This window comes from Emys orbicularis, chromosome 7, assembly GCF_028017835.1.
Source record: "Emys orbicularis isolate rEmyOrb1 chromosome 7, rEmyOrb1.hap1, whole genome shotgun sequence".
NCBI classification, from domain to species: Eukaryota; Metazoa; Chordata; order Testudines; family Emydidae; genus Emys; species Emys orbicularis.
Genome location: NC_088689.1, coordinates 45,341,466 through 45,402,413, shown reverse-complemented (window position 1 = coordinate 45,402,413; position 60,948 = coordinate 45,341,466). Strand labels below are relative to the sequence as shown.

The following is a 60,948-nucleotide window of genomic DNA, read 5'->3' as shown; positions in this document are numbered from 1 at the left end:
TTTCCTGACACAGAAGTGAGAGTGCAAGTAGGAGGAGTTCATCCAAAGGTGCCTCCTCCATGTTGCTGGCTCTGGTGGCTAGGAGTGCACAGACCAAAATGACTGCTAGGCAGCTTGGGGGGGAGGAAAAAGGGGGGCAGTTCAAGTTTCCTATAAGAAGCATGGTGGGCAGTAGAGTTTTCCCACAGTACAACACGGCCCTAGGGCTAGAGTGTCAACATAGGCAGGGGGAGGAGTGCCAGGCACTCTGGGATAGGATTACTTTGACTTGGATCTGTGCACTGCAGTGTGGTTGCCAGAGCCCTAGGCTCAAGCCTGAGTCAGAAAAATTTTAACCTAGGGTTAAAATGCAGTGTAGACGCTCAAACCCAGGGTTCCATAACACAGGTCAGCTGACTTGAGCTCCAAGAACCCTACCTGCTATGTAGCCACAGAGCCTGAGACAGTAGCTACACTGCAGGTGGGCGTCTCATCCCCCCAGCAGTGCGGGCTCGCGGGGAGTGGAACAGGCTTGTACGCGCGGGGGGGGGGGGGGGTTGCATCCCCAGCACCCACAAGCCATAGCTCTGCCCCGACGGAGGGTGTGGGAGCAGCACAGGGACGGTACGGCCCCGCCGGCTCCTTCTGAGCTGCGCCCCGCGAGGGGTGACGCGGGCGGCGGGGGCGGGCGCTGGGCCAAGGGGCGGGTGCGCGCGGGGGCCGGGCCATCCAAGGGCGCTTGATGGGTGCAGCGTGCCGCACGCTGCTGTACGGAGCCGGGCGGCCGGGCGCAGGGGCTGCGGGACTCCCCGCCCTACCCTCCCGGCTCGCGCGAGGACCCGGCTCAGCGCGACCCCCCCTCGCCCCCCGCTCGGCGCTACGGCTGCTCCAGCCCGGCGTTACAGCAGGCGGCGCAGCGCCCTTCTCCCTCGGCCGGCGCTGGGGCTGGGCCCCGGCCTTCATCCCCTCGCCTCACTTCCTGTGCGCCGGCCCCGGGGCGGGGCTCGTTCCTTTCACCGCGGCCGCCGACCAGCGCAGCGGCTCCGTGCCCGAGCTCCACGGGGAACAGCCGGAGGAAATGCCCGCAGCCGCCCTCCTTGCAGCCGACAGCGAGCCCGAGACCGCCCTGGAAGGCGAGGCCGCCCGGGCGGGCCGGAGGAGGAAGCACAAGGTACCGGCGGTGGAGGCGGAAATGTCGGGGAAGAGACGCCACCTAACCCGGGATCCCCGAGCGTGCTGGGGGTGGGGGCGTGAGCTGCCGGCTGGGCGGGGCCCGATCCCCGCCTGCTAGAGGGAGAACCGGGTCCGGGGGGTCCCCGCACAGACACGTGCTGTGCCCGGAGGCTCCTCGTGCTATTCGCCGCTTGGCCTCCATTGCTGCGCCACGTGGGCGCCTCGCCTCCTGATAGCGGCTGTGGGCACCGCCGGGGTGGGTGAGCGGAGACCTCGGCACCGCTCGTTTGCCGCTGAACCATCAGCGGCGCCCGCCAAGCTGCCATCCCGATGGTCTGCCGCATTTCTGCCCGCTTGTCAGTCTCCCAGGGGACGAGAAAGGTGCCAGCCCTGGGCTGTGCCAGACACGGCGTGTGTGTTCTCTAGCCAGAGGGGCTCCACCGAGCACGCCCTGCCTCCATCCCCGGAAGGTGTCTGGCGCCTGGATGAGTTAAGAGTTTCCAGCGATATATGGAGATTTCTAGGGTATATGTGTACTGCAGCTGGGAGGTGTGATTCCCAGCGAGGGTAGAATGGCTCGGGCTAGCTCTGCTCTAAGTAGGGCTCTATAAACAGCAGTGTGGTCCTTGTGGCATGGACAGTGGCTTGTGCTAGCCAGCCACCTGAGCTCAGAGCCAGGGCTTGGACTGGGACAGCTAGCATAAGCCATCACCTGTGCCACAATGTCCAGGCTGCTATTTTCAGAGCGTTAGTTTGAGCACTGCTAGTGTGAGTCTGTCTACTGATGCCGGTCATCACATCTCTCAGCTGCAGTGTAAACATACGGTCCTTTCAGATTATAACGTGTCCCCAGTTTGGTTATAGCACATTTATACATACTAATCGCACCCCATCCCAAATGTCTGTGTGAAATGGAGATCTCTAAATGTCAGTGTCTAGAAGCTCAAGATTTGGTTTAATATCTTGGTCCAGTGGATAGGATAGGGCATTAGACTGGGACTCAGTAGAGAGTTCTGTTCCTGACATTGCCATTAATCTGCTGTATGAGGTTGGGCAAATCACATCACCTCCTGCCTCTGTTTCCCCTCTCATCCTTTGTCTGTGGTGTCTGTTTTGATTGTACATGCTTTGGGATAAGAAAGATGTGCCTGTACAGTGCCTAATAAAATAGAGTTCCAAACTCATTTGGGGCCTCTAGGGGCTTCCGTCATACAAATAATAATTACATATGGTAATCATGAGTGAGTAAACAGGTAGGTGCATATGACACTAATTTATCCACTATTCACCTAGGAAGAATCTGGTTCTCCTCATATTCAATACTTAGTATTCAGTATCAGTCTTCAAGTAATCTGACTGAAAATCCTCTTGCAATAGGGGATGGTTTAATTAAAATGGGGTATGACCCTGCTGGAGAGATTCTGATGACAAAGGAATCCTGCTCTCCCTGAAGAAGATCAGGCATCACAGACAAAAAGTCTAAAGACATTTTACTTTTCTTTATAGACTTAGACTTTTTTGTCCTTTTCTGTTTGATGTTGTTGTCTCTCTGAAGGTTAAAAAGGAGAAGAAATCTAAACGCCGCAATAAATCCAAGGAGCTGAAATCCCAAACAGAGGAAAATGAGCTATCTGAAGATGACCTTGAGCCTCCTAAACCCAAAAAGAAGAAAAAAGTTAAAGAAAAAGTGGATCTAGAGATTGAAGAAAACAGCCCAGAGGACAAGGTGAAATCCTCGTCCATGAGCAATGGCGTTGTCCACTCAAAAGCTCAGTGTAATTCCAGCGAAGCATCAAGTGCGGAATATGACAGTGACCAAGAGCCAGTAAAGGTACACACTGAAACCCTGAATTTTACCTGCTTTAAAAATGTAATCTACCAGTCTTGCTTGGTGGAAGTGCTCAGCACTGCTAGGAAATACCTTGTGTGTCATCCCTGGTCCTAGCAGAGGATAATAGATTCTGTGCTGTACCTATAAGAGGCGCAGCACAGAATTCACAGTCCAGGAGGAGGGGATGCTAAAGTGGCTTTAAGTTTAATCAACCTTTAAGCTCTCTTGTTTCTGGTCTGCTCTGGTGGGTGGAGCAGCCCTGATGTACCTTGGGCTGCCTACGGTACAGCCTGTCCCCAGCTGACTGTAGGCAGCAGCTCTGCCAAGAATCTCTGCAGTGCTGTAGAGTCCACATTGCCCTCTCCCCCCCACCCCCATCTCTACCAGGGTTTACAAATGGGTCCTCATAAGTCAGTTTATGGCTGTATTCCTCAGTTCTTGCTCTGGAAACAATTCTCCCCATGCCAGGTCCAGGGCTTTTAGACCCCTTTGCCCTGCAGAAAGGGGTCAAAATGCAAGGGGGAAATCTCACCATTGATCTGTAAATCCATTTCCTGTCAAGGAAGGATATATATGGTTTGTTTACACAGGTAAATTTACTGACATGATCATACTGGTATAACTCAATGTAGTTGTATCTTATTCTGGAATAAGAGTGTGCACTTGGGGAGTTACGCTGGTATAATTAAGACAGTAAATTTTCCTGTCTAGACAAGCCCATAGCCTCCATGCCAGAAAATATCTGTCATTCATCTGAATTCATGCATCAGGCTGAGAAAGGAATATTACAAAAAGAGAGCACGCCACTTATGGGAATGAGCATGGAGTGCTTTCAGTTGCTCTCTTCTGTTTGATCAGAGTCTTGACCACAAGTTTCAGAGAGACCTTGCTCACTGAGTTCACCGCTTGTATATATTTCTGGGTCTTGCAGCTCTTCTATTTATTGCTTGTTACATAGGGAAGTATATGTCCACAGTAGAGTGTTTTTGTAGATCACCTGTAGTTTGTTTTCAATTTCTGTAGCAGAAGTTGGGTAGCTAATTTCAAATCAGTCAATTTAGTGGATAAGTTAAATTAAAATATTTATTTGCAAATCTCTGCGAAAGTTCCATCATCCAGAAATGTTCTTTACTGGATAATATATGCTAATAGTGAATATGTGTTTGTTTTTGTTTCTTCTGCATTTGGCTTAACAATTTTCTAATGTTTTCCAGAGGTGAGTTAAAAAATATTAATTAGCAAAAGGAACACAAATAGTCCAAAAAAGACATACCTTTTAATGCCAAGTGTATACACACAATGTAATAGCAGCCTGAGGTGCAGGGGCCAAAGGTGGTTGCCCTGCATTTATCAAGGTTGTAAGATGACTTTGAGGGTCTCCTTTTTCCCCATATACACAGAGGATCATGGGTGAGACGGTTCTGGAGAAGAGGTTTTTGTTTTGTTTTTTTTCGGTTAAAATTTTGTGGAACTCAGTAGTATAGTAAACTGATTGTCTCCTTATGCCTAATCTGCTGCTTTATTTTAATTTAACAGCAACTGACAGAAGAGGAGAGAGAAGGTGCCTTCTCTAATTTCTCTATCTCCAAAGAAACAACTGAGCTTCTTAGAGGTAACTTCTGTGGAGAAGAAATTTACTAACAAAAAGATGGTTCCAAATAGATCGCAAGTATCTTTTTAAATCCAGTAACTCCTCACTTAACATCCTCCTGCTTAACCTTGTTTCAAAGTTACGTCGCTGCTCATTTAAAGTTGTGCAATGCTCTCTTATAATGTTTTTTGGCTGCCTGCTCTGTCCACTGCTTGTAAGATTCTGTGGAATAGCAGCGACTTTACAAGGGAGCATTGCATAAGTTCCTCTTCTCCGCCTCCTCCCCCTCCCTCCCAGCGCTTAGGACTTTTTGGGAAGGTGGGGCGGGGAGGGAGCGGGGATGCAGCTGCTCCTGGGAGGAGGTGGAGTGGGGGTGGGAAGAAGTGGGAGTGGAGTGGAGTGGGGACAGGAGGAGGCGGGCCTGGAGCATCCCCTGGCAAAGTCAGTGCCTGTTCTTCTCAGAGGAAGCGGCCGCTGCTGCTGCGAAGGTACTTTCTAGCGTCCTTGCCTGCAGCGGGCTGTGCCTGTGTGGGGTAAGCCAGGGGCACTTCCCAACCACAGTACAGTATATAATGCCTTTTGTCAGCCCCAAAAAAATTTCCTTGTAACCTAACCCCCCCGCATTTACATTAAATCTTATGGGAAAACTGGATTCGTTTAACATCATTTCACTTAAAGTTGCATTTTTCAGGAACATAACTACAATGTTAAGTGAGGAGTTACTGTAATTTGCCCAAAGCCATTCTGTGTTAGTGACACAAGCAGGGATGGAAACCAGAATGCCTGACTCTCTCACCCCACTGTAACCACTAGGCACCTTTGCTCCCATTAATGAGGGTTTCACATTTACATGATTTCAAGTGCAGTCTCATCAAGGCAGAATTATTTCCTCTGTGATACAGTTGTTTCTAGGTATAAACTGTGAGAAGACTGTTGCTTGTTTTTAGGGCTGTCAAGCGATTAAAAATATTAATCATGCAATTAAAAAAAATCGTGATTAATCGCACTGTTAATAATATAATACCATTTATTTAAATATTTTTGGATGTTTTTTACATTTTCAGATATATTGATTTCAATTACAACACACAATACAAAGTGTACAGTGCTCACTTTATTTTTTATTACAAATATTTGCACTGTAAAAAACAAAAGAAATGGTATTTTTCATTTCACCTAAGACCAGTACTGTAGTGCAATCTCTTTATCATGAAAGTTGAACTTACAAATGTAGAATTTTTACAAAAAAAACCCCTGCATTCAAAAAGAAAACAATGTAAAACTTTAGAGCCTACACGTCCACTCAGTCTTACTTCAGCCAATCACTGAGACAAACAAGTCTGGTTACAATTTGCAGGAGATAATGCTGCCCACTTCTTGTTTACAATGTCACCTGAAAGTGAGAATAGGCATTCACATGGCACTGTTGTAGCTGGTGTCGCAAGATATTTATGTGCCAGATGCGCTCAAGAGTCATATGTCCCTTCATGCTTCAACCACCATTCCAGAGGACACGCATCCATGCTGATGACGGGTTCTGCTCGATAACAACCCAAAGCAGAGCAGACCGATGCATGTTCATTTTCATCATCTGAGTCAGATGCCACCAGCCGAAGGTTGATTTTCTTTTTTGGTGGTTTGGGTTCTGTGGTTTCCGCATCTGAGAGTTGCTTTTTTAAGACTTCTGAAAGCATGCTCCACACCTCATCCCTCCCAGATTTTGAACAGCACTTCAGATTCTTAAACCTTGGATCGAGTGCTGTACCTATTTTTAGATATCTCACATTGGTATGTTCTGTGTGTTTTGTCAAATCTGCTGTGGAAGTATTCTTAAAACAAACAATATGTTCTGGGTCATCATCCGAAACTGCTATAACATGAAATATATGGCAGAATGCAGGTAAAACAGAACAGGAGACATACAATTCTCCCCCAAGGAGTTCAGTCACAAATTTAATTAACGCATTATTATTTTTAATGAGCATCATTAGCATGGAAGCTGTCCTCCGGAACGGTGGCTGAAACATGAAGGGGCATATGAATGTTTAGCATATCTGGCACGTAAATATCTTGCAAAGCCAGCTACAAAAGTGCCATGCGAACACCTGTTCTCACTTTCAGGTGACGTAAATAAGAAGCAGGCAGCAGTATTTCCCGCAAATGTAAACAAACTTGTTTGTCTGAGCTGAACAAGAACAAGAAGTAGGACTGAGTGGACTTGTAGGCTCTAAAGTTTTACATTGTTTTGTTTTTGAGTGCAGTTATGTAACAAGAATAATCTACATTTGTAAGTTACACTTTCACGATAAAGAGATTGCACTACAGTACTTGTCTGAGGTGAATTGAAAAATACGATTTCTTTTGTTTATCATTTTTACAGTGCAAATATTTGTAATAAAAATAATAATATAAAGTGAGCACTTTGTATTCCGTCTTGTAATAGAAATCAATATATTTGAAAATGTAGAAAAACATCCACACATATTTAATAAATTTCAATTGGTATTCTGTTGTTTAATAGTGTGATTAATTGCAATTAATTTTTTTGAGTTAATCGACAGCCCTACTTTTTTTCTCCTCTCATTAGCATTATGTTGTGAGATTGTCACTTACATTGTCTACTGTAACTTCCATGTCTGTTTCTGCATACTATTTTCTGAAAAACTATCCCATTTTATATTTAAATTATCTTTATTAAATCAAATTTATAACTGATCATCTATCTCAACTTTTAGATCATTTGGCAGTTTTGATCTCTTCTCTCTGGCATTCTGCTATCCTAGATTAGTATACTCTGTGAATTTAATCACAATGGAGTTCACGTTACTCTGATAATTGAGTATTAGTAGAGTTTAAAGCAACGCACAGGAATCCATTTAAAACTTTCCTTGTTCTGAAGTCACACCATTAATAATTTGTATATACTACTGGCCAGTTTTTACCCACCCTAATGTTTTCCTCTTTGTACGGCATCTTTCAAACTTCTCCAAGTTTTAATGTGCGTCTGTGTTTAAAAACAAAAAAATCCCACAACCTTGACTGATATCAAAGTCAGTTGCATGTACTGTTGCTTTCTGTACCAGACGTAGCAAAAAATAGTTGTTTACCCCAGATATCAAATCTTGCTCCCAGAAAAAGATAAAAAAATGCTTTGCCAAGTATAATAGAAATGAAAACAAATGTGTATTTATTGTTTGCACCCACTTGCAGATGCAGGACTTGCCATGATCTGTCTCATGAAATTGGTTTGCTTTTCATTATCATACAAAAGGGCTTTCAGGTGTCTATCTCAGCCCATTGTGGGTTCACAGCACCTTTTAATAAAGGTATATTGAACTGTCTTGCAGCTCGAGGAGTAAAGTACCTGTTTTCTGTGCAAGCAAAGACCTTCCAGCCCATATATGATGGCAAAGATGTGATAGCTCAGGCTCGAACTGGAACTGGGAAAACGTTTTCTTTTGCTGTTCCTTTGATTGAAAAACTTCAGGGAGACACACTAGAGAGGAAGAGAGGCCGCACGCCAAAGGTAATTTAGCCACTTAAGGGTTCACTGATGGCTTAAATTATGGCAATATTTGAAAGTGATTTTATAATTGTTTTTGGTTCTTATTAAAAATATCCCCTTCTTCCTTCCCACTTACTCGCTTTTTTAAATGTTCCTTCTGATCCTGGAACACATTCTTCAAAATAAGGTTTACAAAGTGACACTTCTTCGTAGTATCCTAATGATGACAAAATACATGGCTTTGTGATTCTTTGTGATTGCATTCATTGTGTAATATGCCTTCCCTCTTTTCAGCCTATCTGCTGTATTCATATGAGCATATACAAACAGTCTGCTCTTAGCTGCCTAGTGAGCAGGTTTCTTGTATGGTTTGATACCTCTCCTACTCATAAAAATGAAGCAGACCAGCAAACTGGTGTTATCCCAAATCATTCTTGCCTCTGCATATAAACTCCAGGATGATACTTGCTTTTTCCCTCCACATTGGGACAGCTTAAGTTATGATTTCAAGTCCTGGCATAAATGTTCTTTATGCTTCTATTTAAGCAGGTGATTTAACTGATAATGCGCTATAAAGGGGTATTGTCAAGGTTGGTCTGTTGATAGTTAGACCAACCAGCTTCGTTGCGGTTGTGGAATAAAAACACATCTCTTCCATCCTTCTGCCCTGCCTTTAGAGTAAACAGTATATAATATTGTCTGAAAGAGTATCAACTGGTGAATAATATTCTTGAAAATATCTTTTAACTCTTATAGGCTAACAATTGCAATTCATTTGGGAGGTGGGGAGAGTGATCGCTCACTAGAGTGCTTCAAACGTCAGTGTTTTATTTAAAATAAATTAAATAGCAGCTCTCTTGTTATCCCAAAATTTTGGTTCATGCACCTTTTTGTCCTTTAATACTGAACTGTGCCTTGGTCGTCGTCATAATTTTAGAAAATATATAGATTTAGAGAGCTATCTTATTGTGTACAGTTCTTTTTGGACTATCTTAATTGTGCTGTCCTCAGCTGTTAAATCTGGTTGCCAGTCAGGAACAATGAGGCAACCTGATCTAGATAAATGAATACAGGATTGGGAGTCAGAAATTCCTGATTTTATAATCCCATTTCTGTTGCTGACTTGTTGTGTAGCCTTGGGCAAGTCACTTGACCTCTTTGCGTCAATTTCTTGGTCTGTGTTATGAGTCAGACACTTACCTGTCTTTCAGAGGTGTTTGAGAATTAATTACTAGTGTTTTAAAGTATTTCAGACTCCTAAATAAGTGCGAAGTATGTTACAGAAACACTGCTGTTACGCAAGAAATATCAATGAAAGTTACATTTTTAAAAGGCTTCATTAGGTGTATTATATAATTCAAGGCATAACTATGGTGTAACTATTGCTAAACATTTAGTCGGCCTTAATTCATCCTCCTTAATGTAGGGGAGGAAAGTGAGGCAAAAAGAATGGTCTGCACCATACTTCTGAAGGATCCGGAAATCCTAGAGAGATCTCTCTAATTCTATTTTCTGTACACTGTCATTTAGCAATGATACCAGAGTAACTGTTTTTATTAATCGTATTCTTGGTGCTTAAAACCTGGTTATGCTAACCTACGTGTCCTTGAAATGTGATAGCAACAAAATGGACATAGCAAAATAACTGTAACAGCAAGAATTAACACTGGATAACTAAGAAATTTCAACTAATAACCTGAGCAAATAAATGAATAGTAAATTTAAAAGTAAGGGTTCATGTAAGTGTGAGGCACTTTATCTAACCCATTCTGTGGGACATGTGACCCATACAATTGCAGGGGGCTCTGCTGTGATTAGCTCTGTGACCAAGGTTAGTGGAAGGGGTCAGATCAGCTTTCAGTATTGCATAAATCTGGGTTCTGCCAGCTTTGACCCAAGCTTTCTTTGAGGTCCATAGCGCTGGATAGCTCATTGTGGCTTCCAAGTCAATATCAGTGCTAGCTTGGAGAAAGCTATGCCTGTTCTGCTTGTTCGTACTGTTTATGAAAGCCATGATGTACCAATTTACTTCTGGCTGAGAGTGTGATCTGAATGATGAGCAGGAACTTGGATACCATTGTGATGAATGTGGCATAAAACCACAGGTGATTACAAACAGGAGAAAATTCAAGGGGGCAGTGTCAGATCAACTTTGCAGCACAACTTACCTGATAGGGTGGGGAATTTGGTACCAATCACCAAGTGGCTGCATTTCTGACGGTTTTATCATTCTGTCCAGGTGCTAGTTCTAACGCCAACGAGAGAGCTGGCAATCCAGGTAGCCAGGGACTTTAAGGATGTCACAAAGAAACTCACAGTGGCTTGTTTTTATGGAGGAACGCCATACAATGGACAAAGTAAGTACATGTTTAGAAGTCGCTTTGATATCAGCTCTTGTTTCGTGAGAATCATTCAGGGAATAAAACTGGCTATTTTCCTTAAGGTTTCACTTCAGTAAAAAACTGAAATTATTTTAAAAAGAAAAGGCAGTTCAAGTTGGCTCCATCTTTACTAAAAGAATCCCAGGGGATCTCTATCGAAATGTATAATTTATTTTCTTCAAAGGTTATAACATTTCTTTTAAATTTATAAAGAAATAATCTTGTTCCTGAGTGGATGAACGCTAGGGCCAGATGACTGTCCAAGGAAAGCAGAGTGCTCATTTTAAACTCCAAGTGATGGCGTTCCAGTTTAGAGGGTAGTGAAACTGAACAAATCAATCCAGTTCTTGTCTATTCATTTGTCCCTGCCATCTTGTAATGTTGCTTTCAGCTTCAGTAGTTTGTGGCTCAGATACCTCTAATGTGATTGGAGAGTATGTTAAGGAGCTCAGCCTTGAACTTGCCACTTGACGTCAGCACTGTAGAGTTGACAGCAAGAACTGCAGAAGAAATGATTGGATATTTATTTATTTATTTTTAAATAAAAAAGTGACAAAGTGGGAACTCAGTTGGGAGAAGAGACTGTAAATTATGATGAAGTCCTGATGGTGTTAAATGCGAATTGAATGAAAATGAAGATTTTGGCGGAAGGCATTCTCATTAAGTTATCAGTTTTGGTTTTAGGATAGCAGTCCTTATGGAAAGCCACAGATCACCGCCAGACTCCTTTTACTTGTGACCTAAACTGATTTAATCCTGTCTCCAAAAGTAAAAGGTTAGGGCGTTAACTACCTAGAGTATTACTGTATTAGAAGTATTACTGTAAATTGATAGTAGTTTACCAGCCCTAGAAATTCTGTGATCTCTAAGCATTCTTACACATGTGCTGTTTTGCTGCCCTTTCTTCCAGTTGAACATATTAAAAACGGCATTGACATCTTAGCTGGGACTCCAGGACGAATTAAAGACCACCTTCAGAATGGCAAGCTGGACCTTTCCAATGTGAAGCATGTTGTTTTGGATGAAGTTGATCAAATGTTGGACATGGGCTTTGCTGAACAAGTGGAGGAAATTCTAGCATTTGCTTACAAAAAAGGTAAATACTGAATTTATGTGAGTATTGCATTGTCTAAGAAAATTTTTCTGATATATAAGTGTGTGTGTGTGTATATACTGGAATACTTTTTTGAAGGAAATGGTGGAAGCCTTATCAATTGAAACATTTGAAACTCACATGGTCAAAGCACTAGGAAATATTAGAACAAAAGAACGGCCACACGGGATCAAACCAAAGGTCCATCTAGCCCAGTATCCTGTCTTCCGACAGTGACCAGTGAGAGGTGCTTCAGAGGGCATGTACAGAACAGGCAATTATTGAGTGATCCATCCCCTGTCATCCATTTCCAACCTCTGGCAGTCAGAGGCTAGGAGCACCCTAAGCATGGTGTTGCATCCGTAACCATCTTGACTAATAGCCGTTGATGGACCCATGAACTTATCTAGTTCTTTTTTGAGCCCAGTTATACTTTTGGCCTTCACAATATCCTCTGGCAATGAGTTTCAAAGGTTAACTATGTGTTGTGTGAAGAAATACTTACTTTTTTTTTTTTTTAACCTGCTTCCTATTAATTTCATTGTGTGACCCCTGGTTCTTGTGTTATGTGAAGGGGTAAATAATACTTCCTGATTCACTTTCTCCACACCATTCATGATTTTATAGACTTCCATCATATCCCTCCTTACTTGTCTCTCTTTCAAGCTGAACAGTCCCATTCTTTTTAATCTCTCGTCATAGGGTATGTAACAGTTACCATTACTCATTTTTGTTGCACTTCGCTGTACATGTTCCACTTCTAATATTTTTTTTTTTAATGGGGCGACCAGAATTGCACGCAGTATTTGAGGAGTGGGCATGCCATGGATTGATATAGTGCATCATGATATTTTCTGTCTTATCTATCCCTGTACTAATGGTTCCCAACATTGTTAAATTTTTTGACTGCTGCTGCATATTGAGCAGATGTTTTCAGAGAACCATCCACAATGACTCCAAGATCTTTCTTGAGTGATAATAGCTAATTTAGACCCCATCATTTTGTATGTGTAGTTGAGATTGTTTTCCAATGTGCATTACTTTGCATTTATCAACATTGAATTTCATCTGCCATTTTGTTGCCCTGTCACCCAGTTTTGTGAGACCACTTTGTAACTCTTCACAGTCTGTTTTGGACTTAACTATCTTGAATAATTGTATATTGTCTGCACATTTTTGCACCTCACTGTTTACCCTATCTCTGGATCATTTATGACTATGTTGAACTGCACTGGTCCCGGTACAGATCTGTGGGGGACACCACTATTTACCCCTCTCCATTCTGAAAACTGATCATTTATTCCTACCCTTTGTTTCCCATCTTTTAACCAGTTAATGATCCCTTCCCTCTTATCCCATGACCACCCTTGTCCACATGTTTGTTGACCCTCTCATAGAATTCTAATAGATTGGTGAGGCATGATTTGTCTTTACAGAAGGCATGTTGACTTTTCTCCAACAACTTGTGTTTACCTGTGTGTCTGATAATTCTATTCTTTACTATAGTTTTAACCAGTTTGCCTGGTATTGAAGTTAGGTTTATTGGACTGTAATTGCCAGGATTTCCTCCAGAATCTTTTTTAAAAATTGTCACATTAAAAGCTGATTTATGTGATAGGCTACATTTCATACATATGTTGTAGGAAATGATTTGCATTGATAGAGGGTGGACTACCTAGAGGTCACCTGCATCTCTGTTCCAATGCGTGTTGGTCCTGAGGGATCTGTAAGAATAGGCTGTGCATTTTGCAGTGACAGCTACTGAATGTTAAGCTGTCTTATTTGGAATAGGGCATCAAGTCTGTGTTGCAGGATAATATAGTGAATGTGCTGAGCATCATGCTGAAAATAATAGTAAACCATCAGTTGAGTTCCTCCTTTTATCTTGCTCTGATTCAAATATTGGGAATTTTGCTATTGCTTAAATGGGGAGCAGTTTTGGTCCTGTTGATACTTAATCAATTTTTTCCCACTTTTAATCATTATACTTTGGTTATTGTAGCTGATCAGTATTAAAATAACATACTTCTCCATCTCCTATATAAACTTATTAGCCTTCTCAAAATTTTGAAAATTATGCTTATTGCTTTATAACTAGTCATTATAACATGGAATCTGTAATGAAACATCAGTTCTTATGTTGTTATACTACTTGGATTATTGATAGTGATGTGTTGTTTCAAAGATTCTGAAGACAACCCCCAAACACTGCTGTTTTCTGCAACTTGTCCACACTGGGTGTATGATGTGGCTAAAAAATACATGAAATCCAGATATGAACAGATTGACCTTATTGGAAAGAAGACTCAAAAGACGGCTATGACTGTAGAGGTAAGTAGTTTTGTTACTGAGTAGTATAGGTGCTAGGGATACATAGTATGGATAATATGGGTTATGGTTCTGACCTTCAAAAGGTATGATATTACAGTAACTAAAGCTTAATTTTCTTTTGGCAGTGATTAAAATTAACATAAAGCTTTTTGTAAAAACAATTTTATGTGGGAAAACCAATATTTTTGTTTTCTTAGGTTTTTTTATTTATTTTAAATAAAAACCTAAATATTTTAGAGGATTTTTTTAAATCAAAATGTTGTCTTTGTGTAAAGAAGTTTAGCTGATATCCTGCTGAATTACAGCAGATATAACATAGACATATTTTCTTTCCCTAACAGCATTTGGCTATAGAGTGTCACTGGTCTCAGAGAGCAGCAGTTATTGGAGATGTCATTCAGGTTTACAGTGGCAGTCATGGACGGACCATCATATTTTGTGAGACTAAAAAGGATGCAAATGAACTGGCCCTGAATGCTTCTATTAAACAGGTATTGATGTCTGAAAAGGTAGTCATGGTTGTAAACATCAAGGCTAGAAGTTCCTGAAATGAAGATGGGAGCGCAGCCATACAAATAGAATTTTATGGTTGTAGACTTCATGTTTTGTCAACAAGACCATTTTTTTAGACATTTCAGAAAGCTGCAAGTTTCTCCTTGACCATAACGATGATAACTTCTTTTTGGCTGCAAGATCCTTGGAGACAGGAACTTTATTTTTTGTGATTTGTACAGTGCAAAACACATTGCTGACACTATACAATAAGAAATAATAATGGAATAGACCTCACAGCTGTTTGGATTCCTGATTCTTACAACCATGCATCATCTGCATAATGAGTATATGGGATACAGGGTGTCCTATAAACACAGTATGACATTTACCCTAAGACTGAAAGGCCTACTCACCCTCTTAAAAAAAAACAACCTCTTGAGCCATTAATTCAGGCCTTGTAGAGTATATTGAGCAGGCCTTCTGCACATAGATGAAATTTACCCATAATGAATAATAATCCTGGATTCTTACAGAGCAAATATTGTTTTGATGTTGAATGTTAAAATCAAGGAAAAGAGGGAATTGGGGAAGGGCAGATATATTTAGTATTAAGTTAAATGTACAGGCTAGACATGCTTAGTTCTGTGGGCTTGCTTTTTTCTGTCCTACTTGTGCATGTAGAGATTCTGTGTAGTTCATTAACAGTAAACCAGCTAAATATGCTAATAACTTTAACAAGGTTGTGGAGTGACACACACACACAAACACTTGTGATTTTTATGCTAATATTAACCCTTTGAGGCTAGGTGAGTGTGAACATCTGTGTTGTATTTAATAAATTCTGCTTTTGCATACTGTATTGAGAATTCCCACTTCTAGATCCTGATCTCTTACCCATTAGACAAATTTAGGCACCACCTCTTTTCTTGCAAATACCAGAGGCAGTTCAGACTTGTCAGTTGGGCTTGGCCATGTCGCTGAAAACTTTGTTCCATATTCTCTCTTGCCTGTGGGGAGCTCTTCTGGGCAGGGAACTTGGTCTTGATTCTCATCTCATACTGGTGTTCTATTTTAAGTTTTTGTATCTTCAGTGGAGTTACGCCTGAGTTACACCAGTGAAAGTGAAATCAGAATCAGGTCTTGTCTTCATATCGCCTGTAAAGCATGTAGCACCACAGTTGGTGCTATCGACTGCTGTGAACAGTGTTTGGGGTTGTGAGGAACAGCAAATTGTGCCACCATTGTCATTGGGTTGCTGCTGCATAGATACCTGTGTTGGATGAAGTCTTAATGATCTGTTCTTTTGACAGGATGCCCAGTCATTGCATGGTGACATTCCACAGAAACAGAGAGAGATCACGTTAAAGGGTTTCAGAAATGGAGCATTTGAAGTTTTGGTTGCAACCAATGTAGCTGCCCGTGGTTTAGATATCCCTGAAGTTGACCTGGTCATACAGAGTTCACCCCCAAAGGTAAGAAACGGGTATGCTTTTTTGAATATTATATCTTCTGAAGCCCTTTTTCAATATTTCTAAATCTATTTTGAATTCCATGTATTTTTCCAGTGAAATTTCAGATTGTATGAATCCTTTATTCATAGATTCTAGGGCTGGAAAGGACCTCGAGAGGTCATTGAGTCCAGTCACCCGCCCTCATGGCAGGACTAAATACTGTCTAGACCATCCCTGATAGACATTTATCTAACCTACTCTTAAATATCTCCAGAGATGGAGATTCCACAACCTCCCTAGGCAGTTTATTCCAGTGTTTAACCACCCTGACAGTTAGGAACTTTTTCCTAATGTCCAACCTAAACCTCCCTTGCTGCAGTTTAAGCCCATTGCTCCTTGTTCTATCCTTAGAGGCTAAGATGAACAAATTTTCTCCTTCCTCCTTATGATACCCTTTTAGATACCTGAAAACTGCTATCATGTCCCCTCTCAGTCTTCTCTTTTCCAAACTAAACAAACCCAATTCTTTCAGCCTTCCTTCATAGGTCATGTTCTCTAGACCTTTAATCATTCTTGTTGCTCTTCTCTGTACCCTCTCCAATTTCTCCACATTTTTCTCGAAATGCGGTGCCCAGAACTGGACACAATACTCCAGTTGAGGCCTAACCAGTGCAGAGTAGAGCGGAAGAATGACTTCTCGTCTTGCTCACAACACACCTGTTAATGCATCCCAGAATCATGTTTGCTTTTTTTGCAACAGCATCACACTGTTGACTCATATTTAGCTTCTGGTCCACTATAACCCCTAGATCCCTTTCTGCCATACTCTTTCCTAGACAGTCTCTTCCCATTCTGTATGTGTGAAACTGATTGTTCCTTCCTAAGTGGAGCACTTTGCATTTGTCTTTATTAAACTTCATCCTGTGTACCTCAGACCATTTCTCCAATTTGTCCAGATCATTTTGAATTATGACCCTATCCTCCAAAGCAGTTGCAATCCCTTCCAGTTTGGTATCATCTGCAAACTTAATAAGCGTACTTTTTATGCCAATGTCTAGGTTGTTTTCATAGATTCTAGGACTGGAAGGGACCTCGAGAGGTCATCGAGTCCAGTCCCCTGCCCTCATGGCAGGACCAAATACTGTCTAGACCATCCCTGATAGACATTTATCTAACCTACTCTTAAATATCTCCAGAGATGGAGATTCCACAACCTCCCTAGGCAATTTATTCCAATTTATTCTTTGTTGATGAAGATATTGAACAGAGCCGGTCCCAAAACAAACCCCTGCGGAACCCCAGTTGTTATACCTTTCCAGCAGGATTGGGAACCATTAATAACTACTCTCTGAGTACGGTTATCCAGCCAGTTATGCACCGACCTTATAGTAGCCCCATCTAAGTTGTATTTGCCTAGTTTATTGATAAGAATATCATGCGAGACCATATCAAATGCCTTACTAAAGTCTAGGTATACCACATCTACCGCTTCTCCCTTATGCACAAGACTCGTTATCCTATCAAAGAAAGCTATCAGATTGGTTTTACATGATTTGTTCTTTACAAATCCATGCTGGCTATTCCCTATCACCTTACCACCTTCCAAGTGTTTGCAGATGATTTCCTTAATTACTTGCTCCATTATCTTCCCTGGCACAGAAGTTAAACTAACTGGTCTGTAGTTTCCTGGGTTGTTTTTATTTCCCTTTTTATAGATGGTCACTATATTTTCCCTTTTCCAGTCTTCTGGAATCTCTCCTGTCGCCCATGATTTTCCAAAGATAATAGGTAGAGGCTCAGATACCTCCTCTATTAGGTCCTTGAGTATTCTAGGATGCATTTCATCAGGCCCTGGTGACTTGCAGGCATCTAACTTTTCTAAGTGATTTTTAACTTGTTCTTTTTTTATTTTATCTTCCAAACCTACCCCCTTCCCATTAGCATTCACTATGTTAGGCATTCCTTCAGACTTCTCGGTGAAGACCGAAACAAAGAAGTCATTGAGCATCTCTGCCATTTCCAAGTTTCATAAGAACATACATAAAAACATAAGAACGGCCGTACCGGGTCAGACCAAAGGTCCATCTAGCCCAGTATCCTGTCTACCGACAGTGGCCAATGCCAGGTGCCCCTGAGGGAGTGGACCTAACAGGCAATGATCAAGTTATCTCTCTCCTGCCATCCATCTCCATCCTCTGACAAACAGAGGCTAGGGACACCATTCCTTACCCATCCTGGCTAATAGCCATTAATGGACTTAACCACCATGAATTCATCCAGTTCTCTTTTAAACGCTGTTGTAGTCCTAGCCTTCACAACCTCCTCAGGTAAGGAGTTCCACAAGTTGACTGTGCGCTGCGTGAAGAAGAACTTCCTTGTATTTGTTTTAAACCTGCTGCCTATTAATTTCATTTGGTGACCCCTAGTTCTTGTATTATGGGAATAAGTAAATAACTTTTCCTTACCCACTTTCTCCACATCACTCATGATTTTATATACCTCTATCATATCCCCCCTTAGTCTCCTCTTTTCCAAGCTGAAGATTCCTAGCCTCTTTAATCTCTCCTCATATGGGACCCGTTCCAAACGCCTAATCATTTTAGTTGCCCTTTTCTGAACCTTTTCTAGTGCCAGTATATCTTTTTTGAGATGAGGAGACCGCATCTGTACGCAGTATTCGAGATGCGGGCATACCATCGATTTATATAAGGGCAATAATATATTCTCTGTCTTATTCTCTGTGCCCTTTTTAATAATTCCTAACATCCTGTTTGCTTTTTTGACCGCCTCTGCACACTGCGTGGATGTCTTCAGAGAACTATCCACGATGACTCCAAGATCTTTTTCCTGACTTGTTGTAGCTAAATTAGCCCCCATCATGTTGTATGTATAGTTGGGGTTATTTTTTCCAAAGTGCATTACTTTACATTTATCCACATAAAATTTCATTTGCCATTTTGTTGCCCAATCACTTAGTTTTGTGAGATCTTTTTGAAGTTCGTCACAGTCTGCTTTGGTCTTAACTATCTTGAGCAATTTAGTATCATCTGCAAACTTTGCCACCTCACTGTTTACCCCTTTCTCCAGATCATTTATGAATAAGTTGAATAGGATTGGTCTGAGGACTGACCCCTGGGGAACACCACTAGTTACCCCTCTCCATTCTGAGAATTTACCATTAATTCCTACCCGTTGTTCCCTGTCTTTTAACCAGTTCTCAATCCATGAAAGGACCTTCCCTTTTATCCCATGACAGCTTAATTTACGTAAGAGCCTTTGGTGAGGGACCTTGTCAAAGGCTTTCTGGAAATCTAAGTATCAGAGGGGTAGCCGTGTTAGTCTGAATCTGTAAAAAGCAACAGAGGGTCCTGTGGCACCTTTAAGACTAACAGAAGTATTGGAGCATAAGCTTTCGTGGGTGAATGCCCACTTCATCAGTATGCTCCAATACTTCTGTTAGCCTTAAAGGTGCCACAGGACCCTCTGGAAATCTAAGTACACTATGTCCACCGGATCCCCCTTGTCCACATGTTTATTGACCCCTTCAAAGAACTCTAATAGATTAGTAAGACACGATTTCCCTTTACAGAAACCATGTTGACTATTGCTCAACAGTTTGTTTTTCTATGTGTCTGACAATTTTATTCTTAACTATTGTTTCGACTAATTTGCCCGGTACCGACGTTAGACTTACCGGTCTGTAATTGCCGGGATCACCTCTAGAGCCCTTTTTAAATATTGGTGTTACATTAGCTAACTTCCAGTCATTGGGTACAGAAGCCGATTTAAAGGACAGGTTACTAAGGTTAATAGTTCCGCAACTTCACATTTGAGTTCTTTCAGAACTCTTGGGTGAATGCCATCTGGTCCCGGTGACTTGTTAATGTTAAGTTTATCAATTAATTCAAAAACCTCTAGTGACACTTCAATCTGTGACAGTTCCTCAGATTTGTCACCTACAAAAGCTGGCTCAGGTTTGGGAATCTCCCTAACATCCTCAGCCGTGAAGACTGAAGCAAAGAATCCGTTTAGTTTCTCCGCAATGACTTTATCGTCTTTAAGCGCTCCTTTTCTATCTCTATCATCAAGGGGCCCCACTGGTTGTTTAGCAGGGTTCCTGCTTCTGATGTACTTAAAAAACATTTTGTTATTACCTTTGGAGTTTTTGGCTAGCCGTTCTTCAAACTCCTCTTTGGCTTTTCTTATTACATTCTTGCACTTAATTTGGCAGTGTTTATGCTCCTTTCTATTTGCCTCACTAGGATTTGACTTCCACTTTTTAAAGGAAGTCTTTTTATCTCTCACTGCTTCTTTTACATGGTTGTTAAGCCATGGTGGCTCTTTTTTAGTTCTTTTACTGTGTTTCTTAATTTGGGGTTTTACTGTGTTTCCTGTTACTGTTTCTCCCTCCTAACTGAGCAGTGGGCCTACCCTGTCCTTGATCTTCCTCTTGCTTCTAATGTATTGATAAAGTCATTTAAATTTATGATACTTCCAGTCTTTTACCTGAATCTGGTGTTACTCTTCCCCTCCAAGGTTTTATTTCTTCTTTGTGGCGGTCAGGGGGGTCACTTCATTTCCAAACAGACTTCCGAGAGCACAATAGAGCATCCCTCTGTGAAACCTTGTATTTCACACAGACTCTTTGCATTGGGCGAATCAGATTTGTTTTCTGATGTTGCAAGATTGGTTGCATTGGGTTTTGTTATTCCTCTTTTGGCTAGACACTTCTCTCTTTATTTGAACCTTGCTTTTCCTTTTTAATGTTTACTATCTTTTTGGATAGTTAAACCTGTTATGATAACCCTCCTACAAAAACCTCTTTATACAGCAGGAATAAGGGAGCTCGGTTTTATAAAAAATATCTAGAATGCTTTTAAAATTTCTAGATGTTTTGTGAAACCTTCTAGGCCTTTTAATTTTAAAAAACTTAAATGTGTTTATGTTAATTTTCATTTTTAAAGGATGTGGATTCATATATCCATCGGTCTGGGCGCACAGGAAGAGCTGGACGGACTGGAATGTGTATCTGTTTTTATCAGCGAAAGGAAGAAGATCAATTAAGACACGTAGAACAAAAAGCGGTAAGAGTCTAGCTTTCTTTGGGGTTTGTTTTGTTTAATCAGTCATTGAACATCTAAAAATACAGTGTGCGCATATATTCTTGGGGACCTCACAGTCAAGTGCTGTGTAAGGCCAAACGGTTCCAACCCGGAAATAGGCAGGGCCTAAAATGGTAATACTAGTCTTTGAAAAGTTTTTATGTAGTGTGCTGTGTTGTCTTCTGCAGGTTTTCTTATTCTTCAAATATAACTTTGAATATCCTTTCAAATATAACTTTGCCAAGGCTTGTTCATGTGAAACTTCATGTATATACTTGTAGCAGTTGGTGTCTGATAGATTGTGGAATGATTACATGTTCTTTCTGTGTACTACAAAAATCTATCTCTAAAGGAGAACTTGAAAGGCTGTTCTGAAAACAATGTCAAAGCATTGAAGGTACTGAATCAGTAATGTGCAGGCTTTTAAATTTACAAATTAAAATGAAATACTTGAAAATCCTCTCCTGTTTCACTTATCTGCCGAGGCTTGCATTTAGAGTTGTGTAATCCCTACAAAGATTAGATGGTAGAAATCCCACTTTTTGCATTTCTTGTTCTGTTTCAGGGTGTCATTAGCTGCTGAAGGCTAAACAGAGAATTTTGAACCCTAGGTTCTTTCTTTTTGGCATGTATTAAACATTCATCTTAGAACTTTACTTACTTCAGGAGTGTTTAATGGAAAGAGGTAAAAATTACACAATAAAAGTAGAGCCTTGAACCAACTGTTGTCTCAGTTCCCTGGCTTAATTCTGTCCCTCATGTTTTCAGTTTCCTTTGAGGATTAAATACTCTTGCTCTGTAGGATTAAATTGTTTTCAGTGTCAATCCATTGACATTGCACAAACTATTATACTGGCTTTTGGCGAAGATCATTGTTATGTCTAAATCTGATACGTCTTGTGTTGTGGGGCTACACTCTGATCTAATGAGTCTTTTCCATTTCTAATGTCTTTGATTCAAATATGTGATCATGACACAGGTACCCACACATGAACAAAGATAAGAATAATTTTAATGTGTTCTATTTTATACAAGAGAGGCTTTTTATAGTTTTTAAAATTATGGTTAAATAAAGATTGAACAAAGGATTTCCTGCTTAGGACTAGTAAGGGAATGGTGGCCTTGGAAACAGGACTTGACGAGAATTTGGTTCTGTTGAGTAATGTAGGGAAAAGACCTTGAGCTGTAATTCATTTTCTCTTCTCAATTTCAGGGCATTACATTTAAGCGTGTAGGTGTGCCTACAGCAACAGATATAATTAAAGCTTCCAGTAAAGATGCTATCAGGTAAGTTCATTATCTGTCCACAGTTACAAGATGTCTTGAACTTGTAGAAGAAAAATATTGATGCCAATATGGAGATGTAAGACTCAATCCTGTTACATATACAGTCATACATCTCTGTCTCTTATAAAATCAGTTGCCTTACATATGTACGCTGTCTGATTTTAGTAAGATATTAGCAGTAAGCCCATGTGTATTTCATCCCCTCACACAGCAAAATGTCCTTTTTAAAAATATATGTTGTTAAAAGTAACTTTCAGTTATAACCTAACTACAAGTAATAGAATAGAAAATTACTTACATATAGGGAAACTGACTTATTCCTAGCAGTTGCTATTGATTTTTAAGAATTGTTATTATATTTAGTATAACTAGAGTAGCCTTTTAGTTAATGTGTCTGTTGCAGCTCACACTCTGCATTTTGTATCAGATTCATTATTAGTGTTGCTGTTTTCACTCTGTTCAGCTTCAGTCCTAGCTTTGTACACATCTAACACCTAGTTGGTGGAAATCGCTTCCAGGTGGCATTTTCCTCATGCTTCCCTGCAGGGGCGTGCACAGGAATAAAAATTTTACCCCCTTTGGGGAAGGCACGTTCTGTGCTCCTGCCAGGACTGGAGGCGCTTGCTCTCGCCCTGGGGCCCCACTGGGGACCCTGTGCTCCCCTCTCCTACCCACCCCCACTACTGGGAACCCTGTGCTCCCCCCTCGACTGACCCCTTCCTTGCCTGCACCACCCCCAGAAACTCTGTTCACTGACCCGCTACTATTGATTAGGAGGATTTTTGCACCATATCATCTCAGCTGTTGATTGGTGGAGGCAGGGAAGAGGGTGGGGTGGATGAGCTCCGGAGAACGCGACTCCTGGAGGAGGGAATCTGGCTGCCCAGCACTGCAGCTGAGAGCTCTGCCTGGGTATGCACTGTGAGCAGACATCCAGTACGAAGTGGGGGTGGAGGGGACGACAGATACCCTCCCTAAATGGTGCCCCTGCCCTGGGGCCGGAGGAGCTTTCTCTTCCCCTGGGACCAGAGGAGTTTTCCCAAGAGAGATAATAATTGGTGGGGTCCATGCCCGTGCTTGGAAACCCCCCCGCCTCTCCCCTCCCCCCCCATTCACGCCCCTACTTCGCTGTCTTGAAAGCTTTTTCCCCTGCGTATTTGTGAGTGATGTGTTGATGCTTTCCATACATCATTTTCATACAAGAGAGAGGTGGTTTACCACTAGTCAGTGTCAAATATGACGTTCTTGAACATACATATCTGATACTTGTAAGTTTGGACCCAAATCAGCCTTCAGTTGTGCATCTACAACAGCCACTGAAGTCAATGATCGCTGCACCTATGTAACTGAGGGTCTCCTGTATCCATCAATAACTGCAGCGATAGGATCGACTAGCCAGCCAAATAGGCCCTTTCTAAATGTAATATCTATGACTCTTAATTAAGATGACTAGGTATAACATTTTATATTTCTAAGAATTTCCTTGAATACAGTCTAATAGTATGTATTTGCTGTATATCAAGAATAGACTTTGCCAGTGTAGTATGATTTAGAAATATTTGTTCAGTCTGAGATTAGCAGAGGTTTAATAATATAACTTGAGGGGCTTGATCTGGGGTTGTGACCACCCTGCTCTTCCCATGTTGCTAAATGGGACTGGGAGTTCCAGCATGGAAGAGGTTGAGAGCCATTTGCCTAGTGAGCTATTGGTATGCACTGCCGTGTTGGAGATGCAGGTTTAACCCCTCCACTTCCCTCCCCCAGCTTCGCTCCCTGTGTCAGTGGTAAGTGTCAGTGTGTTGAAGCAGCCTCCTCTGGGAGTGGGAAGTACTTTGCTCAGCTCATCAGTGACATTATGGTGTGCTACAAAAGGCCATTGATAGATGCTAAACAGGGATCTATTGCTCGTGATGAAATGATGGTCACTACATGATCTTCTGTGTGGAGCATAAAAGGAGGGAATCGGCTTCACTGGCAATACAGAGTATTCTTGGGGCAAAGGGCACTCTCTGCATATGTTACAGCCTTCTCTTGCGTGGTTAGCTCAAGATTTTCCAAGTGACTGTTTGGGTGCCAAACTAGGAGACACCTTAAAGAGGCTGGATTATCAGAGGATGGGGACTTGCCACTTGCAGAGTATCCGGCCCCTTTGAAGGTACCCAAGATTGGTGCACAAAAATTGAAGCACCCAACAATAACTAGTCACTTCTGAAATTCTTGGCCTTAACCTTTGAATTAGTCTTAACAAGTTAATGAAATTTCTCTCACACAATTGAATTTTGTAATGTTGGCTTTCTGTATATTGACCTATCAAATCTTTGCTGTAAATATGTAGGTTTTTGGATTCCGTTCCTCCTTCTGCCATCGACTATTTCAAACAATCAGCTCAGCGGCTGATAGAGGAAAAGGGGGCAGTGGAAGCTCTGGCTGCAGCACTAGCCCATATTTCTGGGGCTACTTCCATTGAACAGCGTTCCTTGCTCAACTCAGATGCGGTAAATAATAATGTTGCATGTCACTACTGTGCTCAGAGCACTGTATGAACTAATCCTCATAACACCTCTGAGAGAGGCGTAAATATTCTATCCATCTTAGAGAGAGAGATTATGTATTGAATGGTAAGCAGTGTTGCAAATTTACTGAATAAGTGTAACAAGGCCTGATGCCCTTCAGCTCCCTGTGTCTGAAACTAGCCCTCACCATCACTTTCTGGCACCGTTTAGTTATAGAGATTGTTGCCTCCATTCTCCTTTAATGAGGTACTCTCAAGTTGTTAGCGCAGTCCAAACAGAGCTTCCTTGTTGCTTTCCCAACTAGGTGCCTGAGCTGCGGCTATTGTCGACCTTGCATCAAATTCCAGTTTTCTTAACTAAAATCAAATCTTAGTGGCATAGTACAGAAAACAGAGGAACTTGAAACTAGTTAGTATATTTTGCTTTAACCGGCACTAAGAAAAGGACGCCTAAATTGTCTCAGATCTTAACTACAGAAAAGTGTGATACCATAATGGAAAACTTTAGTAAAGTTTCTTGAGCCAATAGGATGGTTTCTGCTGGTTTAGTCTGTCTTTCTGGAAAATGAAGTCCCAGCATATTTTAAGGAAAAAGAGTGTCCAGCAGGTAGTCTCTGGGAGTATCTTGTTACAGGAAAGACCCTGTAGAAAAAGCTCTCTTTGATGTGGGCAGAGGCTACCCAACTCCAGTTGATCTTTGGATGGTAACTGTTTTGAAGTCAGTACAGTAGATTTCATCTTGTTACATTGCCATCTGGATTTCCTTTCCTTATATTGGCCTGTACTAAGTTCTCATATCTCTTCCTTTCGTTATTTTATAAATGGATATTGATGTGCACCTAATAACTGATCTCCCACTTCCAACGAATATATTCAGTCTAAAGACTGATACCAATGTGTGTTTCTAGCCAGTCTTCATTTTCTCTTGAAGGCTTTTATTATCATGTGAATGGAGGGTGCCTTTATTTCAGACAGCCTACTTGTTAGCAGAACAGTAGAGCCTTAAATATTACAGTAGTCACAAAGATTTATGTAGGAATTAATATTCGACAGATTGGACACTATCTGCCACAGTCTGGTTTAGTCCTTCATTGTAAACACATTTCACTGTTTGTTTGTTTTTAAAGGGCTATGTGACAATGACATTACAATGTTCAGTAGAGATGCACAACCTTGGCTATGCCTGGCGAGGACTAAAAGAACAGCTTGGTGATGAAATAGACAATAAAGTTACCAGAATGCGTTTTCTCAAGGGAAAGATGGTGAGATGGTTTATCCTATTGTTTTGTATGTTTGGTTTATTTGGGGCATTTAAGGGCATCTTCTCCTTTTAATGCAGGTGTTGGCTTCTACCATGACCGCATCAAAGTTGTCTATGAGGAGGGTTGTTTTTCTACATTTTTGCCTCTATTGTAATCCAATGACAGAGAAGTTAGGAAATTCACTTCATATAGGAACCCATCATGTTACACTAATGGGTTGAAATAGCTTCTCTTTCATCAATAAAATAGACAAGTAATTCTTATTGCCCACACTCATCTGTAAATACTTTGCAATCAGCAGTTCAGGGACTTGGCTCAGTTGGGTCACTTGACTCCTGCGCAAAGAGCTTTGACAAAGAAGTTGCATTGCAGGAAGTTCATGCTCTACCTTTGAACAGATACATTACTTTAGGGAAGTGGGGCTTCTGTCAGCACCAAGCATTTGATTCCTCATTTTTTGGCAAATCTATAATTTTTATTTCCCACAGAATATAAAAAAGCACTCTCAAAATAGAGCAGGCACTCTGCTACAGTGTTACCTTCATACTTACTTGGAATTAATAAGCAGTGTTTCAGATATAGTCTGTTATCTGAAGTTAGTGTTCCAATGTCTCTCTCTTTGGATGCCAGCTTGGAGAGTAAATGAATATTCTCTGTTGTGTTTAGGGTGTGTGCTTCGATGTCCCTACAGCTGAGCTAAATCGTATACAGGTATGTTCGTATTGCTGGAGGACCTTTAGAATCCTTTTTGGGTCGTTTAAGCCAAATACTGTAGCTGCTACTTATATGGTTAGACTATGGTAGTACACCTCTACCCCGATATAACGCTGTCCTCAGGAGCCAAAAAATCTTACCGCGTTATAGGTGAAACCGCGTTATATTGAACTTGCTTTGATCCGCCAGAGTGCGCAGCCTCCCCCCAGAGCGCTGCTTTACCGCGTTCTATCCGAATTCGTGTTATATCGGGTCACGTTATATTGGGGTAGAGGTGTATAAGGCTTGCAGTTTAATGCAGAGAGTCCAAAACTTTTGTGCATGAAGGGGGCTGCATATTCATTACAAAATATACTCTTTCCTGCTGTTCTCGTTAACTGAACATATTTTGCTGCTTCTGACTTTTTGCTTGTCTGTCCATTGCCTTCCTCCTCTTTACAAAATCCTGCGTTGTTTTCTATATTGTGTCTTGGCCTTTCGGCTGCTGCCAACCCCCCTAACTGAGGGCATTAATAGTAACGAACTTACCCTGTGGTTATTCTCTCCTCTGTCCCATGACTGTGAATTGTAAGGGTTTTAAAGACTAATGTTGACCCTTGTCCATAAGATGGATCTGATGAACTAGTTTGGTGAGGATGAGGTTGGTTTTGAAATAACTTCTATGAATGTGCTTGCATGCAAATTCAGTTCCTACGTTTTCATGATTTCTTTAAATGAATGCATTAAACTTGTTTGATCAGGAGCAATGGCAAGATTCAAGACGCTGGCAGCTGTCCATAGCAACGGAGTTACCTGAGCTAGAAGAAACTCCGCGTGAAGCAGGCCGAGGTTTCTCTAACTTCAGGAACGGGAGGCAAGGAGGCGGTGGCTTTAACAAAAATAACAGATTCAAAAACGGAGGCCAGAAACGAAGTTTTCACAGAGCATTTTAGTAACTAATTCAGTTTATGTAGCTATGGGACTACATAATGCCTGCTTTATTGAAATTAAAATCTCTTGAACTTTCCCGTTTGTTTTTGTTACTTGCTAAACGAGTCACTTGTCTGTAAGTGAGGATGGCAACAAAATCTACTTGTTGAAGTGACATAAAGTTCATTTTAAAAGAAGATCTTGCTGTTTTCTTCCACTGACTTCCACTCCTGATGGACATGTTTGAAATGTGTAGTTCTAAAAATATAAGCCAACAATTCACATTTTTGAATGAAATCTCTTTCTGCCTATATGTATCAGGACTGACTGTCACACTAAGAACCTGCCTCTTTGGGTATGTCTACACAGCAGCTGTGAATGACTGACTTGCATTAAAACAGTAAAAATAGCAGCATGGACGTTGCAGAGCCCAAGCTCCAGCCCAAGCCACCATGTCCACAATGCTGTTTTTAGCACGAGCCCTACTAGTGCAAGTCTGCCTTCTCAGGCTGGGAGCTCGCTCCAAGCTGCAGTGTAAGTATATACTTTAAGAGGCAAATGGTATAGAATTGGTATACTGATAACGTGAATTTCCTTTGTTACAGTCTCTTCTACTATGCTTATGCTGTGTTAAGTGGACAAATTTGAACATAGCTGCCATAACAGACTTCATCTTTTCATTTTCTTTTAATGTTACAATTTAAAGTCTTTCTTAAAAATACCCCTGTGGGATAAAGAGACATCCCGTCCCCTGCAGGCATTAAAGCTTACCCTGAGAGTTCTCTAATCTGATGCTATTTTCCCACCATACTGTAGCTTAGCTCCTGCTCTCCTTTGGCGTCTGATGCAATCTGGATTTTAAATTGACAATTCTCGAGGTTCTCAGTGAAATTGACCGTTTGCCTTGCCATCCCATCCTCACAAAACATCCACAAAGGTGAAAGATGTGGATAATTTTAAAAATCATGGGATCTGAGGGCCACCAGGGGGCCCTTGAAGAACATGGTAGAACGAACCCAAGTGCTCTGGGGCAATCCATCAGCATCCACCCCTATCTGCCACTGGTCACGCACCATCCTTTCTTCTCCACAATCAAAAAACATACACCTTAAATCTCAAACTGGGGGTCAGGACCCTTCAGGGGGTCGCAAGGTTATTACATGGGGCGTCGCAAGCTGTCAGCCACCATCCCAAACCCCACTTTGCCTCCAGCATTTATAATGGTGTTAAATATATTAAAAAGTGTTTTTAATTTATAAGGGGGGTTGCACTCAGAGGCTTGCTATGTGAAAGGGGTCACCAATACAAAAGTTTGAGAACCACTGCCTTAAACTGTGCTCATGCCATCTAGTGGCTCAACAGCAAAAGCAAGCTCCTCTTCGATCTGCAGATCCAGGAAAGAGAGGCCCCTAGCCAAGATGTCCGCCACTGAAGTCAGCGAGAGAGTGCTCACTCTACTGAAAAAGGTGGCTGCAGACACCCTTACAATTAAAGCTACAGTCGTCACGCTCCAACCAACAGTGTTTGCTATTGAATCCTCCTTGCAGCTACTATCAGATAGTATGTCAAAAGCCAAGGACCCTATTTCCTCAGTAGAAGATCAAATGCAGGGCATGGCTGCCCAAACTGAGAAACACCTCAAAAAATTAATTAAAGGGAATTAGCTGATCTGGAAAGCAGATCATGCAGAAACAACCTTAGAATCAGAGGAGTTCCTGAGGGAGCAGAACAAGGGAAACCTCTGGATTTTATCCCCAGCCTTTTAACAGAAATTCTTGATCTGCCTGAGGAAGAGCCCCCAGGTATTCGTCACCAAAGCCTGCCCCTGGGGCTAAGCCCAGAGCACTGATCATTAAATTTCTCAGGTTTACAACCAAACAATCCATCTATTCAAGGCCAGGGGGAAGAAAGCTCTGGGGCAATGGTTTCTCAAGATTTTGCAAGGGATATTGTGGATAGAGGGCAGTTTTGCCAGGCCTAGGGGAGAACAAAAAGGGCTAACATACTACATGGTGGTTTTCTCCATTGTTTCATGTAGTATTGGGAGGAGTGACCTAATCATTCCAAAAACCTCAGGAGGTGGAAAACTTCATAAATAACCTATAAACTACTTTTGATGTAGTTTGTTTCTGATTATTCTAACTGCTGGCACTTTTTCTTTGACAGCTGTGCAGATCTAACTAGCCCCCATTATGTTTACTCCCCACATACTTTGCCCAGAACTGGGTGTGGTGAAGTTGGATCCCATATATATGCTGTGTGTTTTCTGTATGGGGGTTTTGCTGAATCCTGAATGCCACAGCCTTGCTAACTGTAAATCATCATGCCTGTGATTGCTTTAATGAGCTGCCTGATACTGAGGGAGTAGAAACATAAAACTCCCTCATCCAAACCCTGCACTGGTAGGCAACAGGAATCCTGACTGAACCATTTCCTAACAACCACTAGGTTGCTTTATGCATGGAAAGCTGGCGTCTAGTAAAGGTAGTGATGTTGAAAAGCTGCTTCTGCTGCTGCACAGGGGAGCTGAGGAATCTGAAGACACATACAGAGACTACAGTGAACAGCGGTGACTCAGGGCTGTCTGCACATTGTTGGGAATCCTGAGAACAGATCTCTGATTTAGATTGTCGTTCCATTGCTGGTGGATAGCTGCAGCATGGACCTAGGGATGATAGTAAGGGAAGTTCCCATGCTCGCTTTTGCTTATCTCCTTACATTGTTGCAAGATTGTAATGTAACCATCAAACACGTTTAGTGTGCAAACTCTGTGGCTGGGGATACTGGCTTACCTACCTGCACTTCAGGTTGGGGTAATAGTTGTTGGATTGTTTATTGTTTGAAATACAGGAGATGGTAATTCCAGCAGGAATTACTTGTAATCATTTGCTGTAGAGGGTCCCTGACCCAAAACCCTGCTGAGTCCATTGCATCCTACACAACTCAGAGACTGATATAACCATCAGTGGAATGCTTGTTGCATTATGGAATATAAACATCAAACCTTCCAGATCTTCTTTGTTGGGGATGTATCCTGTGTGCAGTTGTTATTTATAATACTTTTCAAAGCCATTTAAGGGTTTGGATGGTGGGGGGTTGGGGGGAGGGAAGACGGACGGACGACAACCCTGGTGAGCAGTGACAAGCTACCTATGCCTGCACCTGCTGGAGTATCAGAGCATTTTAGCTATATTTAGCTTGAAGTGTTCTTTCAATGGCTGATAATGGATGACGTTGATCCCATGTGTTGCCAAGTATGTGAATGTTCATATGTTGCTATAATTTTTTTTCATTTTGTTACATTCTGTTTGGGTCTCTTTTGTGCCCCCTTTGCAGTGTCTTGCCCCATCCCTGTCTCTTTCCCCTTCTTCCCTCCTGATCTTTATACTCAGGAAAATTCCACCCTTCATGACAATGATTTCTATCAAGCTTCTGCAGGTGCCTGTAACTAACACTGACATCTCTCCCCAATTTTTCTGCACTTACCTTGTTCCCTGGAGGTCTGGCAGATGGTGAGAATCTAGCAAGATAATGCTAAATCTGTGGAATAAGTGTCCTGGGGCATTTAACTGATAGACTGCCCCTCTCGGGGGGTCCTCTGTGGGGAGTAGAATGAGATGCAATAGAGCACATGACACAAAATTCCATTACTCTCGTTTGTAAGATCATGCATGACAAAAAATAATTCTTAACAACTTTGTCCTGAATCTGTTTTATTTCCTGGAATATAAAGGGACTTAACACTCCAATTAGAAGAAGAAAGTATTTATTATTTGAGAGGAAAGGCAGATGCAGTGCTTTAGTAGGAGATACCTCTGATGAGACTGCTAAATTAGAACGTGATTGCTTCCCATCCAGATCCAGAGAGCTAGTCATACTCTTCTATATGTATGTATCCACTGTATGTGTACATATAAAGCACTGATCTGAGTCAAGTTCAGATGATCAGGGCAGATTTTTAACATTTAAAGTCACCATAAATGGATCTGAACTAATCATTGCTAATATGAATGAGCCTGATCTTGATGATCCTGAAACCTTTCATCGGTTATTTTACTAAATTGACAGAGAACACCATATCCCTGTTGTGATTGCTGGGGATTTTAATTAAGGGCTTGATCCTTCTGTGGACAAATCTTGCCCTCACTGTCATAAACCAACTAAAACCAGAATGGCTCTGGAATTGCACATTAAAGATCTGGGACTATATTATAGCTGGCAGCTCATACATCCAAATGAGTTGGGATTATTCATACTTTTCCCCAATATATGCATCCCATTCCTCTCTAGATTTTTTCCCCTCTCCAGGGACGCAGTGTGCAGAGGCGGTCAAAAAAGCAAACAGGATGTTAGGAATCATTAAAAAGGGGATAGAGAATAAGACTGAGAATATATTATTGCCCTTATATAAATCCATGGTTCGCCCACATCTCGAATACTGTGTACAGATGTGGTCTCCTCACCTCAAAAAAGATATTCTAGCACTAGAAAAGGTTCAGAAAAGAGCAACTAAAATGATTAAGGGTTTAGAGAGGGTCCCATATGAGGAAAGATTAAAGAGGCTAGGACTCTTCAGTTTGGAAAAGAGAAGACTAAGGGGGGACATGATAGAGGTATATAAAATCATGAGTGATGTTGAGAAAGTGGATAAGGAAAAGTTATTTACTTATTCCCATAATACAAGAACTAGGGGTCACCAAAAGAAATTAATAGGCAGCAGGTTTAAAACAAATAAAAGGAAGTTCTTCTTCACGCAGCGCACAGTCAACTTGTGGAACTCCTTACCTGAGGAGGTTGTGAAGGCTAGGACTATAACAATGTTTAAAAGGGGACTGGATAAATTCATGGTGGCTAAGTCCATAAATGGCTATTAGCCAGGATGGGTAAGAATGGTGTCCCTAGCCTCTGTTCGTCAGAGGATGGAGATGGATGGCAGGAGAGAGATCACTTGATCATTGCCTATTAGGTTCACTCCCTCTGGGGCACCTGGCATTGGCCACTGTCGGTAGACAGATACTGGGCTAGATGGACCTTTGGTCTGACCCAGTACGGCCTTTCTTATGTTCTTATGTTCTTATGTTCTTATGACTTGGTTAATTCTGTAGTTGATTCCTGCATGGATAAAATTACTGTCTGATCATACCCCTGTAACTTGGAATAGCAACAGATCCAAGTAAGTAACAGCCATGTATATGGAGATTTAATTCTTCATGTTTATTAGATCCCTATTTCAACATTTTTATTGGAAAATATATTTGCCTGTTGTTGGAGACAAACGGACTTTCAACATCTTCGAGCAGCCTATTGTGATAGACACCCAAGCCTTCTGTGAGGGGTAGAATTATTAGTTTCACTTTTTCCAAGAAGAGGGAACATGGAGAAAATATGATGGCTCTTGAGAAAAAAGTAAAAGAGCTTGATTTGTCTTATGCCACAGCCCCAGCTTCCGATTTGTTGTGATCCCTGATCAATTATAGATATGAACTCAACAAGCTTCACTTGGCACAGGCTGAGTTTGCCCTATTTTGACTCAGGTAGGATTTCTGGGAATAAGGTGGAAAAGCTGGCAAGTTGCTGGCATACCACCTAAGACAAAGGGTCTCAGCATGTGGCATGCCAACTATCTGTATAAACATGGTAAATTATGTACATTATCTAAAGATTATTAATAGTTCTTTAATTTCTCTAATATCTGTACAAACTGGATGCAAACTCCTGCATACTTTGGATCATTTTTTAGAAACATTACCACAAATTATCATAGCCCAACATGGAAATCTTGATGCTCCCCCTAACAGAGGATGAGTTAATTAAGATGATTAAGAATATAAAAGTGAGGAAAGCTCCAGACCAGCTGGCTTCCCTGCTGAATTCTGTAGACACTTCCTTGAACTCCTGTCTGACAAGATAACTGAAATGTTTAATGAGTCATTTCCAGAGGGCACCCTTCTCCCTGAGGGAAGTCCTAATTTCAGTTAGTCTTAAACCAGGAAGTGATGCCATGCTATGTTCTAATTATAGGCCAGTTTTACTTATTAACAGTAATGTCAGAATATTGTCAAAAGTTCTGGTAGTGAGGCTGAAGAAGGGTTGGAGCTCTTTCATACACCCAAATAAAGTTGGGCTTGTCAGAAGCTGTTGTGGCTCTGATAACCTTTGACAGCTTATTGGTATCACAGCAAGTGAAATATAATGACCCCAAACCACAAGCCATTTGAGCCTTAGATGCAGAAAAGCCTTTTGATAGGGTGGGCTGGAGGTATGTGTTTTATATGCTATAAAAATTTAGATTTGGACCCTTGTATAGTTCCAGGATCCAACAATTATACTCTCATTCAACTTCTTGCATCACTACTCACAATGTGATCTCTTCAGGGGTACTAGGCACAGATGCCCACTGTTTCCATTATGTTTTGATTTGGCTCTTGAGCCCCAGGCAGTAGCTGTATGGGCTCAAGCTATCGGAAACATACAATTCATTTCCTGGGAGTATAAATTGATGTTATGAGCAGATGATGCCCCTTTATTTACATCCAAGCCAGAAACCACAATTCCAGCCCTTTTATCATTAAGTCAAAAATTCAGATCAATATCTGGTTACAAAATTAATTGGGGAAAAATCAGAGCTATTGGAAATTGCCCAGTTATCGTGTAGCGTAGCTTTCTCTCAATGGAATTTCCATAGGCAAATTGATGCTATTAAGTGCCTAGGTATAAAAGTACCAAAAAGATTAACAAACTAGTGAAGATAAATTTATATCCTGTGATCTCTTACATAGTGATACAAACGGGTGGCATCCTCTCTCCCTCTGCCTGTGGGGGAGAGTTAATGCAATAAAAATGAATATTCCGCCTCGGGACCGCTATATTCTCAGTGGCCTACCTGTATGTATCCCTCCACCTTATTTTTGAAAATTTAGTAACCTTGCTAGAGTTATTTTTATGGAGCCTTGATCAGTGCCTACAACTATCATTTAATAAACTCCAACTCCCTATGGGAAAGGGGGTGGGTTCCTAGACCCACATAATTATTATTATGCTTTTATTGTGTCACAGATATACTGGTTACAGCATCCTAACACCCTTATATCCACACAGGTGGAAACTGAACATGTATTAATACAGCCAATTTTCCCTACAGGTCGCCTTGGTTCCGTTTTTGTCCAGTCGAGAAAAATAAGGTGCCTACAATGGTGGCTGCATGAAGGTGTAACTGTGCCTTCGTGGGTCACAACTGAGAATACCAAATTCAGGAATAATTTGAGAAATAGGGTAGACACACCCCAAAACTGGTGTTTATTCTCCCATAAGATATACGAGACTTCAGTTTCACCACACTGGCTAATGAAGTCAGAAAAGCAGTTTCCTTAGGTATGCCAGTTCTTATATCACCACCAAAAACACTAGACTTAGAGGAGTGGTTCTTTAAAACCAATTTCATCAAATAAGAGGTTCTTCTGATCTCAAAGGACCAGCCACACACCCAGGTCAATATATAACTCAGATCTTACCCAATAATCATGCAGTTGTCAATCTTTTAGTATCTAAAATCTAAAGGTTTATTTATAGAAAGAAAGGTGAGAGTTAAAGTTGGTTAAAGGAATCAAATACATACAATGATTGCAAAGTTTTTGGTTCAGGCTTGTAGCAGTGATGGAATAAACTGCTGGCTTCAGTCAAGTCTCTGTTGCTTCCAAATCATTGGAAGGTCCTCAGTCCCTGTGTTAGAATGCTCCTATTAGTATAAATCCATAGTCAAGAGGTTTGAGCAGGAAAGAGGCAAAATAGAGATGTTTCCAGCACCTTTTATAGCTTCTGCCATGTGGAGGGAAATCCATTGTTTCAAACAAAGCCCTCAGCACAGCTAGTGGAAAATTACAGGTAAAAGATGGAGTTTGGAATCACATGGGCAAGTTTCATGTCCATGCATGACATCGATTAGTCATAGCAGGAAAGTCCCTTAAGTGCAGATGGGCGTTCCCCATGGTCCATTGTGAATACTTTGTGGGCGTTACCCCAGGAGCAAACATTTGAAATCCAGGTACAGAGCTAACAAATTTATTAGAGCATAAGCTTTCGTGGGCTACAACCCACTTCTTCGGATGCATAACACGGCTGCTACTCTGAAACAGGTACAGAGCTAATACTCATAACTTCAAATACAAAAAAATGATACTTAAACTCCCCAAGATTGTGTCCACTATGTATACTTTGTTACTGAAGAGGAACTCTTAGTCCAGGGGTGGGCAAACTATGGCCCGCGGGCCATTTTAATTTGGCCCTTGAGCTCCTGCTGGGGTGTGGGGTTGGGGGCTGCTCCACACAGCTCCCAGAAGCAGTGGCATGTCCCCCTCCTCGGGCTCCTATGCAGAGGTGTGGCCAGGGGGCTCGCCTCCATATGCTGCCCCCGCAGCTCCCATTGGCCGGGAACCACGGCCAATGGGCGCTGCAGAGGCAGCGCCTGCAGACGGGGCAGTGCACAGCAGAGCCGCCTGGCCACAGCTGTGTGTGGAAGCAGGGTGGGGGGGAGAAAGAGACATGCTGCTGCTTCTGGGAGCTCAGCCCTGATCCCCCTCCTGCCCGCCAAACTCCTCGGTCCCAGCTCAGAGTACGCTTCTGCACCCCAAACCCCCCAGCCCCACCCCTGGCCCTGCACCCCCAGCTGGAGCCCCCAACCCCCCATACCCCAACCCCCTGCCCTATCCTGATCCCCCTCCCACTGTCTGAACCCCTTGATCCCAGCCCAGAGCACCCTCCTACACCCCAAACCCACCTGTAACAGAGCACTTCACTGCTCCATTCCAAAAATCAGTTGGAGACCACTTAATATGCAAGCACCAGTGTCCTTTTATTCTTTGTGTCAGTTCCCACCACCGTTTATATGCAGTCCATTCCAGCCAGCTCCCTGGAAGACAGCTAGCTTCTTCAGCCAGCTGGGCACTACGGCCACAAGCTTCTCCCTTTCCTGTTTCCCCCTCTGCTTCCTTCCTGCCAGCTTTCTATAGTCTCCTGGCTAACAAGGCCCGCAGGTGTTTTTCCTTAAACCCTTTGGCGAGCCACACCCAGCCAGTACCAATTACTACCCCTTAATTGGAGCTGGGCTAATAGGGGCCTGGCCAGAACCTTTTTGGTCAGCACCCTCACCCCTTCCTGCTCCCCAACCCCAATTTTGTGACTATTCATGGCCTGCCATACAATTTTCATATCCAGATGTGGCCCTTGGGCCAAAAAGTTTGTCCACCCCTGTCTGAAGTTTTGTGAAAGTCTGGGAAGGGGATTAATCACAGCCCTTAAAAGAATGCCAATGGCAGAGTATATTATGTAATGTTAAAAATGCTTCTGTGGATCTCAGGTTCTGCTTGATACAAGCAAAGATTTTATTCAAAATGCATTGGATGCCACAGCGGTTGAACAAGACCAAGGCCTTATCCTCTGAAGTTTGTTGGTCTTGTAACAAAGAAAAAGGTACCCTGATGCATGTGCTATGGGACTGTCCAGAATCTGGTAGCTGTGGAAAGAGGTGGATGCAAGAGTTTAAACTGCTCAGCTTCAGCAGGTGAATGTCAGCTGAAAATTATATCCTAGGTTGTTTACTTGCTAGGTTGGGTTTAATTCTGCCACAAAGACTTTGGTTCTTGAGGGATGCAGAGATCACCAAGTGTGTGATTTTACAAAAATGGAAGAGTAGGCTTATGCCCAAAATAAGAGCAGTGGTATTTGGACCTATCTGAGAATCCAAAGGAAGAATAGCTTCTCACCATAAAGAGCAATTATGTGAATTTGAAGAAACATGGACCTTGGTTCTAGATACATTTGGATAAAAATGTTGAGATGGCTCAAAGAATGCCAGACTCCATTCTACATAACCCTTCCTCTCCGCCCCACCACCAGTCCTTTCTTCCTCTCCCTAGTCACATGTCTTCTCTTATTTTATTACTGTTACCTCTGCCATAATGTTGTGTATGTAGTATTGTCCAGTCTTACAGCTTTGACAAGTTGTAAAATTGTATAATTCCATAATTCTTTTAGAGATCCTGTGAAGTATGAGTACACCTCTACCTTGATATAACGCTGTCCTCGGGAGCCAAAAAATCTTACCGTGTTATAGGTGAAACCGTGTTATATCGAACTTGCTTTGATCCACCGGAGTGCGCAGCCCCGCCCCCCCCGGAGCACTGCTTTACCGAGTTATAGCTGAATTCGTGTTATATTGGGTCGCGTTGTATCGGGGTAGAGGTGTATTTGGAAACATATACCAGCTGGACTTATGTTTTGTACTTCTCATTGTTTCTTTATGAAAATCAATCAAAAATTAATCATAAACATTTACAAAATCATGGAAACAAGGACTTTGATATCAGTTGGTAAATTCAGCCTTATCAATAATATCCTATCCATGCTAACAAAACTACTATGTTGCCAGATCCAGTTACAGCGGGTAATGTGCTAATTAGTGGTTTAAACACAGTTCAGCTCTGCTTGCTGTAGACAGGACTGAAGTGTGTTTTAACTATGTTTGCTATTCATCCTGCATACTTGAACACTGCACTACTCCTTTTAGGAAGAAACTAAACAATTCTGAATAGAACAAGGACAATCATTTTCTTAAACAATTTTTTATTCTCCTTTTTTGGGGTCCTGTCAGCATGAAGTTTATAAACTTGTTATAATGCTGCATAGGTACATTGTTTCCAGCAGGATTCTAATCGAGCTTCCCTGGCCTGAATGGACAAATTTATTTCTGCCCAGGCACCCACCCGGCCCTATGAGACTCTCTGCTTAGGTAGGCTGCAGCACAGTTATAGTTCAGTTCTTAAATATAAATCTTATCAGTGCTGGTTGAGAATCAGTACTATGATGATGGTGAGCCATAGCCATGTTTTAGAGAGAGAGATGGTTGTCTAGTGTTTCAAATCCATGTGCTTAGAGGCAGGCAGCACAATCCAATGGATGGTACACTGGATTGGAAATAAGGGATTGTGGGTTCTGTTTCCGTCTTTGATATAGACTTCCTCTATCAACTTGGACAAATCACTGCACCTTTGTACCTCGCTTTGCTTGCCTTTAAAATTGGGATAATGCTTACTTGCCTTTTGCAAAGCTTTTGGAGATCTGTGGATGAAAAAGCTATGTAAATGCTATGTTTTTATATTTGCTATTGATTCTTTAATGTGTCGTTTACAGGGAATTAGTGGTATACAAGTTGCCACTTGCTGGAGCTGATAGTGGGGTCCACTTAAATCTTAGTGTATCCTGCCATTTGAGATATTTCCCACCACATCTGAGAGACCGCATCACCTAAATGCTCAAGAGTCTGGCTCTCATGAAAAGAGAGGAGGGATGTTAGTCTGGAAATGCTTGAGCAGGACAGAAATATAATGGAGTGTTACAAGGGTTAGAGCGGTGGTGCCCAAACTTTTCCTCTTGCGCCCTCCCTTTACAATAATGGAATCTATCCGCGTTTTCTCTCCCTCTCCCCCACACCCCAATTACTGCACAGTTGGCTCAGCAAAGAAGCTTAGGCTGAAGGTGGAGCTATATGCTGGGCCTACTGTGATTTCAACACCCAGAAATTAACCCTCATCCTGATACAATGCCTGGAATTCATAGGGGCTGACCTCAATTCATTACAGGCCAAAGTGCTCCTACCCCCCACAGGTTCCTCTCCTTGGTCATACTCATAGAGACAATATAAAACAGCCCCCAAATATCAGCCAGACACTGCCTCTAACTCTTGGGGCATATCGCAGCCAGCACAGCGGTGATACCTCATGCCAGGCTTCACATGCGGTGAAATGTGGTTCAGCTTGGTCTACAGACCAAACAGAGAGACACTAAACAAACCTCTGTTGCTGCCCACCATGGTCAAAAACTCCCTGGATTGGTGGAAAAACCCAGCAAATGTTTGCAAACTTTTCACAAACTTCTCTCTCGTTACTTCTCACCACTGACACATCACTCATAGGTGGGGCGCACAGCTAAATGACCTTACAACACAAGGAAAATGGTTATCCACAGAGACATCCCTCCACATAGAATCACAGGACTGGAAGGGACCTTGAGAGATCATCTAGTCCAACCCCCTGCATCCATGGCAGGACTAAGTATTATCTAGACCATTCCTGACAAGTGTTTGTCTAACCAACTCTTAAAAAATCTCCAATGATGGAGCTTCCACAACCTTCCTAGGCAATTTATTCCAGCGCTTAACCACCCTGACAGTTAGGAAGTTTTTCCTAATGTCCAACCTAAATCTCCCTTGCTGCAATTTAGGCCTATTACTTCTTGTCCTAGCCTCAGAGGTTAAGAAGAACACTTTTTCTCCCTCCTCCTTGTAACAACCTTTTACATACTTGAAAACTGTTATGTCTCCTTTCAGTCTTCTCTTTTCCAGACTAAACAAGCCCAATTTTTTCAATCTTCCCTCACAGGTCATGTTTTCTAGACCTTTAATAATTTTTCTCACTCTTCTCTGGACTCTCCCCAATTTGTCCACATCCTTCCTGAAATATGGCACCCAGAACTGGACACAATACTGCAGTTGAGGCCCAATCAGTGCAGAGTAGAGTGGAAGAATTACTTCTCGTGTCTTGCTTGCAACACTCCTGCTAATACATCCCAGAATGAGGTTTGCTTTTTTTGCAAAGCGTTACACTGTTGACTCATTTTTTGCTTGTGGTCCACTATGACCCCCAGATCCCTTTCCGCAGTACTCCTTCCTAGGCAGTCATTTCCCATTTTGTATGTGTGCAACTGATTGTTCCTTCCTAAGTGGAGTTCTTTGCATTTGTCTTTATTGAATTTCATCCTATTTACTTCAGACCATTTTTCCAGTTTGTCCAGATCAATTTGAATTATAATCCTATCCTCCAGGTACTTGCAACCTCTCCCAGCTCGGTATCGTCCGCAAACTTTATAAGTGTATTCTATGCCATTATCTAAATCATTGATGAAGATATTGAACAGAACCGGACCCAGAACTGATCCCTGTGGGACCCCACTCGTTATGTTCTTCCAGCATGACTGTCAGGCACTGATAACTATGCTCTGGGAACGGTTTTCCAACCAGTTTTGCACCCACCTTATAGTAGCTCCATCTAGGTTGCATTTTCCTAGTTTGTTATCAGAAGATCATGCGAGACAGTATCCTTGAGTTCAGGGTAGTCAGGAATGCCTGGATCCATTTCCTCTCACTGGTCAAGGGAACACACACGAGAGTCCTAATGACAACATAGATTGTATATATTACATAAATCGAAAAGTAGAAGCCAGGTCGCCCTTCCTTTGCACAAAGCACTAAAGTAATTGCACTGGTGAATCTCCCACAACATTACACTATCAGTGGCTTACCTTCCCGGCACACAAAACTCGATGGTGGACAGTCTCAGTTGCAAGTTCCCACACAACTGCAAATGGGAGATAAACCCAGTTGTGCTTCACAACATATTCAGGTGGTGGGGGACACTGAAAACAGACCTGTTCGCCACTTACCTGAACAGGAAATGGCCATGCTACTGCTGCAGAGCAGGGATAGGACAGCACTCTCTGGGCAACGCTCTCTTTCTTCTGTGGGACAAGGACCTTCTCTATGCCTTTCCCTTGTTTCCCCTACTGTTGAAAGTCCTATTCAAAATAAAAAGAGAACGAGCACACATCATACTAATTGCTTCCACCTGGCCAAGACAGACTTGGTAGTCTTACCTGTCACAACTTGAGACGTGCCTGTCAATCTGTCTTCAATCCACTCCATACCTCCTCTCGCAGAATGAAGGACACACTCTACATCTCAACCTCGGGATTTTCCGCCTCAAGACTTGACTCCTTCATGATTCCAACGCATAGAAAGCTCCTGCTCAGGGGAGGTACAAGAGGTATTACTACACATTAGAAAAGCCACAACACGCTGTACGTACCTGCAAAAGTGGCCCTGGTTTCAGGCTTGGTGTAATTCCCAACAAATTTCTCCGCCACTCACTACTCTTCCAAAGATCCTAGACTGTGTACTGACTCTTAAAAAATCGGGACTATCTCTCAGTTCACTCAAGGTCCACCTAGTGGCTATCGGAGCCTTCTATCGACATGTAGAGGGATACTCAGTGCTATCACATCTAACCACAAAATGATTCCTCAAGGTATAGTAAACCTTTTCCTACAACCCTGACATCCCACCCCTAGATGGGATCTAAACCTAGTGTTGAAAAACCTGACTAGACCTCCCTTCAAACCCATGGTTTACATACCTGTAAATGAAAACTGCCTTCCTGGTGGCGATCACCTTGGCTAGGAGAATAGGGGAAATAGCAGCTCTGATGGCACGCATCCCCTCTACACAGTATTCTTTTGGGGCAAGGTCACACACAAACTGCAGCTGAAGTTTACCCCCAAGGTGACCTCCCCTTTTCACATGAACCAACTGATCCACCTTCCAACTTTTTACCCTAAGCCTCACTGTGATAAAAGGGAGGCTATACTAGAGACATTATATGTTAGGAGAGTCCTGGCCTTTTACCTGGATAGGACGAAGGCTTTTAGGAAGTCTCCCAAGATTTTCCTTTTTATTGTGGAAGGATCCAGTGGGGACACACATCTCAAAGAACCATTGTTACTGCAGAAAGTGAGTAACTTCTTTGTTTCTTATGATATATAATTGAAATCTAGACATTAAACATACCTTTAAATATTTCTCTTGCTCATTAAAAATAAAATCTAAATTCTCCAGATTTCTCATTTTATGTTGTTCAAGTGTGCAATTTGCAATGAGAGCTGCTTGGGCCTACTCTGACATTTTTCTGATTGTTTCTTGAGGTCAAAGAATAAAGAAAAAAATGTATTAAAAAAGAAAAATATTTACCTTGTTGAACTATAGGATGTCATTACCAGATCTAAGAACCCCAGAACAAAATTATTTAAATAGACTGCGCTCTTGCATTTCCCCATGGGCCCTTTGGGGTTTAAGAGAGAAATAATAGGGAGGCAGTGTTAATGGGCACTTCTTCTCTTCTAGTTCTGTGAAACTTACAACTAGCAAAGGAAGATGCTCAGTACTGGGAAATCGTTAGGAATTCATTCCTGGGATGATGGCACCTGACAGACATCCTGTGTTCCTGCAAGTGCTGCAGCTGCCTTCCCCCAGAGCAGTGGTTCTCAACCAGGGGTATGGGAGTAAATCAACTCATCTAGATATTTGCCTAGTTTTACAACAGGTTACATAAACAGCACAGCACTAACAAAGTCAAAACAAACTAAAAATTTCACAGGAGTTGTTTGTACTGTGCTATACTGTACACTGAAATGTAATTGTAAATATATATTCCAATTGATTGATTTTAAAATTATATGGTAAAAAGAAGAAATTAAGCACTTTTTTTTACTAATAGGGTATTTGTGACACGTTTTTATTTTTGTGTGAGCTTGTAAGCAAGTAGTTTTTAAGTGAGGTAAAACTTCAGGTACACAAGACGAATCCGATTCCTAAGAGGCCTAGCGAAGTCTGGAATGGTTAAGAGCCAGTGCCCCAGAGCACTTCATGGGCGTGTTTTGCGCAGAGCTGGGGTTGTGGTAATGTGACGATCCAGGCATATTTGGCATCTGTTTATTCACGTGTCCCTGGCACTGTGCTAGGCTGGCTGCCCCTGAGGCGGGCACAGGCTGGGCACTGAGCGCCCTGCGGCTCTGAGAACGAGGCGCGGGCGCTCGGCGAAAGCGCGCCGCCTGTAGTGAGGGTGGGGCGTGGTACGAGCCGAACGTTAGGGTCGGGCGTCATGACAGTAGAGGGCAGACACCCCTAGCGTCCTGATTGCTCACTGAGTGTCACGTGTCCGCTCTAAAACGCCGAGCCGAGCAGGCGGTGGGTCGCAGTTGCGGGTGGCGTTGGGCCGGACGAGGAAGATGGCAGCGCCCGCCGGCTGGGCCTCGCTCTGTGAGAAGTTCCGCAGCTCGCTGAGTCTCTCCAACGTGGAGTCCAAGAAGGACCCGGAGAACGAGCCCTACCGCTCCAAGTACGGCGCCCGGGAGCAGCTGGAGGAGATCAGGCAGCTGCTGGGCTCGGAGGAGGCGGCCGAGGCCGAGGGCGCCCCTGCGGGGGAGGCGGCGGCGCTGCGGGCCGTGCGGCTGGCAGTGGTGGAGTACGAGCTGGGGGTGAATCACACCGAGACCGAGGAGCTCTCTGCCGGCGAGGAGCACCTGCTGAAGTGCACCCGGCTGCTGGAGCGCCACCGCCTCTCCCGGGACTGCGTTTCCCTCTACATCCAGGCCCAGGTAGGGAGCGGCCGCCGCCCTGGGCGCCCCGGGCCGTGCCGATGAGCTTCTGCCGCGGCTCAAGGCGGGTGGGCGCCCGTAGGCGGATGGCAGGCCCTGGCTTGATTCTCCTGGCGGCGAGGGTTTGACTGAGTTGCCCTCTGGGTCCCACTGTGGTGACTTGTCTCGCCGTGGACGGCGGCCAGCACCTCTGGGCAACGGGGGGCGGACTCGCTCTAGACTCCGGGTGGTCGGAGTGTGATTCTGGATGGGGGGAGTCTCCAATCGATATGAAGCATCGTACTATTTGGGACTTGAAGTAGGTTTGCGTAGATACCCCATTTGCACAGTTGAGGTGTTCCTGACCTTAGGCAGCGTAGCATATAAACCTTGCCAGATCTGGGCCCGTTTTATTTGTGATGCTTAGGATGACATTAACAGTGTAAGTGGCGATATGAGCTATTGAAATGCTGCAATCTTGGGGCTATGCTAGTTAATATTTAAACAGTGCTTTGAAAATATAAAGTTGCATTGCAAAATTGTGATGAGAATTTATTGTTGCAGTTAATCTGTTTGCCAGCTCTTTAACGTTGGGGTTAGGGTAATATAATACCGTAGGTATATTACCCTATCCGAGTGAGTAGAGTTTTGCAAATACTATTAATTTCCTTACAGTAATTTCATTCTCCTCTGTATATTCCCTTCAGAATGGTTACCAAATACATGTACGTTCTCAGAGATGTTCCAGTCTTTACTCAATTTTTACATCTCCTGAAAGAAGCTGTCTTAAAAGAAGATGTCTTAAACATAATGACTGTTCAGATGTCCTTACAACAGCTAGCTGACCTAACCATAACAGGCAACCTAATAATAACTGTCTCCTTGTGAAGCCTTGCAAAATTATTATAATAGGGCAGGGGTGGCCAACCTGAGCTTGAGAAGGAGCCAAATTTACCAATGTACACTGCCAAAGAGCCACAGTAATACATCAGCAGCCCCCCATCCACTCCCTAGTGCCTCCTGCCTGCTGGCAGACCTCCACCCCAATCAGGGCCCTCCCCTCCCCCATCAGCTGTTTCATGTGAGCAGGAGGCTATGTGGGGGAGGGGCAAGGAGCGAGGGCACGGCAGGGGTGTTGGGAGAAGGGGTGGAATCATAGAATATCAGGGTTGGAAGGGACCTCAGGAGGTTATCTAGTCCAACCCCCTGCTCAAAGCAGGACCAATCCCCAACTAAATAATCCCAGCCAGGGCTTTGTCAAGCCTGACCTTAAAAAAACTCTTGTGGAGTGGGGGCAGGGCTTGGGGCAGAGCAGGGGGTTGAGCAGTGAGCACCCCCAGCACATTGGAAAGTTAGCATCTATAGCTCCAGCCCTGGAATCAGTGCCTAGGTAAGGAGCTGCATATTAACCTCTGAAGAGCCGCATGCGGCTCTGGAGCCACAGGTTGGGCACCCCGTAATAGGGGATAGTGGAGAGAGACTACATACCAGTCAGAAAAAATGACTACTTGTAGTCAAGTGGGTTACCTGAAATTTTCAAGGTTGCATTTGTGTGTGGTCACTGTCTTCCAGTGTGACAACTTGGGTAGGGCTCATACTCAACACTATAAACCTGTCATTTAAAAGTTACAGGCTTATTCAGAAACCAGTGTCCCACCAGTAACTAAAAGGGTCACAACTACACAAGTTTACATCATGCCAGAGTTTTTTAATTTTTATTGCCTTAGGCCAAGGATTCAGCTCTGCTTCTGAATTGACTTTTGTAAATGTTGCTTGTTTGTAACAGACAGGTGCTATCTTCTGGATACACTGTCTTTTTTTCCTGCTGTTTCAGACCTCTCTTTTTTGCTGTGTCCAGAGCTGTTTCCAATGCTATTAGAAGTTCTGTTGCCAGATGATGCTCTTGTTCCTAGCATTGGATAATGTATGCAAAATAACACAACTAGAAATCATGGTGTCTAACTGGGATTGTGTCTAACACAATCTCACAGGCTGTAACAAACCTTGGACATTTAAAGGAAGGCAACATAAATACTGCAGTACAAGCAATAATCTACAGATTTGGCTTTTTTTTTTTTTTTTTTTTTAAGTGCTTTATATGCTTTCTTTGTACTGACCTCTATTGTGGAAGCACTGGTACAGAGTTCCTTTTATCAGGTCAATTCCTATGGCCCTGTCTCTGATTTGTGCCCTTCTGCATAGGGCCATACGAGATGATTGCTGTCTGATTTTGCCTGTTACACTGTACATCCAGTCCCATGGACTTAGTGTTTCTCTTCATGAGCACCACAGTCTGATGCTCCTAAAAGAAGGCTAATTTGAGTGGGCCAGCTGCAGGGGCAACTTGATAGAATTCCACTTTTACCCCTCTTTAGTTATATATTAAGACTCGCCTTTTCAAATGAGCAAATATAGAAACTAAATTAGTGTGTGTCCAACTTGAAATGTTTATGAATGCTAAATTCTTAATGATACACTTGGAGAAGCTCTTTGAAATTGGAGAGCCTCCAGAAGCAATGTAAGAAATGTTGCCATGTGAGTTGTGTTTTAGGTCTAAAATACCCATCCCTTAACTTCTACTTCTTAACTTTTCTTGCCACCTTTGCCTATCAATGAAGATGCTTATTTAAACATCATCTGCTCTTTCCTAGCTCAACTTCTCATCCTATTTTATCCAGCCTTGAAGTCATAATACTGAATTTCTAACTTCCTGGTCATTTTTATGACCACACTGATGATGCTATGACTTAATTGCAGGGTGAATCAGAAATAGAACTATGAGAGAGAGAGAGAGAGAGCATCTGTTTAAACATACACCTGAAAATTACATGTTTATGTATGTTTGGGTCTTTATTTTCATGTTTGCTATAGTGTGATAAGGCATCTTTAAACAACTCAAGGTAAAAACTATGGGCCAAGTACAATCCTTTTTCTCCAAAGGCAGTAACTCCCATTGACTCAAATAGGCTGTGTGTGTTGTGGTGGAATTTGGTTGTGTTTAGAGAACTTTGTTGTTGGGAATGGGAAATACTGGAAAATAACTACTTTTTTTTTTTTTTTTTCCTTTTTCCCCTTTCTTCCTTTTACATTTATAGAACAACTTGGGTATCCTGTGGTCTGAAAGAGGTGAAATTAAAACAGCACAGACTTACTTGGAATCTGCAGAGGCGTTGTATAATCAGTACATGAAAGAGGTACTGTTAACAGCTTATTTTACACATGCACTGCACTATTATTTATTTGTGTTATGGCAGCACCTAGAGATGCTAGTCAGCACTGGGGATTATGCTGAGTGCTGTAGACGGTAAAAGATGGCCATTTTCCTGAAGACTGCATCTGGCAGAAGAACATCATTTTTAAGCCTTCACATGCAGAGGCATTTCTTGTTAAGTATACATAGTGAATATTTTTTTCTGAAAAACATCTTCGTGAAGCATGAATTTCTGAGTTTCCTGCTGGCAGCTACTGTGCTTCTGACAAGTGACATAATGTGTGTTGCTAGCACTACGAGGAACTGAGATCTGTGATTCATGATAGTTTCAATGCTGGTTTAATAATCAGCAAATGAACTCTGCTTAAATACTAAAATAAGTAAAATAATCCATGTTGGAAGTTTTTTAGCCAGAATTAAAACCAGCTGGAATCTAGCTTCAACTAACTCTACTTAACTTCATACTGATAGTACTGCAGAGCCATGAGAGACTTCAAACCATTTCTTTTAGTTAACAAGGAAAAGGGTTAATCTTAAATACTCCTGAACTGTCTGCATCGATTTGCTGTGACAATTTATAGTGCTGCATGCATTTAGCTTTCTTTCAGAAAGGTTCTTGTGTGTCTCAGGCAGTCTTGTTAATGACCAAACTCCTTATGCATATTAAACAATCTAAGGGCATGTCTTCACTAGCAATGTTAAAGCGCTGCCGTGACAGTGCTTTAATGTGGCTGTGTAGTCCTGGCACCAGCACTGGGAGAGAGCTCTCCCAGCACTATAAAAAAAACCACCTCCACGAGGGGAGTAGCTACCAGCACTGGGAACACTGTCCACGCTGCCACGTTACAGCGCTGAAACTTGCAGCGCTCTGGGGTGTGTTTTTTCACACCCCTGACTGAAAAAGTTGCCGCGCTGTAAAGTGGCAGTGTAGGCAAGGCCTGAGTTGTTGACTCTGCTGTGTGATAGCAATGGCACAACAGGGCTTTTGTTATGCTCTTGGCAGAGCTATTTATACATTGTGATTGCCTCAAAGACCACTTTCTGCATTAATAATTCACCTTTTGTGACTTTGAAGAAAACCATAGTACACTGCAATTCAATGCACTGGTAGGTGGGGAAATCCCTCCAATTACAGTTTGGTATTTACACATTTTTGGCCTCTCTGTCTTTGTGAGGACTGAACTTTTAAAAAATGTCTCCTAGTTAATACCTGACACTCATTTCTGGCATTGATGCTGTGTACATGACAACCTGTATTCAATACTCCTGAGGGCATTCTGCACCAAAAAACTAAATTCTGCACACAATAGTTTAAAATTCTGCACGTTTTATTTGTCAATAAATAAATGTGGAGGCTCCAGCAGTGCAATAGGGAGCACAGACCATTGGCTGATGGGAGATCACTCTGCAGCCTCCCCACCCCCGGGACACGGATTCAGCGGTGAGGCTGCACCCGACCCTGACACAGCACAAGGCCTGGGCCTGTCCCAGAAACACCCTGGGGCCCTGCTCCTCGGTGCTAGGCACACCAGGTGTGGGGCAGGAAGGCTCAGCCAGGCAGGATCCAAGTGTGAAGGGGCTCAGTGTGGGGGCATCCAGATGTGTGGTGAGAGGGTTCTGTGTGGGACAATCTGGGTGCAGGCAACTCAGTGGGAGGTCTAGGTGTGGGGGGATCTGCATGCACAGGCTTGGGGGTGGGGTTTCAGGTGCGGGGATGTAGTGAGCTCAGTGGGGGGTGGTCTAGGGTGCAGGGATGGGGGTCTGGAGGCAGGGAGTCTGGGTTCGGGGGGCTCCAAATGAAGGGGTTGAGGTATGGAGTGCTGGAGGGGTTCTGGGTGTATGGGGTGAGGCTCGGCAGGAGTATCTGGGTATGGAAGGTCTGAACCCCATGCGCAGTGGTGCAGAATTCCCCCAGGAGTAATTCAAGGTTTTGACCATAAGCATGATCCTGAAGCATATGTTGGTTCTATCTCTGATGTTAGAAACTGGATTGCCGTTTTGTTTTTCTTTTCTTTTTTTCTTTTAACTCCATGGAGCTCTTCCAGTGTTTCTCTGAAAAGACTGAATTGAGATGGAAAGCTGGAATAATAGTCAGTTTGGGAAGATTGTTTTGTGGGATTAGTTTTAACATGCATTTAAATTTTGAGAAGGTCTGTGCAGTTGTGGATTTACTGCCTGATTGGTAGGATCTGAGATTTGAATATTAAAAATAACGTACAAAGAACTTTTAAAATCCAGTTTATTCACTTTTTGCTGCTTTATGAGGTGTAAAAAAGGTTTGAAAGCTTTCAAGTTTCTTGTGACAGAATTGGAGTTTTAAGATTCTGTATCCTGGCTTCAGACAGCTTAACTAGTTTTGGCCAATAAGGCAAAAAGCCCAGGAACTCACAAGAACAAAGGAGACCCGGCAGGATTAAAAGTAATTATTCAGAGGAGTGAGACAGAGACATGGGAACCCTGCTGGGATGTCTGAAGAAGCTAGGCCTGCCTAGGTCACCATCACAGGATGGTAGGGCTTTTTAAGTAAGATAACAAACACTCTACACACATCTGTCTTAAAATGCTTTGTTCCTACAGCAAAATAAACAATGCTTTGGTTGCTATTTACATCACTGATCAGACTCCCAAAGAGAAGAACCACAGGTGCTGAGACCAGTTGGACCTGCTCGCTTACCATGGTTGATTCAAAGGGTACTGGGGCCTGGGGCCTGGTCTAAGAGCGGGAGAATCATGGAACTCCATCCAGCATAGGTAAAGGTATGAGGCCTGAGATCTGAAGGGAGCACTCAGAGACCGGAAAGAGCCGGTGCAGATAGTCCTGTAACTTTTTAAACTTCAGAAATGTCACCTCTGATCTCCTGGAGTTTGCTGAAGAACTTGTTGGGAGTCTCTGAGGGAATGTATTATGAGCTCTTGCACCTCAGTTGAACTGGTGGGAATCTTTAATAAATAATTTTTATTTAAAAAAGTTAGTTATTGATCCTAAACAAGTGTAACCAAAAAAAAGCATTGATTAAACAAATTGACTCTAAAAATCCTTTCCTCCCTGGGTTATTTAGCTTTTGCACTCTTGTGATGTCATCACTTCATTAGTTCTTCAATCACCATCCTTTTTCCAGGCTAGACAACGTGAATTAAAGACCAGCAGTATATAAGTGTGTGTGTGTGTGTATACACACACACACACAACTTTCAAGGTTGTTTTAATAAAGAAGCAAGCAAAGGCACAAGCCTATTGCGCTGTGCCCTCCCCCCCCCCCCCCCAATTTGTGGGGGGGGAAAGGTAGCTACATTACTCCCTCTCCCAGCCCCTACCCCACTTCTCATGAAGAATGTTTCTCTGAGCTGCTCCATCTTTCTCTGCAGCCTCTCTCCAGGAGGCAGAGGGAGGTGGATTACCACAGAGAGAGTTCCATTCTGGCCACGTCTTCAGTTTTATTCTAAGTGTAAAGAACAGAATGACTTGAATGTGTCAATCCTGTTCTATGTTAATATCATGAGCTTGATCCAGATTCCCTCTGCCTCATGGGACGTCTTGAGAATGTAGACAAATAAAGCCTGTTACAGAAGTTCCTGCCTCTTGACATTATTCTCTTAGCTTGGCAGAGACCATGTGGCCCAACAAATAAGGTACTGAGCTTTGCATCCGGAGATTTGGATTCTAGTTCCAGCTCTTCCACTGAGCTGTGGAGACCTTGGGTAAGTTGTTTTGCCTCTTTGTGTCTCAGTTTCCGCACCTGTAAGAGGAGGGTAGTGATATTTATCCTCCCTTGAGAGAGATGGATGAAAAATCCATGTAGAGCTAAGTACTGTTATTACAGGAACATTTATCTGCTGTTCATTTTTGAAGTGATCAAGCAATAAGCTTATAAACTACTATGTACAGCAAGTTGCACTGCTAAACTGATCTCAGGCCTGGTCTACACTGGGGTGGGATCGATCTAAGATGCACAACTTCAGCTACGAGAATAGCGTAGCTGAAGTCGACGTATCTTAGATCAACTTCGCGTCCTCGCGGCGCAGGATCGATGGCCGCCGCTCCCCCGTCGACTCCGCTTCCGCCTCTCGTGCGTTGGAGTTCCAGAGTCGACGGGGAGCGCGTTCGGGGATCGATTTTATCGCGTCTAGACGAGACGTGATAAATCGATCCCCGGTAGATTGATCACTACCCACCGATCCGGTGGGTAGTGTAGACGTACCCTCAGTGTTGAAAATGCTCATAATGTCATGTAACACGTGACTGGCTAATATATTGGCATGCTTAAAAACTTCCAGAATGGTAAGTGATATGAGGAAGCCATCTTGGAAAAATATCCACAGTCCTCAGCCTGTGCCACCAGCAGCTGAGCCACTATTGGGTAGGTGTACAGAATTTTCATAAAAAGCAGGCACATACATAGCTATGAAGCAAGTTAGGTGCAGACAGACAAAGTTGTGCCATAAACTGTGTTGGCATAGTATGGCCCAATCGTGCTAGCTATAACTGTGTCTGACAGCTGTCTTACAGCAAGGTGGAACGGACACAATGGCAAGATGCTGTATACAGGACCATTCTGTATAAACCCCAGAAATCATCTCCATAAAGAGTGAACAAAAACTAGTTAATGTAGAACAAAACTACATTTACTTCCCACACATCCTAAATATATGTTTAAATCCATCTAAATCAGTACTCAAAGCTATGACTTCCCCCTTTGAAAACTGGTGGAAGAGAGATGCTTTCCTCTTTGGTTCAGTCTCTTCAGGAAGCATGGTGTCTCTTTGGAATGAATGTTTTGTTGTTCTCTGTTGAACCTAATACACTGAAATTGATACATCAATGGAGCTTTTCTTTAAAATGAATTGCACTTTACCTGTGGTCATGCAGCTAGATTTGTGTGGTATCCTTTCACTCTTTGCCTCTTTCTTGTCCTTGTATAGATGACAGTAGGGACCTGAAATAGCAAATGCTGTGAACTGCACCTTGTTAGAAATGGCATGCCATATGGGGATTTGATATGCTGTGGATCTCAAGCTTTCCTGGCCCCTGGGGAGTGTGTAACCCAACTAACACCGTGTGTTCTTTATTCCCTTCTAGTGGCTAGACCACATACAGAGATTTTTGAGTCTGTTGCCTCCCATGTTAACGGGCTGACGTGCTATAGTTTAAGCAGTAGAGGCTCATGCTTCTAAGGCTTGTCTGAACACAAATGCTGTAGTGCTTTAAGTATACTGGTATAATATAAAGTGATACACCCTCCTCTAGTATGGACACAATATCAGCATAAAGGTCCTTTAGACCAGTACAGATTTTCCCATATGGGAAGGGGAACAAGATATATTGGAATAAGGCACCCTTATACCAATATAAGTGCATCCACACCATGACTTGTACCAGTATAACTATTTTGATTTAAAAAAAATAATTCCTAGCCAAAATAGTTTTACCATTTCAAAAACCGTGTGTGGACTGGCCTTAGATCAAGAGATTGTTCATGGGGAGTGAACCCGTAATCTCTCTGGGGACAATGTTATGCTTTCACACATGAGTGACATTGCTCTCACAAAGTAGTTCATTGACTTCTGTGTGACTGCTCCTGATTAAAGCTACTCACATGTGTAAATGCTAACAGGATCAGACCTCATGATAGGGTCTGCTAGGCATTTTCTATGCCTATACTGCAGGAAATATTGTGAAGGATACTTGTGTGTGTGTGTGTGTGTGTGTGTGCTGGTAGTGTATCTTGGTAAATGAATTCTTTATTTGATATTTGTAGACATATTTAATAACTTCTCATGAGATCAATATGAATCCAGAGTAAATTAGTTTGTCGCAATGTAATATTCTAAAAAATACACTGTAGTTGTATATGAGAAAAGCAGTTTTATAACACAGTAGAAAAAGTGAGGCATACTGTTTGCCTTTTTTCTAAAAACATCTCATGGACTTCAGGAAATCACATTAAATGCAACATTCAGAAGTTCTGTGGAAAATCAACAGTCTAGCGTTGAATTTGGGATTGAAAAACTGCAAATGCTCACCGGTCTTTATGGTTTTACATTGTGTGTTTCACACTGCAGCCAGCAGAGGGAGCACAATATCACCAAATAAATTATAGGTTGTGTATTGGATATACTGCTTATTCTTTTTCAGAATGGGAACCCTCCCCTTGATCCCAACGAACACTTCATGGCTGAAGAAGAAAAACTTACAGATCAAGAGAGATCAAAAAGGTGGGTGCTGACTAGAGCATACATTTGAAATGAGTGTGTGATGGCTGTTTTTAAAAATAAATCTAAAGTAAGACCCAAATTGTCTTCCCAGATTTGAAAAGGCCTATACCCATACATTGTATTATCTGGCCCAAGTCTACCAACACCTGGAAATGATTGAAAAGGCTGCCCAGTATTGCCATACCACCCTTAAACGACAGCTTGAGTACAGCGGCTACTATCCAGTAGAATGGGCTCTGAATGCTGCTACCTTGTCACAATATTATCTCACTAAGGTAACCATTTAAATGTTCTCTGCTATGGTTATGACTTTTTAATCTGCAATCATAAAAAGTAACTACAAAGTCAGAGTTGCCGTTCCAGTAGCTCATCGAGATATGGTACCTACTGGATTTTAAAATGCCCTCCTTTAAACACACACATAGTCCTCAGATGTCAAACATCTGTCTTAAGGGAGTGCAGTGGTTCCACTTCCTATGGTAGCATGTTGCCAAAAGTGAGCAGGGGGTAAACTTAAGAACTAAAGCACAAGTGGGCCCGGTAGTACAAATAATTCATAATAATGGTGGTTTGTGATGTGCTTATGAGGTGTGGTTTTTTTTTTTTTTTTTTTTTTTTAAAGTTGAAACATAAGGGAAAATAATTATTTGTAAACTACCTACTACTAGTACTTAGTTCTTATCTAGCCAAAGCAAAAAATTCAGGTTTGAGTCTTACACTGCGCACACTAAGTAATTGTTCTTGGATATTTTAGCATGTGCACAAAATTTGTTGAAGGTTGTGAGAGCACTAGAATTTATCATATAATGGATGTTGTGTTTGCGTCCAAAGTCTCTGCACTGTCACTAAACAACTCACTGCTTTGTGACGTACTTCTGTTTTTGAGACCTTTCATACTCAAGACAACTCAAATTCTCATGTGTTCTGTAAAACAGTTTGGTGCTTTGGAGACTTCTGCAATACCACTCAGTTAAGGATAGAGTTTCAGCAGTAACTTGTCACTCCTGTACCTTTTGAGGAGATAAATTGAAGGAATTAACCATCAAGTAAAGTACTACTCAATGTGAGAGTAAGGGAATCAGAATCTGACTCATAATGTAAACTCAGTTTATGTTCAGCTCAGGGCTGTGTTATGTCCCACAACACAGTGTTTACCACACACCTCAGGAAGTGACAGTAGCATAAGTCAGAGCAGCATGGAAAGAATTTATAATGTTCGTGCTTTGGTCCTGCTATAAAAGGCAGTGACTACCTCTGTGGGGGTTGTTGGTTGCGATGGGATATGTGGAAGCAGAGATACTTGGTGGGAAGGTGCTATATTCCATAGTAGATGTAAAAAATCATCTTTCCTTTCAAATTGCACCGTATTACACCTATATTTTCTAGTGTCCAAAGGAAAATGCCCCTGGATCTCTCAATTCTGCAATTTCCCCATCTTCACATGTCCTAACTATACAAATTGAAGGACTTAGTTAAGTCTAAAGTAGCAGCTCATTGGCTGTTTTGTACCTATGATGGAACACTGCTCTTTCTCTCCCCCACAGCAATGCTTTATGGAGTCTCGACACTGTTTAGCAGCTGCCAATGTCATCTTTAGCCAAGCTGGACAGGTTCCTTCTTCAGAGGACAGTAAGCTTTGTGTTTTTGTTTTAATGGTAGTTAGCTTCAATCAAGTAGCTTTGAAATAAGCATTGTTAGTATGGATGTTAAATGCTCATATGCTCCTCAGTTGGGAGCTCTAATAGTAGTTCCAGTTCCTTTTAAGAGAATTAATTATCTTTCCTTATACCAGTACTACTATTAAACCAAGATTTTAAGTTGTACGCACAACAGTTCTTAAGATTTGATACATGTAAATACCTTGAGAAAAGCTCAGATACTTATTGCTGCTTATTCAGGAATTTCACCAGAGTCAGGTGATACTTTAGTGGGTTGTGTTTTGTAAAATTGACAGATGTTAGAAGTTGCCAGGAGGATGGGGAAAAACACTGGGGCAGGTCTAAAATTTGAACATCTTCACCCAGATGTTTTCAGGAGTATGGGGGGATATTTCTCACCCTTAATTTTTTTTTTTTTTTTATTATATTCTGGCTCACATTTACAATACAGTGTATAATCTGTTTAGAGCAATCCCTAAATGAAAACTGTTAAACGAATCTTATGCGAGAAGACATTTCCTAAGAATAGGCTTAAAATGAAGACTTCAGCATAAAAGCAGTTCCATGTAAAACACCCTACAATTTGTCACTTGACGTGATGCAATCTCATTAAATGGTACTTATGAAGTTGTCATCATCCTTGACTAACTTCGTATTGGTGTAATGAAATAAACAACTCTTAAATTAACAAAATCAAGTGGAAAAGAACGTACCCTCCTAAAGAGACAGCCATACTTCTGAGGGGTCATGGTCATATGACTATAGCTGTGCTACTTGAAACATCCTACCTCTCCCATTACTTCAAAGTCTTGGACAACTGAAAGCTTCAGATAAATGAGGCTTTAGACTCATGGCAGATTGTGCTAGCATTCAAAAGGGCTGCATTTTTTGGATTCCCCTAGCCTGCCGTTGCTGCAGTGAATGTTAGCTAGTTTTAAAGGGTTCATGCTAATTGGAATGTTGTCCCCTTAAATCCAATTGGCATTGTTATTCAAGGGTAAAATACAGCTGAAGGGAACACAGCCAAACTTCCTTTAACCAGAGTTCAGTCAGCTGGGTTGCACAATGTATAAATGTCATCACTTACGACATTTTTTGGAAACTTGAAAATGGACAAAAACCTATATAGAGTCACCCATTATATCTCATCTAGCCAATTTAACTACATTTTTAGGAGGCAGGCTGTGCAAGAGCCATTTTAGATAAAGAAACCTAAGACTTTACAAAATATTGGGTTGTACTAATCGTAGAGGTCTGTCAAGACATCTTAGAATAAATATGAAATATTTGACAGCTGTGAATTCACGCATCTAGATTGCCATGGTCACTTGACTGTTACTGTCTGGATGACTAGGGTGACATTGGGGTCAGAAATGTGGTATGCTTTCACCAAGGAAGCCACCCAGAGACTCTAGCCGGTAGGAGTAGAAGCAGCCAAAGCTGGAACTGCTGCACTGTGGCGGGGAGGGGTAAAATGGGACCTAGCCAGAGCCACCTTTCCCTCCCAGAATCTTGCAGTACCCAGAACTGTGCAGGGGAGGCCACATGTTCACGCTCTGGGGCCTGCATCTCTCCTACTGTCCTGTGGGTTGCAGAGAGGAGACTCCATCTGGTAGGAACCAAAGAAGGAATCTTTGGACATTGAGAACTCTACAGTTGTGACTGGACTTCCTCTGCTCCGTGCTGATTGACTCTCACTCCCACCCTCAGTCTCTTCACCTGAGCTTCATTCCACACTTGACATCTTACCTTCTTTTCCCCCTTCCCTTCTTGCTTATCTCCTCCAAACTAAACCTTCCCCCTCAAAAAAATATATATATATAATGGTGGAACTAACATGATGTTTGCTGCCGTCATGCTGTTCACTTTGCTTGTGTGTCAGACCCTTTCCTCCACCCTAAAAAAACGAGGAGTCCACCCTATGTCTGTCTTGTTTATTTAGATAGTATGCTCTTCAGGGCAAGGGTCGTTGTCTACTCTGTACAGAACCGAGCACAGTGGGGGCCCTTTTCTTGGCTGTCCCTTAGTCACTACTGTAATAAACACGATTACATAATAACAGAGAAGTATATGGGCAGTGATGGTCTCTACATCCAGTACAGGATTGAGAGTTTAGAGACAAGGGTCCTCTTTCCAACTCTGCCAAAATCTTCCTGTGTGACTTTGGGCAAATTGCTTAACCTCCCTGTGCCTCAGTTTCTCATCTGTTAAATAGGAATAATGATACTTCTGTCACATAGATGAGGAGGCTAATGACTTGAGATCATTGGATGGAAGATGCTATATAAGTGCAAAGTGATATTTATTACAGCATGCTGGGAATTCCTCCTGTTTTTTGTTTTTTTTTTCCTTTCTTTTTTCTCCTCCCTTCCTCTTAAGTTTTATATCCTGAGCCACTGTACTATGAAAATCATCATATGGAAAATTCTGGGATCTAAAACATGGGAATAAGTTCCACTCACTCAGATTTTCAAGGTAGGAGCTTTATCAGTCAGTGATGTGTCACACTTCTGCATATGAAATAGCTGTAATTCATCAAATCTCTTTTAAAGGAGAAAAGGCTGGATTGGTCAGTAAAGGTCTAGAGTTACTTCACCTTAGTACTTGCTAATAAGGACACCTGCTTAAAGAACAGACACCCGCAAGCATGTGAATGGAACATATCTAAATTCTGTTGTTAGTAAAACAAAGCCAAAACCATCCGCTGTGTACAGTGCAGGGATTCTTAAACTAATGAACAAATGGAGGTCACTTTGAGGCTATTGAGAATTCTCCTTCTCCAACTCTTTCCTGCCGTGCCCGTCCCTGCCCCCCTCCTCTCCCCCCCCCCCCCCCCCCCCCCCAAAAAAAAAAAAAGTGAATGTAGTGCCTGTGAAAGGTACTAATTTAACGGCACTGGAGACTGAAGCATCCTTTGTATCCAGAGAACAAGAAATGGGGGTGTCAGCAGTTGAAGCTTCCCCACACTGGCCCACTAATTTGTCTCCACTTTCCCTAGAGGTGATTGGATAGTTCAGTTTTAACGTCCGTTCAATCTTTGGTGCCTGTGTTGAGACGTCAACAGTGTTGCAAATTGTGATTGTGGTGGGGAACTTGGGGAGAGGAGGAGAGCATAAGAGTTTGTGGGCTAGCAAGTCTTCCTGTTCCTATACTTTCGATTGGCCACGGACTCTACTTCCTCAATTTGACACTCTCTATTTCACTATAATTCTTAGGGCTGTTGCAAGAGCAAACAGTGTGTTAATCATTCTAGAGAGCAGCTTTGCTGTTACAGTTGTTTTTGAAGGGCAGATGGGCTCTCACTTTAGAACAGAAAACAAATCTGTTTGTTATACTCTGGAAAAACTCCAAGACTAGGTGGTCTTCCTGTTACATATCTAAACTGTTTTTTAAAGGCAATACTTGATAGAGCCACAGTAATCCATCTTCTGAGTCTGCTAGGGTTAGGGATTACAACCTTTGCACTCTTAAAACTATAAGGGAAAGACAGAAAAATATCCTGATCAACGTAAATGATCGTTCTTTCATTTAATGTAACATTTGAGCTGGAATACTTCACTTCTCCCCTGCTTTTATTTGATATGTGTATTTCTCAGATGAAACAGAACAAGACCAACAGGATCTTCGACAGAGAAAAGCTGAAATTGCAAGATGTTGGATTAAGTACTGCTTGACTCTTTTGCAGAGTGCTCGTAAATCACTTGAGGTAATCAACGGTTACTTTTAAACAATTGTGAACAGAATCAACAAAAACTTCGTTTATAAATAACAGGAATAACTTCACTACCAGTCATTAAGGATGCATAGTTGCACAGCCAGTAATCAAGAGACAAATATTTGAACTCTAGGCTGTACATATTCTAAAAACTGCTAACCCTTGAATAAAGCTGTTCTATTACTAGTAAGTCTGGAGACTGGATCAGAAACAAGCTCTTTGCTTAGCCCTGCCGGGTGATTAATGGAACATAGCAACTTTACAAGTCTCCCTGATCTTCGCCCACAAAGCCCCATTCTTAGGCTTTAATTCAGCAGAGCACACAAGTATTTGTTTGAGGCCTTGTCTACACTGCAAAGTTTTTGTTTTTGTTTTTTTTGGCAAAAGCTGCCTTTTGCTGACAAAACGGGAGGGCATACACACTAAAAAGCTACTTTTGGTGGCAAAACTCTGCTGTTTTGCCGACAAAACAAAACCACCTTAACAAGAGGACTAAGGCCTTGGCTACACTGGCAATTCACAGCGCTGCACTTGCTGCGCTCAGGGGTGTGAAAAAACACCCCCCCGAGCGCAGCAAGTGCAGCGCTGTAAAGCGCCAGTGTAATCAGCGCCTGCAGCGCTGCACGCTCCCTCGCAGCGCTGCAAGCTATTCCCCTCGGAGAGGTGGAGTACTTGCAGCGCTGCGAGAGAGCTCTCCCAGCGCTGGCGGCGCGACTACACTCGCGCTTCACAGCGCTGCCGCGGCAACGCTGTGAATCTGCGAGTGTAGCCAAGGCCTAAAGCTTTTTGCGGCAGAGTTAAAGCGACAGAGTAGACACTGCTGTTTGTTTTGTCCACATAACTGGCTTCCACCATTATATCACAATGCCTGCCCTGACTGCTCTGCTCACTGTTTTGATCTCTGCTGCCCTGCAGGCGTGTGCCCCTCCCCTTTCAAAGCTCTGGGGAGGTATCTGACAGCTGAGCGTGCTGCTCCCTTTGGGGAACAAAGAGCAAATAATTAACGTGGAATACTCCTGTCTGCTCTGCACTAGGAACACCGTGGCAGGCAGACTGCTGCTGGGGGGAGAGGGGGGGGAGGTTGGGGGGAAAGGGACTGCTGTGCTGCTTTGACATTCCTCAGCATGTAGAGCTCACAGAGCTGCTCAGGATGCTGCTCCCAGCAGCTGCGGAGGCTGTGGGAGAACTCGCAGAACTGCAGGCAGGCAGAGTGGGCTGTTTCGGGAGAGAGTACTGTGCTGAGCAGAGCCAGGGGCTGACATGGAAGAGGTGTTTCTCTCTTTTCTTCCTCCCCCCCCCCCCCCGCCTCAGGATAGGTCGGTCAGCCTGCTGTCTCCTCTGCCCCAGACACACCACTCTCCTCTCCCTCCCCCCACGCACTTCAGTTGAAAAACCGGCTAACAATCTACTAGGATGCCACTGGAAGGATGGGATTGAGAAACATGCATCATTAAGGATAATCTAGGCATGGCACAATATCTAAATGAATATTTTGCATCAGTCTTTAATAAGGCTAATGAAGGGCTTAGGAATAGAGGGAGCAAGACAGAGGGGAATAAAGGAGGGGGGATTGACATTACAGTATCAGAGGTGGAAGCCAAACTTGACCAGCTAAACGGGACTAAATCAGGCGGACCGGATGATCTTCATCCTAGAATATTGAAGGAACTGGCACGAGAAATTGCAAGCCCCTTAGCCATAATTTTTAATGAATCTGTAAACTCGGGGGTGGTACCGTTGGACTGGAAAATAGCTAATGTGGTTCCTATTTTCAAGAAGAGGGGAAAAAAAGTGACCCGGGTAACTACAGGCCTGTTAGTTTGACTTCTGTAGTATGCTAGGTCTTGGAAAAAATTCTGAAGGAGAAAGTAGTTAAGGACCTTGAGGTGAATGGCAATTGGGACAAATTACAACATGGGTTTACGAAAGGCAGATCGTGCCAAACCAACCTGATCTCCTTCTTTGAGAAAGTAACAGACCTTCTAGATAAAGGAAATGCGGTGGATCTAATATACCTCGATTTTTAGTAAAGCGTTTGATACTGTACCGCATGAGGAATTATTGGTTAAATTGGAAAAGATGGGGATCGATATAAAAATCCAGAGGTGGATAAAGAACTGGTTAAAGGGGAGACTGCAGCGGGTAGTACTGAAAGGTGAACTGTTAGGTTGGAGGGAGGTCACCAGTGGGGTCCCTCAAGGTTCGGTTTTGGGTCCAATTTTATTTAATCTATTCATTACTGACCTCGGAACCAAAAGTAGGAGTGGGCTGATAAAGTTTGCGGATGACACAAAGTTGG

At 42.5% G+C, this 60,948-nt stretch overlaps 2 protein-coding genes across 3 annotated transcripts in view; both read left to right on the top strand.

The window, feature by feature from the left end:
• Positions 1-721: 721 nt before the first annotated feature.
• LOC135880814 (nucleolar RNA helicase 2-like) lies at positions 722-27,712 on the top strand. 2 transcript variants are annotated; one of them, XM_065407159.1, is made up of 15 exons: positions 722-1,150; positions 2,708-2,983; positions 4,520-4,595; positions 7,922-8,100; positions 10,319-10,436; positions 11,371-11,556; positions 13,739-13,884; positions 14,226-14,375; positions 15,690-15,851; positions 20,795-20,914; positions 22,146-22,219; positions 24,555-24,714; positions 25,859-25,993; positions 26,660-26,704; positions 27,448-27,712. In XM_065407159.1, exons 1-15 carry the CDS (start codon positions 722-724, stop codon positions 27,637-27,639), a joined length of 2,448 nt encoding a protein of 815 aa, XP_065263231.1. In that variant the 3' UTR covers positions 27,640-27,712. The 2 variants fall into 2 exon arrangements, with proteins under 2 accessions (XP_065263231.1, XP_065263230.1); XM_065407158.1 differs by having other exon boundaries at positions 13,721-13,884.
• Positions 27,713-43,481: 15,769 nt separating this feature from the next.
• The window catches only part of KIFBP (kinesin family binding protein), a 20,678-nt gene continuing 3,211 nt past the window's right edge, over positions 43,482-60,948 (top strand). The window contains exons 1-6 of the mRNA XM_065407583.1: positions 43,482-43,873; positions 46,948-47,046; positions 53,197-53,276; positions 53,368-53,551; positions 54,821-54,905; positions 58,531-58,640. Coding sequence (XP_065263655.1) covers positions 43,505-43,873; positions 46,948-47,046; positions 53,197-53,276; positions 53,368-53,551; positions 54,821-54,905; positions 58,531-58,640 — 927 coding nt within the window. The 5' untranslated portion in view covers positions 43,482-43,504. The remainder of the gene's footprint in view (positions 43,874-46,947; positions 47,047-53,196; positions 53,277-53,367; positions 53,552-54,820; positions 54,906-58,530; positions 58,641-60,948) is intronic.

What these genes read in the sequence shown, in the direction of transcription:
- LOC135880814 (XM_065407158.1), top strand. Translation starts at nt 722, where the DNA reads ATGGGTGCAGCGTGCCGCACGCTGCTGTACGGAGCCGGGCGGCCGGGC. An exon ending in GCCGGAGGAGGAAGCACAAG is followed by an intron (nt 1,151 to 2,707) that starts GTACCGGCGGTG and finishes GTCTCTCTGAAG; the next exon opens with GTTAAAAAGGAGAAGAAATC. An exon ending in TACAGAGTTCACCCCCAAAG is followed by an intron (nt 15,852 to 20,794) that starts GTAAGAAACGGG and finishes TCATTTTTAAAG; the next exon opens with GATGTGGATTCATATATCCA.